The 72089-nt window shown below is 39.0% G+C and overlaps 4 protein-coding genes across 5 annotated transcripts; 2 read left to right on the top strand and 2 right to left on the bottom strand.

The window, feature by feature from the left end:
• Nucleotides 1–21051: 21051 nt before the first annotated feature.
• On the bottom strand, nucleotides 21052–23515 carry htr1aa (5-hydroxytryptamine (serotonin) receptor 1A a). Its single transcript, XM_084729544.1, has one exon. The coding sequence runs from the start codon at nucleotides 22891–22893 to the stop codon at nucleotides 21610–21612; it is 1284 nt and encodes a 427-aa protein (XP_084585670.1). The 5' UTR covers nucleotides 22894–23515; the 3' UTR covers nucleotides 21052–21609.
• A 5733-nt stretch (nucleotides 23516–29248) lies between these two features.
• Nucleotides 29249–42265, top strand: rnf180a (ring finger protein 180a). Its single transcript, XM_084729543.1, has 4 exons — nucleotides 29249–30811; nucleotides 38346–38583; nucleotides 40202–40327; nucleotides 42057–42265. Exons 1-4 carry the CDS (start codon nucleotides 29819–29821, stop codon nucleotides 42260–42262), a joined length of 1563 nt encoding a protein of 520 aa, XP_084585669.1. The 5' UTR covers nucleotides 29249–29818; the 3' UTR covers nucleotides 42263–42265.
• Nucleotides 42266–44348: 2083 nt separating this feature from the next.
• rgs7bpa (regulator of G protein signaling 7 binding protein a) lies at nucleotides 44349–56596 on the top strand. Of its 2 annotated transcripts, none has more exons than XM_084728698.1 (6): nucleotides 44349–44462; nucleotides 47621–47787; nucleotides 52710–52840; nucleotides 53172–53322; nucleotides 54787–54857; nucleotides 55024–56596. In XM_084728698.1, the coding sequence occupies exons 1-6, from the start codon at nucleotides 44388–44390 to the stop codon at nucleotides 55113–55115; spliced, it is 687 nt and encodes a 228-aa protein (XP_084584824.1). In that variant the 5' UTR covers nucleotides 44349–44387; the 3' UTR covers nucleotides 55116–56596. The 2 variants fall into 2 exon arrangements, with proteins under 2 accessions (XP_084584824.1, XP_084584825.1); XM_084728699.1 differs by lacking the exon at nucleotides 44349–44462 and adding an exon at nucleotides 46524–46691 and having other exon boundaries at nucleotides 55024–56594.
• A 4628-nt stretch (nucleotides 56597–61224) lies between these two features.
• Nucleotides 61225–70461, bottom strand: c7a (complement component 7a). The gene is made up of 15 exons (XM_084728697.1): nucleotides 70319–70461; nucleotides 70088–70229; nucleotides 69855–69993; nucleotides 67820–67963; nucleotides 67448–67691; nucleotides 67115–67228; nucleotides 66842–67008; nucleotides 66460–66688; nucleotides 65112–65283; nucleotides 64857–64944; nucleotides 64245–64377; nucleotides 63973–64161; nucleotides 63734–63833; nucleotides 61712–61896; nucleotides 61225–61620 (listed from the first exon to the last, which is right to left on the bottom strand). Exons 1-15 carry the CDS (start codon nucleotides 70443–70445, stop codon nucleotides 61442–61444), a joined length of 2352 nt encoding a protein of 783 aa, XP_084584823.1. The 5' UTR covers nucleotides 70446–70461; the 3' UTR covers nucleotides 61225–61441.
• Between the last annotated feature and the right edge of the window lie 1628 nt (nucleotides 70462–72089).

Here is a 72089-nt window from a genome sequence, read left to right as displayed (position 1 = left end):
GCCTCCATCCATTTTTCCTATAACTCGTCACTGCCACTCATCCCAGCTGACATATTTAAATTTTTCTTAAATGTGACATGAGAGGTGTTAGACTGTGCCCTTTTTGAAACAGGACAAAAGGTAGACAGATGACTGCAGCTTTACATCAAATCAAACCAATCAAAGAGGATGTGTGGTATGCATAATGATATTCATGATACATTATAAGTCTGGAAGCTTGTCTGCATTATTCATATTTTGTCAAACAGCATATTTTATCCACTGTATACATTCTCTTTTTCTGCAGTTTCCCTTCGCGTGTCATAGAGCGAGGAGACCTTTGCATGATGGTCTTGATTACACTCTGTGTCAGGAATGAAAATTTATCCTTCTACTGAGGGAATGTATGACCTTGAAATATAAAAGTGTCACTGTTCAGATTTACTGTCATGTAATATCTAAATGAGATTGACTAGAATACATTCATTCATCTGATTCATGCTTCTGTGGAGAGATGAGATAAATCCATAGTGATATCATCCATTTTTGTCACATGAATAAATAAAGACACCGCATATATAATCCTCAGTGTCCCATAACGTAGTCGTTCTTGACATGTGACAATATGTGAATTGTGTGGCTAAAATGCATTTGCTACACAGTTATGGCCCTGTCCAGCTTAGTGTCACAGGATAAACAGTTTAGCTTTGACATTATCAGTGATGCTCCTCAACCCCCCTGCCCTAACATTACATTACATAACATAACATAACATAACATAATATTACATTCATTTAGATGTCATATGCATCATGTTAATATTTTGTTGTGTTAAATGGAATCACTGCTGATCTCAGTGGCCAGTCATCATGGAGAAAATCATATATATAATATATAATAGTCTCAAGAGCATTAAAAGTTAACAGTTTTCTCTATTGTGATGTGATGTGGGCTTGTCAAACCCCACTGTGACCTGAAAACCACCCAACCACTACCCAATGTAAGGGTTATGGTTAGTTTTAGGGTAAGCATCATCGTGTTTATGTCCGCAGAAAAGCTGGAGAACATTTTGATGGCAGATGCATTGCACCCACAGTGAAATACGGTGGAGATTCCATCATGGTATGGGGTTCCATTTATGGAAACGGTGTGGGCAAATTAGTGAAAATTGAGAACAAGAACGTCTACCACAACATCTTAGTGCACCATGGAATCCCTTCTGGACTGAATCTGATCGGTTGCAGGTTCATATACCAACAAGACAATGACCCCAAGCATACTTCAAAGCTGTGCAGCAACTGCTGTTTTCCTCACTGGTACACTGCTGCTTGCTTTAAGGAATTCAACCTCTCCATTCCCTCAACCTCCTCAGCATCCACCGCTGTGGTTCAAGCTAAAATATCCCAACAACTACAGGATATATTGAGATGGACTTTTGTACAGACGCTCTTGGTTCCTAGAGGATGAAGCCTGCTGACTTTGATGATCCCCTGACTTTTCCTCCAGCACCACCACAAGCTTTACATTCATGGTTTGACTGAAAGGTCTCAATACACATCTTAGTGAACATTTTTTTCAAGAACAACTCAAGAAATGTAATAAAAAAAAAACAGTAGAATGTGTGAGTCCCTCCTCATGTGTGTTCCATCTGTCAACAGTAGCAGAAAAATAATGTTTTTGACTTTTCCACAGTTGAAATTTAGTGGTTTTGCCAGAAGCATTTTGTTGCTTTCTTCTTTAGACGTTAACCAGCTGAGACGCTTTTGCCATTTCTCATTAAATGTGGTCGTGACCCTTTTCTCCACGCTTCTTTCACCCCCTCCTCATGGTAATTGACAGCTTCAGTGGTGTTTGCCTGCTTCTTCTTCTTCTTATCCACTGCCGTTTTTTCCTGAGGCCTTTTGCATCAAGAATGTCGAACCACATTTTACAGCATTCTGTAGCTTTTCCCTCTTTATGTAACAAAATGCCACTACGAGCTGTTTGAAGGGTACAGCATGTTGTATTAATGAGATGCAGGTCCATGGTACCATGATAAGTTTTTTTTTCCCCCTCAACTTGGAACCAGAGGATGTACATATGTCCTTGTGAGTGAGTTATGCACCTCCTGCCTGTTAACTTCAACACCCTGTGGATGAAAGAAGTAACACAAGTATTAACATGCCAGCTGTCAGACAAGCTGACAGCATGAAATGTAAAAGATGAAAGAAATTCTTAATATGATCAGTGAATTTGTGTGTGCCTGTATTGCTTATGTACAAACACACATGCACATGCACAAACGGCTGTCTCAGCAGTATATCTCCTGAAGATTGGAAAATATTTTGGGTCAGTTTAAGAGTAGGCCTCACTTTTAATGGTGTACAGAATTTACACTGACTCTGCAAACTTGGGCTGTATATTTCTCCTGAGGCTACATAATTAATGGAGCTGAGGCAGGCATACATTATAGATATACTGTATGTACAGTTTCCACTCCCATTTTTTTGTATAATGTTTCCTTCCTTTTCCTTTGGGCTATTTTTCTCTGCTTCTCATCCATATTTGCTCATTTTCATAAAGTATTTTACGATTCATTGGTGGCTCAATTTTCACAACAGGGCTCTTTTGGAAAAGGCCAAACAGACTTTTCTCTCTTTTAGTAATAAAAAAGCTGTGAAGTGCAGCACACTAAATCACATGCGTAGTCCTCAGAAAAAGCCACCTCACACTGGCACAAGTTTAAATGCTTTTAACTAGATCATTAATCAGGTGAGCGGCACATAATTGCTTCTGACCTTACCCATGCTGCAATTAATTTTTCTTTTTGTAGAATGATGCATGTATTGAGGTTCTGATTCTGTAATGCAGTGTAATAATGTTTTGTGCTCTCTAATGTTTGAGATCTTGCATCAAAACACGAAAAATCTGAGATACAGAACAGAAAAAGGGCAAATGATGTGGTGAAATACTATAGCATGCTGTTTTGATGAGAAATCTCTACTATTTGACAACATTATTTAGGCAGGACAAGTTTAATATATTGCAAATTTCAACATGAAGACAATTTCAAGTACTTTATATAGGCATCAAATATAAAATATAAAATAAAAACAACATAAGACAGTAAAGTTAAAGTTCAGTTATATGATTTAAAGCTAATTTAATGTGTTTTTAACTGGTTATGAAAAAGTCTCAACAGAGAAGATTTTGATTGTTGTTGTATTTTGTGGTTATTGAAGTGAAAACAGTACTGCTTTAGACAACAATTTTTTATTTTTTTTTGCAAGATTCAGTTATGAACATATACAATACTATGATGCTCTGATAAACATGATGCACTGCCTGTTTTGACACAGGTGTTTTTGTTTTGCATGCATAAGATTTTGAGGCCAAAATTAGGAATAACATTTTGCGAACAAATTGCTAAACAGAACTGAAGCAATCCTAAAACAAAAAATACCCAATTCAAAAAAGGTTGGGACATTGTATATAACATTAAATAAAAACAGAATGTAAAGATTTCCGAATCATTTTTGACTTGTATTCAAGGCCCCATCAATGCTCACACTTCTTTTTTGTGCTTCTTTCAGCAAGACAATGCAGGTGTTACAACAATGTGGCTTCATAGTAAAAGAGTTCAGGTACTAGACTTTCACAAAATGTGTGGTGCATTATGAAGCATAAAATACAACATCAGAGACCTGGACTGTTGAGTACTTGAAGCCATATATTTAACAAGAATGATAAATATTTTCACTTTCAAAACTTCAATTATTAGTCTACCTAGTTCCCAAATACTTACTGAGTGTTGTTACCAGAAAAGCTGATGTATCATAGAGGTAAACAATCCCCTGACCCAACTTTCTTTGGAACGTGTTGCAGGCATCAATTTCAGAATGAGTGTATATTTACAAAAAAGTTTATCAGTTTAAATATTAAATAGTTTGTCCTTGTACTGTATTAAATTGAATATAGGTTGAAAAGATTTTTTGCAAATTGGGGTTGTACTTTAATAGTGCCTGATATCGGTGTTGAAATGATAACATTCAATCAAATGCTTTTGAGCCAGTGGATAAGCCTCTACCAAACAGCTATGCCTCTTTTCATGACTTCTCACTATCTCTCTGTCTATCCCAATCTTTATCTCCCTCAACAACATTTAAAGGGTCTCTCAACATTCAAGACGAGAGGTCATCTGACAGGCTCCGATGCTCAGAAAAATGGAACAAGAGCGAAAGGTCAAGGATTTCTGCCAGCTAGACAGCAAGTGGGTGCTGCTCTTCCCTGACCTGTTTTTTTTTCTGTTGATGTTAAGTGGAAAGTCTATGAGACTAGACAGTTGAGAGAGGAGTGGAGAGTTGCTCAGGGGAATGGTGAGAGGGGAGTAAAAAGGTGAAAATTGAAGAGCATGGGGAGGTGCACAAAAAAAAAAAAAGACAGAAGGACAAAGGGGAGGGAGACGTGGCGCAAAGATGAGACAGAGAGGTAAGGGGTTGTGAGGATAATTCATGTATGCTCTTCATGGCTCAGATGTCTCCCAGCCTGTCAGTTTTTACCCAAATTGGCTGAAATCCATTTTGAATCCTTCATTATTCTTTTTTAAAGCAAGAGAAAGTGCCCACTGCGGTTTGGGACTGGGTCAGTTAAGGGCAGGAATTTGTTAATAATATAAGCTGATATTGATCAGCATGCCCCCAAGACTCTTCCCTGTGGTGGTTTTCCAGAATCAGAAGAGACCTCAGGGCAGACCCAGAACACACTGGATGGTTCCTATCTGGGAACCCCTCAGGACCGCATGTCAGGTTTTATCACATCACAATATCTTTATGAATACAGCTGTGTAGTCGTACTTCATCTTATAGCACATTAATAAGATGAAATTAGACTAGACTATTAAAAATACCATGTCTTCATTAGGCCATATTAGACTCTTTATTAGACCCTTGTAAGACTTTATTAGAGGGTAATTAAGGACACTTTTGACTTGAGTTTTCTCTGCAGCTCTGTTTTAATACGTCCCAAATCACCTACTAAGAAACTTGAATACGGGTCAAACAATGGGAATTAATCCATATTAGTTTACAGTAAAGTTCTGATGTAATGTGTCTCTAATTACCCTCTGTTAGAGTGGGAGATAATACACCTCTTTTTACAGTACAGTTCTGTTATAATGTGTCCCTAGTAAGGGTCTAATAAACGTTCTCATGCTGTGTAATAAAAAACAGCATTTCTAGTTTTTGTTTAATTTGATACAGTACTAATAACAGTAATAAAGTGTGCTCTAATGTGTCTGTTTATTCTTCCACATATATGGATCCTGCGTTGTAGCAAACGCACATGTGTTTCTGTTTGACTACCCACAGAGCACTGGGCATGCACTCTCATGTAGTATTTCTCTCTGTTAAATGGCGTGGTCAGAGGATCATAAGATAAGCCTCCTGGCTGCTGTTAGCACTGCATGTATCTAATTGGCCTCCTTTAGAGGCTCAGTTTGCGAATGATGAAGTGTCAGTGAGCTCTTATCCTTTAGATACGCAGAGCTGCAGCTGTGCAGTGACAGGGACTAATGGATAGACTCTGTGCTGTGGGGAGTACTGCTGCTCCTGTCCGCTAACACATGCGCACAAATACACCATACACGCACAGAAAAACAAATGGGAACATGCTACACTAAACCTAACACACCCAGACACACAGTTTGTTTACTGAGGTCTGACAATCCCATATATACACGCGCCCTCAGGGTGCCTGCTCGTGTCCACACATTCAGATGACCAAGACGCAGTTTATACATACACATGAGCAACACTATACATCACACGCTGCTGTAAATAGGAATATATACTGTATGTATTCCATGCTTGAAAGAGTGTTGGCTATACATACACATGTGCAGACAGCAGCAGCTTCCTCATCTGAACCCCAAGGCCTCCGTCCTCCTTTAGACCGGACTCTGATCATCTTTACACATACTGCATACTGAGGCTTTATTTGTAACAAATGCTCTGTCTATCTATATTTTAACATCGAACCTAACTTTCTTTTCCTTAGTTGTCTCTTTTTTTAAATCTCTGTTGGCCTCCCTTTCCCTCTATATTTTTTTTAATCACTTGTGGCCTCACTGAGATGGTGGCGCCCTGTTCACCGTTCTCCTACTTTAATTTATGGGCATATCCATCACAATGCATTAAGTAAGTGAAGCGATTGTATTAGCAAAGACAAACAGTGGTAATGGTAAATGTAGCTCTCACCAAACATTAGTCAGCCAACCATCTCGCCCACACAAATCTTTCATCATCTCCCCACTGATGAAGTAGACCCTAAAACAACCCTAATAATAAATCAGTGAGCAATTACATCATAAATCAAGACAAAGGGGGGTATATATATTTTAGATATGAACAATGTATGGTTGTCACACACATTCAAATACCATTTAAGGCAGGTGCTGGAACAGAAGACGGCAATGAAGACATAAAACAGGTCTGAACACTGTAGCTGCCCACAGCGCAATTTATTTAGCTCATCCACAAGTGCTTTAAGCTAATTCTTTAGTCGTATTTGCAATCTTCTCATTCTTGGATATATTGTATGCCACTTAAAGGTTAAGTATGCAACATTTAGGAGAATCAATTGGCAGAAATAAAATATAGTATTCATAAGTATGCTTTCATTAGTGTGTAATCACCTGAAAATAAGAATTGTTTTGATTTCAGTACCTTAGAATGAGTCCTTTTTATCTACAGAGGGTGTGGATCTTCTTCCACAGTGTCTGCCATGTTGCAGTAACATGTTTCTACTGGAAGCCAGATTGAATAAACCAAATACTGTCTCTAGATTCAGAGTTTTGTGTTCTGCACAAAGTTTCGCCCCCACTGTAGGTTCTCCTACGCTCCAGGCAGGTGAGCTCTTTGCAAAATGTCATTTTTCTTGCTAGATGCCACTAAATCCTACGCATTGGTAATTTAATCTAATCAGGGATTTATAAACAATATTCAAAGTTGTTCAGCATTTTATTGCTTTTCTTGTATTTGATAGCAAAGAAGTAGAAATTATCAAATGTTCCAATATGTAAGACCCTAGCATTCTGGAGTACTGCAGTCCAAATAGTGAATTGGAGCTGTACAAGGTATATTAAATACACTAGGTTGATATCCTATTTAATATAAAATCTATGGTTGAAGAGAGTATTTTGCCCCAGACCCCCCCATCCCCAGAGTGAAGCTCAGACAGTTTGCCTCAGGATATTGAACCTACATGAATGCAAGATGACCACAACGTTATATTTTGATAATGACAAGTGACAGCAAGTCCTACACTGTAAGTTGATCAGCTATTTAGGATTTTCAGTTGTCTGTCCATGTAAAGCTAAGCGCATTAACCTGAAAACAAAAGCCCACTGCTCCATCTGCCCTCTGCCTGCCAGACTATTAACATATTCCTCAACTGAACCGTCATAAAAATCCACTCCTATTAATTTGGAAAAAACAGTTTTGTTTTCTTTTTACCACAACCCAATTAGGTGGGAACAGAACTGTCAATGGGTCTGGGGGGATAACAGTGTTTGTTTCTGTCTGTGCATTAGCATGTGTGTGTGTTTTTTTAAGTGCCCAATTAATGTGCACATCTTCTACCACCATCAGTATCTTGTTGGCAATTAAGACAGCTGAAAGCAACGTCTCAGAGGACACAAAACAGCGAGCATGGAGATGATGTTATTATTAAAGATCTATGAACCACCAATAAAGACATTGTTACTGAGGGCACAGGCACTTTACTGCCAAAAAGCATACAAACTGATCACTTTGCTTTGCAGAGACACAGAGAGGAAATGGAAAATGAAAAAAAAAAAAAATCAAATTAGATATTGTCCCTGAAGCAAAAGGCTGACATGTTAAGTTATTTATACCTAGACTGTGAACATATTTACAGGACACATGCTGAGACACTGTGAAAATGCATTGCAGGACTTGGCAGGAGATGAAACAAAGTCAGTGGGTGCTTTTTTGTTGAAGAGTTCATTTTAAGGCAATAGATCTTACTCTTGGCAACATGTTTTGCTTGTTGACAGGGCCTGGAAATGATGCAATGAGCCAAGTGATGTTTCCCCTCCAAGATCTCTCTCTCTCACTCTGTCCCTCTGTCTCTCGCTCTCTGACTCCCTCTCCCAACGCCATCAACAAGGTACAAATTAAAACCAGTGTTTCTTGATTTCGTCTAGTTTTAAAGCCAGAATCACAGCCTTTTGGCTATTGGACAGGAACACACACACACGTGCACACACACACGTGCACACACACATACACACACACACACACACACACACACACACACACACACACACACACACACACACACACAAGGTCCATTTTGCTACATCTGACTAAGAACTTGAAAATCTGGGAGATAATGAAGTAAATATTGGATGCGTAGACTCAAATTACTGTTTTGGATCTCTGACAAGTTAAATTTACTTCCAAAGATTCTGCCGTAAATAGTCATTATCTATCACTGTGATGTATAGGATCACTGAAATTCATTGTGGAAATATGTATTGAGATATTTCACTCCTGCATTCACAATTTTACTTGAGGTGATAGTTAAGATTTTTTGAAGTGAGGTTGTATGAGGTACTTACCCACAGTCAGTGTATTACCTACAGTAGATGGTGGTCAGTTTCAGATTATCCCTTTAGGTAGAAGTACTCTGAGCAAAATGCAGCAGAATGACCTGTGTTAGAGTGTTTATATTTTATCACTGCATTATTATTACAGATGCATCCATGCATAAGGAGCAACTTGATGTTAATGATGATGTATCTGGTGTACAGGAAGCTAATGTAACTATTCTTTTACACTACTTCACAGTTTTGTAAAAAGTACATATACCTAATACATACAGCTGAAATGTAGTGGAGTAGCAGTATTGAATAGACAAAAATGGCAACATTAAAGTAAAGTACAAGCACGTCAAAACTGTGCCCACTTCTGTACAGTCTCTCCACCACTGCTGGAATTCAGTTTTGTTTCTCTAATTCTGCATTTCAGTCTATTTATACTTTTACTTTTCATGTCTACCAACGTAATAAAGATCAAACGTATTTTACACTGCATTAGCGTATTCTGTCATGTTTAAGCCCACTGTAACATTACTCCTCCAAGGCGGTGCTCAACATAAGTGGTAGTTTCACAGAAGAGATTAAAATGTATTTAATCAGTCTGATTCATGCTAGAACGTCATATCTAAATGTCACCATCATCAAATATTCTCTTGAAATGAAGGCTAAACACAGTCTGTGACAGATGTTACACTGTGATAGATTTTTTTGCAGAGGACAGCGAGACAAGCTGCTGATTTCTTCCTGCTGCGGCTCTATGAAAAGTTTGGTTTCTCAGCTGTTGTTATAGTGTTTTGGACTGTAATGAGTTGTCATTCTGCTTGTTTGTTGGACCCTTTGATAACTCTGTGCTGTTGTTCCATTCTGTTTCATTTTGTGAAGTTATATTATGTGTATAAAGATGTTACAGTGCAAGCAATGATGTTTTTTGATGATTTTTGAAATTATCTTTGCTTTTAAAATTCAGTAAATGATAAAACAATTTGCCACTACAGCAAGAGATGGCTGATGGTGGATGACAAGTGCCTTGAGATGCAGCTCATCTGTCTAATGGTTCCCAAAAATAATCCAGTTTTATGAAAGTGAATAAAGAACCCTTCAACTGTCTCTCAAAATACAAAGACTTTGTCACTTTGTCTAATGTGTGTTGGTGGAGATTTTGAAAATATTTGTTTCATCAAGATACTTTACATTCAGTTCAGTATTTTAATAGTGGTTGGTCGATCCTCCTCCAAAGGAACACAAGATCTGAGATGATTTATGTGGTAGAGAAGAAGTAAAAATAATCTCTGCTACATAAATTAATATTTGTTTGGGGCTGTTTTGAAATCTTTGTTGTAATGTTTGTTGTTTGTAAAATATTGTATCATTTTAGTTTTTGGGGATCTTGAACACTTATCTTTCAAAACAGATTTTTAGAGATGAAATAATGCACCACAGCTGGGCACAGCTGTTACAGTTGCTGTCATTCAAGAACAGAAATAGATTGATTGATTGATTCTTTTCATTTTCGTGTCATGCACAAAAAGTGCCCAAACCTCATGGGTTTATAAGGCACCAAAATACACTTGCAGTGCACAAACATTTTCCTTTTGTTACAAAATTACAGTCCATTTCTTAGCTCAGTCTTAAACAGAATATTCTGCCTTCTCTCTCATGCCTGAAAAATAAAATCTGCCACAAAAAAGCCACACTTGACCTGCCTGTAGACACCTACGTCCTATCAGACTTGAAGGTTGCATCATGGCATTAACTCGTGTTGTTCTCTCCTGACCAGGTCCTTGCTGGTGTTGTATTAGCTCTCAGATGTTTCTTTGGATAGAAGCATCTGCTGAATGAAATCGTAAACCGTAAAAAGTATTTTTCTCTGAAATGTAGTGAAGTAGAGGTATAAATGACCACTTCAGCAGTGCCAACCAACTCACATTTTCTGCAAAGGTGTCCTCTCCTTACTTTGGATGAAGAGTTTGAACATCTCCCCTCTGGACAGAGATTCAGAGCACAGAAGTCCAGATCGAACAAGGTGAGACATCCTTTTATCTCTGCTGTCATGACAGTGTTGAATCCTCAGGGTGAGTCAGCTGATCATAAGTCTCAGATACAAGATTTGTGAGCCAAAATGATGATGTTTAAACCATTAATTGAGATTGTATGATGACGGTTTTATGCTATGCTGTTACTTTTTGTACATTGTTTTATGTGAACACATGGTGTTTTTTTTAGCATTTGTCTTGTTTACTATTATGTTTTATGAATCTTATGTATCTCTTTGAAGGCAAAAAGGTTGGGTAGAATATTGAGGTTAGCTGTCAGCCTACATTTGCCTTAGAAAATAATGAAGAATTTAATTAAGGTGGATGCTTCTTTTAAGATGGACTCCCTCCTTTATTTTGTCTTTATACAGCCCATGTTGTCTCCGCTTCCCTTTGCCTTCCTTAACACATGTACTCTATTTCTCATTCACACGCACAAACAGTCAGCTGCAAAGTACTCACTGCCTCCAGGCAAACTGAGAGGGGCTTGTTGGGTTTGGAGTGGCCTTTGTTTAGACACTGTGTCACACAGTCAGTGTTTGTGTCACACTGTTGATGTTTGGTACTCTACCTCATCCACTCTGTTTAACCACTTTATTCATCCCATCAACGTTCTAGCAAAATTCCATTTTTTTTATTTTTTTTACAAAAAAAAAAGAAGCATAGAGCAGCCCTCAAGGAAAATAAGAGCAGATGAAAAAATGAGAATAAACTAAACAGTGGAAAATGTTTGTCTCTTGTTGAAGGAGATACAGAAGAGTTCTTTCAAATTTCAGTAATAGCGATGGGCACTGGAGCAGGACTTTTCATCTCTCTTATGTTTTTAGATTGTTTGTGAAAGCGGGTAGTCGCAGAAAGCACTAGATATTGTTTACTCTTACCTTTTTGTCTGCTGCTGTTGTCCTTGAACACGTGATGCCTGCCCTCCATCAAAGTGATGAGTTCAATGAGTGTGTGTGTTCATGTGAGAGGAAGATGATGTATACACACACCCCATTTTATCCATCAATATTTGGAGACAGAAGTGACTCATCTGTTTCTAAATCAGGTAAACTAACCTTTGTTGTAAAAAAAAAAAAAAAAAGCATCAAACCCTAATTTCTCCATGTCAGAAGGAGTTTTCTGGTGCGCTTCTCTTACTGCTTCTCTCTCAGGCTTGGACGGAGAGAGCGAGAGCCTGCGGCGTGTGACGGGCTGTGGGCTGTGAGATCCTCGAAAAAACTCTGACAGATCAAAAAGACCCTGAAGTAGGAGGGGGCGAAGGAGAAACGTGTGTTGTGCTGAGTGTTCAGTCATATTTTCCCTCTTACTTTCCTCCTCATCTCTGCCTCTCTACTCCTCCTGTTGTCTTCTAAACCTTTTTTTTTTTTTACATTTCTATCTTTCTCTTGTTCTTTTCATTACATATTTCTTTTGATTTCATCTATGTGATAACTTTTTCAGCTTAACATGCTTTTCACACCCAGCTTTACACACACACACACACACACACACACACACACACAGCTGCTGAGACACATCATCACTATCAACTACCACCCTTAGAAATAAAGGTGCTAACTAGAACCATAAAGGGTTCTTCAGCTTGACCCCATAGGTGAACCCTTTTGGGGGCCTGGTACAGTATTCTATGCAGGTTACACTAGGAACCCTTTCAGAGAGTTCTACCTAGAACCCAACATGAAGGGTTATACCTAGAACCATCTATGAAAGTTTTCATCCAGAGGCCCCTATGAACTGTTCCCTGACAGAACCCTTCTATACCCTTTTATCCTAGGGTCCAAAGAACTTGTGATGAAAGAGTTCTACTAAAAAAGGCTCTTACTGGAACCCTATGAGATACTCTAAAGGAGAACCCTTTTGGAGTAAAGAGGGTCAACCCATATCCCACCCAGAGGGTTCTACTGAGAACCTTTTTAATATTTCAAGGGTTTTTATGTAGAACCCACCCGATGGGTTCTACCAATAACTTTTTTATAGTCCAAGGGTTTTATCAAGAACCCATTCAGGGGGTTCTACTGAGAGCTCTTTTATATTATGGTGCAAAGAACCCTTGATGAAAGAATTCTTCCAAACAGAGTTCTTAATGGAACCCTTAGTCTTACAAAGAACCTTTGATGTACCCATTCATAAAAAACAGGGTTCTTCAGAAGCACATTGTTCTGGATAGAACCCAGCCCTTCAGGAAGAACCTATTTGGAACCCTTATATCTAAGAGTGTAGAATGGCTTATCCCTCTTTCTGTATATGTATTTCATAGGATTATTTGTTGAATGTATTTATAGAGAAATGGATCCTTTTAGATTGATTACTCACACATTACATAGATTGAATGAATGACGATGTAACCAAACTACACATTTGTGTGTATTCTTCACTCATACAACATCTGTTAATGTGTCTGTGTATTTTCATGAAGCAAAAATTATGTTAAAGTCACGGTTAAGTTAAAAACACACATCACGATGTGCGTTACCAGATACAGTCTTAAACATTCAGCTGTCACACTTACAGTTTATTCCATGTTGAAACTTAAAATTCACACTTATTTACATACTCAGTATATTCACTTTCACCCACAAATATTATTAAAAATGTATTGCAGTGCTGATGTTCTGTATTGCATCAAATATTTTTAGAGCATGCTCTTTGTTCATGAAAATATCACCAAAGCGGTTCCTCTGTGAGTGCAGTCTAAATTTGCAGCTTTATTTTAATAATTTCCTTTGAAACCTTCACTACGACAGGCTTTGAGTGAGTCATCTGGCCTCAGATGACAGTCCGTTTTAATTCATGTTAATTTTGAAGTTACCATTTGGAGTGCAAACACATGTACTTTACATATGTTATAATTCCCCTTATTAACTGTGTGTTAACTCCTTGACAGTCTACAGTACATGTCAGCTAAGACTCTTTGTCGTCAGGGTCCCAGAATTCCCAAAGTGATCAATGAAGGGCATCTGTTTTTGGCTTATCTGATCACCTAAAAGTTACAAGATCCTTTTATTAGTTCGAAAGAGTTTTTACTATCCCATTTCAACTGAGTTTAAAGTGGAAACGGACCACCTTATATCGTTTAACTTATCATCATGAAGAAAATGTTGATTGCACGGTTTAATGGCTGTTGAATAATGACACCATCCATGCTTCGACTTGTTCCCCCCTAAGCCTCACTTTCACTATGCAAATCTGTCTGACACCAGGCACACTTTTTTCCCAGGAAAATGATTATTGGCTAAATTAATGAACAAATTCCTGCTTGCCTCCTAATGTTATCTTATAATGATACTCCCTCCACCATCTCAATGCCAAGCCCTGCTGTAGTTGTACTATGCAATGATCATCACATGATCATTACACTAGCTAATGCCTGATTTCTAATTCAATAAAAAAAAAAGTGACAATTTCATCGTACCAGTGTGCTTCTTTCTTCTCTCTTATTTCCAAAACTGTGTTCCTGGCTCATTTTAACATATGGGAATGTGCACTTCATTTTAGATTTTGTCTCTTCAAGTCTTTCAGAGATTTGTGATGGTCTGTACCAATCTTCATTGACTCCAACAATTATGACTATGGCTCATCTTCATAGTCCTGCTTGGTGAGGGGTGGGCTGTGTGTGTGCATGTGTGTTTAATCAATAAAAAGTTAATCAGAATCAGAAAAATAATTTTCTTTTTGGAGCTAGGCTCTGACTCTGAGGAAATGGAGAACGATCTTGCGTTGCATCGTGTGTTCCCCCTGTCAGACAGCATTTCCCATAGTGGTGTCCTCCATGGTTGGAGGTAGATGATGCAGAGCAGAGTGAGGTAAGACGAACACATATTGATGGGGAAACTGATTTTGACAAAACACCTTTGTCTTCGCCACAGCACCACAACAATGGAAATGCTAGGGGAGTGAAAAGTCTGTTTTCACTTAAAAGGACCAGACTGTAGGATTTAGTGGCATATTGTGGTGAGCTTGCAGATTGCAAACACCGCCTCCAAGTTTGCAGGAGAAACTATGGTGGGTGCATAACTAGCACAAAACATGAAAGCCTTTATCTACAGCCGGCGTTTTGTTTGTCTGTTCTGGGCTATTGTAGAAAAATGCCGATGAAACATGATGGACTCCGTGGGAGAGGATCCACACCCTCTGCCGATAAAAATGGCTCATTCGAAGGCAGGGATTCCCAAACTTTTTTCATTTCGAAACTCAAATGAAAAATTTGGTGTCTCCCTGGGGTTCAGACTTTCCACATTAAGGACAAGCCTGCATGTTGGGGACAGAATGTCAGAATGTCAATCATGGCTTGTAAGGTAACGTCAGCAATCACAGGTAACACTCAGAAATAGGGATGCACTATATTTGATTTTTGTCAGTATCCCATATGCCAAGAGTTTCCAACTCTTTTGGCTGTTTGCAGATGCCAAAAACATGAAGATACTTATTTTCACATGATTATACACTTGGTAGAACACATCATATTCCATTTCTGCTAATAAATCCCTGTAAATCTTACACAGTGGACCTTTAACAACAAAAAGAAATTTGCCTCAAGTACATCAATAACATAATTAATATTAATAAGTAGATTTACTTCTTTGATTGTCTGTGCCAGCTTGTTTGCTATTATTTTTTAAAGAAGTATACATACACATGAAAGCCGTAATGCCAGCAGTGAATACATTTTCATGTGGCAGCTGTTGTTTGATATTGATTGTTTCAATCAATTTCAAAGTAGGACAGAGAAAAAAAAACTTACAGTCATGTTGCCAAATTAAATGTCACTTTTTAATTGAAAGGGCTGCCTTTGGAGAAATATTTCCTGTGTTAATTTTCCGTACAAAATCTATAAATTTTTAATGTGTTGTATTTTGTTAGAGGAGGAAGTTGATGGCACTTTTTAGTGATAGAAAATGTGCTTGAATAAGAGTTCTGCATTTGCCCTTGACCGTTCTTTGCCCTGCTGTTTATCCTTACTAGAACGATTATATAGGACCAATATAAAAGTACTGTATATTAGCAAGTCTCATAGATTTTTTCTCAGTTTTAGGCCATAGAGCAGTGGAACACATGTAATAAAGCCTGTAATCCCCACGTTAGTGGTTAGTGGTATTTTATATAATCCTCTCTTCTCTTCTCTTCTCTTCTCTTCTCTTCTCTTCTCTTCTCTTCTCTTCTCTTCTCTTCTCTTCTCTTCTCTTCTCTTCTCTTCTCTCCTCTCCTCTCCTCTCCTGCGTCATCACACTGCACCCACCTACCCATACTACATGTAAGACTCCTGGAGTGGGTGGGATTAACACAGTCCTACAATCCAAACCTTTGTTATTACAGCATAGTTCAAAGCAGGTCAGCAGAGTTGTAATCCCATATATCAGGGCCAAAATGTAATGATTTTAATGGTCTTACACACAGTGTGACTCACTATTGAAAAATATACTCCATCCTGTTCAGCGGCTCACACCACATCCTCTACGGGCCTCCCTGAGCTCATCATAAGCCCAGAACTTGACCTACAGGTCACAGGTATGAGATTAATTTTCCCAAAAGCATTTTGAGTGCATTGATGTTGCCCTGACGCACCACAGAGCAAGAGTGATCAGATGGAGAAAGGAACCCTGTGGCATGGAGAGATGGAGGGGTTTTATGACTCCCTCTTTCGAGACACAATTTCAAACTTTTTATGACTTTTTATGTCTTTTTTGGCTCCATCAAAGCTTTAATGACCTGTTACACATTACACTAAAATTAGTGCTGCTTGTGATTTTGTGTGAAGGCTTGATTTAGTTTATCATTAACATTTGGCAAGGGATATGTACTTTATCATTGAGATTTTAGAAGTTCATATTGGAGCTGCAAACAACGACTATTCATTAGTGATTAATCTGCTGATTATTTTTATTCATCATCATTTCATCATTTTTTCAGGAAAGAGGGAAATATAACAATTTGAACAACAGTTCCAAATATCATCTTACTGTATATGACAGAGAAAAACATCAAATACTCCCATTGGTGAAGCAACATGAGAATGTTTAATCGTTTATCATACAATCATATCATATAGCTGACTTTCAAACAGTGATTAATTGTCTCATGATTTCAGGTCTAGTGCAGATAGAGTTTTAATGTAAATACTGGGACCTCTGCATCACCACAACTGTGCAACAACTGCTTGAAACTGTGCAATAATTATTTACAACATGCAATAATATCTTCATGGTACAACAGCATTTGACACAATGTATAAGATTTCTTACTGTTTGTTACTATTTATCAGTATGGCAGGTGCATATTGGTGCATGTGTGGGTGTAAGGATGTATACGTGTGAGGAAGGTAAAATTGTTTAGGAACTGCAGAGCAAATTTTGCTGTGCAATATGCAATAAAGACGATAAAGATATTCTGTCACATGAAATCAGACTCATGTTAGCAGTGCTGTAATTAAACTAGTAGTTTAACTACATTCAAATTTGCATAGTGATTCAAGTGGTCAATATACTTTTAGTTTTGTTCATTTTGTTTATTTTTATTTTTTTTTTATACTTTTTGCCTTTCCTTGTTGTTAATTGAAAGTACAAGCATTTTTAAGCCATAAAAGGAAAAGAATTAATTCTTTTAATACCATTACTTCTCTACTGACTGATAGATGTTGTATTTAAAACCAAAGCTAACATATCTTACACTTTCTCATGAATAGTGGCATGTTTTATTTATTTATTTATTTGTTCATGTATATACTGTATAATTTATGATCAAGTGGGGACTACATTGTGTTCTAATTACTTTATGACTGTTAAAGTATGTGTGTAAATTATATGATACATTCTATATATAATACATTACACCATGGTGTTATGATTAATATCATGTATATTGTCAATTTGGCATTTATTTTTACAAAGTAATTTTAACTGCTTTTTCTAAGTGGCTTTACTTAACCAAGCTAGATTTTCCTATGGTAGCTTCACTGTAGTTCAACTTCTTCCAGTGTGAAGTAATTGGTCATTTAAACTATGTAACTTCCACGGGGAAAAGTAAAAAGTAAAACATTTTCAAACAACTCAGGGTATATGGAATATACTGTGCCATCCTGTTATTGGAGGGATGTTCTGTGTGCCATTTATATGAAGTACACTTCATAAATGGTTCATAACACTATATTGTTACCTTTAGCAGATATAAAGACATTTTAAGTGTTATTTGTCAACAGCTGTAACTCCTCAAGTTAAGCATCAACTGGCTGCAGCTGCAATCATATAAGGTATGTGTTAATATTTTACATGAATAATAAATGTCTATTTATCTGATTTAGTAACTATTTAATTATGTTAATTAAAGTCATTTATTGTATTCATCAACCAAATTATTATTATAATTCTATATTGATGCAGTAATTATTTATTCATTGATACATACTTCTTCGTCCTTGATCATAACTATGTAAAAGATGTGGCTGAAAGCCCTGGAAAAATATAGTAAGTGGACCCTGAGTTACCTGTTTCAGGTCTAAAATTTTTCTTTTCAATTACATTATAGTGTTTATAAATAATTTTAGTAATGCCACCACTGCATTAATGTTGTGTTTTATGTCACATAAATGCACCCTGTTAAACGTGAGACCACTTCACCAGCCGATGTTTGTATACCATAATGTCACCTTTAAACTGTTGTGGCTGTATCTCACATCCCGGCCAGCCTGCCCGCCACTCTGACTGACTGACCCATCATGCCCTGGGGTTTATTCGTTGCCTTGACAACGAGCCAAATAGCACCTCATTGGGTCTTCTTCCAAGTTGTTTTTCTCCTTCCTCTTTTAACGTCTGACCTTCTTTATCTTTTTATCAGCCATAAGTGGATTTGAGTCTTGGATTTGTTTGATTGATGAGAGCAGTTATACAGTGAGGAGGTTTCCTATTATATGGTCTAGTTCTCTCTGAGCATCCCTCTACATTATGTGTTATTATGAGTGCGTACTAAATTTAGCACTGGTTTGTCTGATGCAACAAACTGTCCTCTCAAACATTCAATCACTGGACGACTATATAGGAAATGGTATTGTATAATACACTGTAAAAAGTCATACAAGCATTTAGTGAAATCAATTAATCTTTTCTTATTAGCTTAAAGTAAATTTCTATTTAGTTTCAGAACATTTCAGAACTCAAAAATATGAGTTCTTCTAACTTGAAGTCTTTTGACTTGAAACGATGAATGTACTGTTCAGAATTCAATCAGCTCATTAAATTAAGTTTTTAAAACATCATGATCAGCACATTAGCAGTTCCTAGCTTGCACTGAGGGTTTAAACTCTCCAGAATACCTTTTTTTTTTAAGTTTGAAGAAAACATATATGAAAACTTGTGGTGTGCCTCTGAGCAATTTAAGATCAGTCATGGTTGTTTATTTTCACAATAATGAAAACAAAAACCATGATGAAGAAATATCAATATGAATATTGACTTCAGTCCCCACACAATTACACTCAAAATGTAATAAATTATAAAAATGTTGTTGGTTCAACTTGATATTTTAAGCTTATTGAACATTCTTTCCCACTTACAGCTGCATTGTTTATTTGACTACAAAATTATCTTAACTTGTCTTTTCAAATTAACCCAAATTCAACTTTTAAAGCCATACACTCACTTTCTAAATTTAAAACAAACAGTAATATATTTACAGTGATAAAGATATTCATGTTCATCCTTGATTTTTCTTTCAAGCATGTTTTCTTCCTCAGTCTGTTGTTGTTTCTGTCTTTCTAACACACACACACACACACACACACACACAGGGGACAATCTGAGAGTCAGAAATAGAGAGAGGGGATGTTGGGAGCTGGGGAGATTGAGAACATATCATATCATGAATGTAATACCAGCCTCCATTTTAGAAGAAAATGCCCATCTCCTTTCATTTTCAGCCTTCAGATGGATTTGACGGATAGGCAGTGCATGGGGTTTGTTTGATTCCCATTTGCTGTAAGACTTTAGACGCACCATGCACCGATAACCTGATCGCCCCCATCACCGTCATCATCAGTGCGGCCTGTCAAAGCAAATTGATAAGTTGCTTACTGCTTTGTTTGCTCAGCAGCTACACAGTAAATGATTCATTCCTTATTATGATCTACACTGTAAAAATGAAAAAAAGTTGAGAAGAAAGAAGAAAACTCAGAATTTCAAGGCAACCTTGTTCAATAGATTTTTGAGGTTTGGGCCGAACTCAAATCTCTGAAGTGCTGAAAAAGTTTTTCCAACTAATAATGACAAATCAGGTCCACAGTTCACTAAGGTTTCTAAAACTCATAGATTCAAGTTTATATAAAGAAGAAAAGCAAATTATCACCACAAAAGATTATTCAAAACTCAAAGATCAAGTGAGGGCATATGCCTTGAAATTAGTTTTCTCAGCATTTTCTAAAACGGTGGCCTTAAACACACCATGCACTGGACTCATCGTCCTCCATGATCATCAGTGTGGCCTGTCAAAGGAAACTGATAAGTTGCTCACTGCTTTCTTTGCTCAACAGTAACACAGTAAAAGATTTATTTATAATTTATAATAACATAATTCTTTATTATGATCTGCACTGTAAAAATTACAAAAGCTGAGAAAACTCAAAGTTTCAAGGCAACTTGTTTGAATAGATTTTTTGAGTCCTGAGCCCGGCTCTTACGTTTTGAAAAAGTTTTACCAACCAATAATGTTTTGCTGCAACAATTTACTGTTCTAAAACTCAAAGATTCAAGTTTATCTAAAGAATTCACTTAATTACCTCATATCTCAACAAAAGAATGTAGGTCAGAAAAACTTATTTAACTTATAAACGTATTTATTTCAAAACTTAAAGCTACTCCAAGAGACTTTCATATTGTTTTGATTTTGGAGTCCCCTGTGGACAAACGTGGTAGTGTTTCCACAGTAATAACCACAAAATAATAACATAAAAAATAAAATTAGCCAAATTAAAATCTATTTAACTGGCTACTACTCAGTGTAGCTTTGACTGGGAAAATGTGAAGCCAGGCTCATTTTAATCTGATTTTAATGACCTGTTGGCAGGAATTAAGAACAGCTATGTAGAAATACCCAGTGTTCTTGGATAGTCTTGTTAACATGTGTTGGTCATGTAAAGGCATCAGTATTAAAATAAGACTGTTCCATAACCATCTGAATACTCCTTATAGTAGCTTTAATATTTTCAGCTGCAACATTTTAATTTTCAAGCACCCAAATAATGACAGATCAGGTTCACAGGTCACTGTGAACAATTTTTGAAATAGATTTTTTGGGGGTTGTTTCTAAAGCTCATAGATTAAAGTTTATCTAGAGAAGAAAAAGTAAATTATCTCAACAAAATATTAAAAGTTGGCAAAACTTTTGTTTAGTTAAAAACTATTATTTATTTCAAACTTAAAAATCAAAAATGACAGATGCTTTGAAATTATGAGTATTCTCAACTTTTTTAAACAGTGTATATGAAGATGTATGGTGAACCAGGTCCCAGTTGAAGATGTGATTTCTTACAACAGGCCCTAATCTCTTCTTGGGTAATTATTTTCTATTTTACAAAACAAAAACTGACTCATATTTCTTAATGACAAACTTTTGATTGCTTTTATTGTTTCGGTGCTACAAAGCTCGTGATGTAGGACAGAAACCCTGCGTGTCTTCATGGTTAAAATGCATGGAATCAGCACATGACACGTCTTTGCATGGCAATACAACGATGGCTGCCGTCGCATATAGGCTATATACTGTAGCTACAACACTGAATAAACATGAGCTTGTACATTAAGAGCGAAAGTTCCCGTCTTGTCTCATTTAATCAGCGCCCAGACCTTAGATTTTCTTTTATACACGGTCCTTGAACACACACCGAGAAGAGACTGTCCCTGAATAAAAGTCTGATATTTTTTTTGCTTTTCCTTACAGTCAGTGAACATTTCCTGCTGTCAGTCCTGTGTAACTGGTCAAACACTTAATGTTCTCACTGTGCGTATGTGTGCGTTACGGTCTGAATTTGCATCTTATAATCTTCTTGAAAGCACTTTGGAAGTCTTTGTTGAAGTAGGCATATATGATGGGGTTGAGGAGGGAGTTGGAGTAGCCCAGCCAGTTTATGACTGCGCCCAGCCAGTCGGGCATGTAGCAGCTTTCTGCGCAGAAAGGCAGCACCAGGGCGACGATGAAAAAGGGCAGCCAGCAGAAGATGAAAGTTCCCATGATGATCCCGAGTGTTTTCACCGTTTTACGCTCCCTGGCCAGCGCCAGCTTCCTCTTCGCGCCCGAGTTCTTCTCATTCATGTTTTCGTAGCCATGCGAGGACGACTGCGGGGTGTTGGGCAGAGGCAGGTGCGTCTTTGAGTTGCTGATAACTTCAATGATCTCAAGTGACTCACCCTCCTCTCCATGCTTCACCGCGCCGTTTACGCACGGAGAGCTGGGTTTGGACTCGTCGCCGCGCTTCCAGCCTTTGCCCCCGGCCTCCCCGTTGGTTTTCTTGTGGAAGACGGCCGGAGACACAGTTAAACACTTGTCTGACACTTTTGCAGTCTCGGTTTTCTTGACTGTCTTTCGAATCCGAAACCGAGCTGCCCTGAATATTCGCCCGTACAGGACCAACATGAGGATGAGAGGGATGTAAAAAGCCCCAAACGTGGAATAGATGGTGTAGCCCGGGTCCTGGCTGATGATACAGGCGTCGGGGTTCGCCCTGTCTTCGGCGCTTCTCCAGCCTAACATAGGCGGAATAGAGATGGAAAAACCAATTAGCCAAGTGACGCTAATCAAGATCGCAGCTCGCCTCGGTGTCCGTTTATTTACATAGTCAATGGGGTCTGTTATGGCCCAGTACCTGTCCAAGGCGATTGCGCACAGATGCAGGATGGATGAAGTGCAGCACAGTACATCCAGAGAGATGAATAAATCACAGATCTCCTGCCCCAGTGTCCACTTGTTCAAAACCTGGTAGAGGGCCGCCATCGGCAGAACCAGCACCGATACCATGAGGTCTGTGACGGCCAGAGATCCAATCAGGTAGTTAGCCACATTCTGGAGAGATCTCTCCAGGGCGATGGCTGCCACGACGCACGCATTGCCAAATATGGAGCAGAGGATGAGGGCCCCCAGGAGCAAAGAGGTGATAATCTGGTAACTCAGCTTCAGGTCTGGCAGGGACCCGGACCCCGTGCCATTCTCACCTGCGTCCCAGTCGGCTACCACGTCCACCGCGTCAGGGTACCCGCTGGTGGCGTTGCTGTCGTTGCTGCTGCTTGTTGTGATAAAATCCATAATGCGGCCACACTGAGAGTGCAACTTTCCCGGAGCAGCGGGGGACAGAGAAGCAGGACACAGTCAGCCCCTCAGACTGCTGCTGCTGCTGTGCGTTTTACCGGGCTCCATCGGAGTTACCGCGTTCGTGCCGTCGCTCTCAGGACGCATGACGCAGATGTGTTTGTGAGTGAGTGAGTGTGTGTTAGGGGGGGATGTGTGTGTTGTTGTAGCCCGTAAGTGTTGACAGCCGGGTGCGCTCACTGGTACTGAGAATCATCTGAGCCTGGTGACGCCGTGAATTCATTTATACCAGCAGCCTCGGGTACGTCAGACCTTGTGGAGGTCGCCCTGGAGTTTTGTGCCTCTGCTCTCCTCGCTGCTCCGTTTTTCACTGCAGACAGCCGATGAGGGCGCACAGCTTCCCTCTCATCTTCTCTCTCCTTTATTTTACTCTCCGGACTCACTGAACATCACATTTTGTGGATTTTTAAGTTTACACCTGAAAGGGTAGGTGTCAGTCAGGGTGATTTATTAGAAAAATGTCACAGCAAAGGAGAAAAGGAGCAGGGGAAAAAAAAGAAAACGAATCAAATCTGTCAGCGGGCTACTGGAGGGGGAAATAGTAACCGAGAAAATATCTTAATCTTTCATCACTTCTATTTAACTTTTCGTTGAAGTCAACTTTATTCTTTATTTGAAAAAAAAAAAAAGCTTTACTGATAAGTAAAACACCTTCAAAAGAGGCATAGACACAGGCTCAGATCGAGTATTTACGAGCGCAAACAAGCATTTCGAGTCTGTATAGAGAGAGAGGGAATAGCGGTGACAGTTGCGAGCGAGAGGTAGTTTCAGGACCAGGGACAGCGCCGCGTCGGTCCAGAGAGGACAGCTGCTGCCATCTGCTGTCCACAGTGGGTACTGCATCACATGATGGACACTGCTCTATCGGTACTTCGAGTTTAAGGCAAAGTAAGAGGCTGTAGGAAGGATGAGGAAAGAAGGAGGGGTTGAGCTGCCGAGGGAGATGGGAAACAGTGTGTGTGTGTGTGTGTGTGTGTGTGTGTGTGTGTGTGTGTTTGTGTGTGTGTGTGTGTGTGTGTGTGTGTGTGTGTGTGTGTGTGTGTGTGTGTGTGTGAAAGGGAGAGTGTCTGTTCGTGTGTGTGGGATTCCCTGGAAAACAGTTGTTGCTTTTGCCAACAAATAATGCCAGCAGTGAATCAGAAAACAGCCTGGAATAAAAGCAGCTGGTGAGGGAAAACAAACACTCCCTTGCAGGGTGGAAGGATGAGCTGTGTGCTGCAGGGTTTCAGTTTGGAGAATTATTTAACCCATAATTATAATTAAATTGGAAAGAGAAAAAAAGAAAGATACCAGAAAATTGGAAGGGAAAATGAACCACTAAGATACAAATTAGTTATCTCTTAATTTTAGTTCTGATGTGCATGGTACTGACAGGCGTTGTTCATAGAATTGGTGAGAGTCTTTAACCATATACATTAATAGTAACGAGGGATGTGACAATATATCACAACAAAAAAGTCTCAACTGCACTGTGACAATATCCACCGTGATATTACATAGTCACTTAATTTTATTTCATAAAAAAGACTGCTACCAACTGCTGCATTGTTTTTATTCTGCAATTTTACATATATAATTGAAGCATTCATTGCCAAAGACAATTCATGCCAATCTTTAGCACATGCTTAGGTCATAGCTGGCTACTTTTATTAAAGAAGCAAAACAGAAGTTCTACCTTGAGCCAATGAATTTTAGTGACCTAGCTGCTGCCATGAGCTCAAACATAGATCGTATAAAACATGGATGTAGACCCCACAGTGTCAGCCACAGGTCTGTGAAGCTCGCAGACCGATGGCTCTGGCTGTCGCCATCTTGGCAGTACCTGGCTAATCCAAAAACGCTCAAAGATGTGGAGTGTCGGGGCAACTGAGATAGATCAAATGTGTCAATATAACTCCCTCATACAGTTTCATGAAGGGGAAAATTAGCTATAAAGACCAAAACCGTTTCTTGTACTAGGCTGTGTGTTGGATTCTGCTGTAAAGTTGGGCATTTTAATACGGGTTTCTGTGGGGATTTACTTACTTTTTGGGGCCTCAAGTGGCCATTTGAGAAACAGCTATTTTTTTTTTTTTTGCATTATTTTTTCAGCCCTGGAGATTGTACATCAAAGTCAGATTTTCACTAGAAGTCACAAATAGTAAACATTAGTAAAAGTTAAGACTCACACTTGCTGCTTTATTGAGTAAGTCTCATCTATTACAATTATATTCAAGTCACGGAGCCAAGCATCTTATTTTCTGAAAAATATGTACCCTGGTGATCTTTGAGAAACCCAGAAAGTCATTGAAGAATGCAGCTGTTAAGAAGGCATTTCCAGAATCCCCAAGACCCTCTGTTTCTTCTACCAGCTTCTTCTTCCAAACCACAGCTGCTTGCAGTTAAAAAAAATCTTTCTGAATTCTGCAACCTGTTTTTTATCTGAGAGGAGAGGTTTTAAAACTTCGCTGAGCCCTGAGCTGTGCATTTAATGGCATTTTAGGGACAAGTTAAGATTTCTTAAGTAGCTGCTTGGAGTTGTACTGTTCTGACAGTGGTGGTATTGGGTATTTTATCAGAGGGAAAGAAGTTTAAAGTTTTTGCCTAGGTGTGAAATGTTGGCTAACTCATGCCTGCTCCGAGCTGTACTTTATATTCAACATGGATTCAGTCACAAAAGAGATTCCCCATTAACTACTTCTTCCGTCTGTATGATGCTCCCCTGTGTATGGCTGTCAAGATAATGTGTGTTTCTCGGCAGACAAGAAAGTCATGTTCCTTTTAAACCCTTTTAACCCTTATCATGTAAGTGTCTAACAAACAGCTAGAACCACTGACATTCATATATTCATTTAGAGAGAAAGAAGACAGATAAAACCCTGTAAACACAGCACAATGTATAGCATATTAAATGCTCCACCTGTGTTTTATCTCTCTCCCTCTCAATCACTGAGTCACAGAGGTCAGCTTTGAATGGCGCATTTACAAACAGCAACAAACAAATATTCTACATTTAAAGTACATTCATGAAGAATCAATTTAGAGCAAGGGAGTTAGGAAAAAGAGAGATAGTAGAAGTTATTCTCTGGCCAGTGCTGGAGTGTGTCCTGATCTCTGTCCTTACTCATGAGGACAACAGCTGAAGGACTGCGGTGGAACAGCTGCATCCAGAAAGGAGGATGTCTGGTCTTATTGTCTGTCTTGAACAAAACAACAGTACAGAAATACACATTAGCATATACAGCTCATCAAAAAGATAATAACCAGGAGACGTCTTCATGTCAAAAATGACTGGACTTATTTGTTTTAGCTTCATCGCTTCACAGCTGCCTCTGCACAAAGAAGTACACAACTGGAAGTACAAGAACTATAATTCAGATTAGTTAGATAATGAAGGTAAGGAAAGGATAAATAATAAGACATCTTCAAGAACAAATATCCAGCTGCCTTTGAGTTGGGACTGAGACAGCTCCTTAGGAATCCTGCACAGTGTCTGGGCACCATTTATTTTCATTGTTTGGGAGATTCTTCAATGATATGTTCCTGTGAAACTCAAGCAGTGTTTTGTGGATGAAAAAATGTAACCTGACCTTCAGTCAGCATGAGGGTGAGTAGATAATAACTGAATTTTCATGGGTGAACTATCCCTTAAAAGAGAACTCGTCTCTTCCTGGAAGTCGTTCACATAGTCCTTGTAATCCTCCAACACTAGCAGAATGAACCTCAGGTCTGAGGTGGTGGAGGTCTCTCTGGAGAGCAAGAGGAGCTCTGTTTGCCCTCTCCAGATGGCCTCATTCAACTGTATAGGTGGAGCTGAATGAACTTTATTTGTCCGCCATCTACCGAAACACTTCTTCCACCTCCACTTCTTCCTCTTGCCTTTACTTCCTTCTCCATCATCTTCTGAGGCACCTGGTGGAAAACCTAGCATTTTTATTGCCTCAGTGTCCTCCAGTGTTCCCACAACCTTAGATTCCTCTGGAGTCTTTATTGCCTCAGTGTTCTCCAGTGTTCTCACAGCCTCAGATTCCTCTGAGTGTTTGTAGTCTCATGTCCTCCAGTATCTTTACAGCCTGGGTGTCCTCCAGTGTTTTTGCAGTCTCAGTGGACGTGGAGAAGGAGAAGGTTAGTGTCAAGTTCTCTTCTGACCTGATGGCGGGTCTGGAGGTTGATCCCGTCTCTGTGGTGTGGACTTCCCCTAAAAAGTCATCTGCCTCTGTCTCCAGGTTCTCTGGATGCAAGTGACTTTGGCATACAGCTGTAATTACTTCATCAATGTTCAGATCAAATGATGTGATCAACTCTGAGATTTCTGAGTCAGAGTAGGAACACCAAGAGGAGGAATACATCTACACAACATCCTCACTGATGTTGGCGTCAATGCAAAGGCAGATGTCCTCTTTGTCATCTAAAAGGTCATCACACTGCACCAGCTCATCAGGAAAAGAATGAGAGCTGGAGATTTCATCCTTGTTCTCTGCTTCACTTGAATCAGAAGCTTAGTGGAGAAACACAAGCACTGGAAAACTGTTAGCAGTGCTCAAAGAACTGTTGAAACCCTTTGCTTGACATAAACAGATGCAGAAGTGGCATAGTTTTTAATTCTTCAGAATTTTCAATGCTATAAAAAGAAATGATATCATGGAACCATTTAGTCTAAGCAAACAGTTTAAATTTTTTACAGTATGCTTTGTCATATATGGCATATATCATTTGCAAAGATATCTTTGTACAGTGTGATACAACTTCTCAGTGTTTATATGCTCGCTTTTCTCTATTGCTGCTTTTTCTTAATGTATATATTCCTGGCTGTAAAATACTGCTTATAGATACTTTATCAAAATAAATTCTTCAATTCCTCTTTTTTGTTGTGCTAGTGTATGTGTTATGTGTTGACAATGTAACACATAAATTCTCATATACACTATATCACACAGCACAGGTCACAAGTGATAAGTTTATATGGACACACATGAGGTTTATCGCATTGTCACATTAAACATAATTTTGACACGTGATCAGTTTATGTGATTTTTGGAAATAGTGAAATAGCTGAAATAGTCAGCTTATGATGGAAATATTATGTTAATAGTTATTATTCTGATAATATCTGACTTGACGGATTATGTCAAAGCATTTTATTTGCATTCTTGGGCAAAATGCCCTATAAAATCCAAATCATATTTCTGAAGCTTGTGATGTAGTTAACAAGAAAAAAAACAACTGAACATTTGAAGAATGAGAAAGGCTATTTATTTTTACTTAATTTTTAATTAGATTTGGTTCAGTCAGAGCTATGCAAAACTAGATCATTGATCATTGCTACTATCTTTCTGAACCTCAGGTGTGTATAAACTTCCAGTTATATGAATCTCTTTTTAAAATGACAAAAAAAGTTTGTTTTTTGTCTTATCAGTGAGAAGCAGGTAATTATTTGTCATTTGCATTGGGTGAAAAAAAATCCCAATAATGCATCCCTAGTATTTATAAAAGTGCATTTTTTTAATTACTATGAAATTTGCTATGTAAGCAGAATTTTGAAAGCTGTTTATATATATTTAAAAAACTTAACTCAAATAAATAAATAAATAAATAAATAAATAACATTAAACAACAACAACAAAGTTTTTTTAAGGGAAATAGGGAGGATCTGTGCAGATGAATTGAAAATATTATGGCAACTGTGTGATAAAACATGTAGCTTTACCTGTTCTTTTATAGTAAACATGCCTTACATCAGTACAAGTTATCTGGTACGTTGTTTGTTTACATATCATGGATTTTAAGTTTTTATGTTGTCTCTGTGTGAAACCAGACGGATGAACAGACACTATCTGTCCTCCAGCTCACAATGAAACTCACTCACTGCTGTTGCTTCACAGAAGGTCCTTCACAAAAAAACTTATCCATAACTTTTGTAATGTGTTTTAAAACAAAATCTGCAAATTAATTAAATTAATTAATTTCCAATTAAATTTAGTTCTTAAGCTTCTTGTATAGTAAGATTGTCTTTATCTTTTAATGATATTATGGTTTGGTTTGGATTGGATGGTAAAATCCCTTAATTCCTTGCAGTTTTGTGTTGAGAAACTGTTGGACTATTCCAACAAAGGGATAAACCTCGTCCCATCCTTGCTTGTGAATGGCTGAGCCTTTTCAAAACTCCCTCTTCAATACCAAAACATGATACTGTCACCTGGTACCAATTAATCTGTTTACTCGTGGAAGTTTCCAATCAGGTGTTTCTCTGTCCCAACTTTCCAACATATGTCCCAACATATTTTCTTTGGGTTTAGAAATTTCTTAGGGGTGAGTACACTCAAGGTCTTAGACAACAATGCACCGGCTGGAACTAAAAATTAGACATCAAATAAGTCTGAGGAATTATATTTTTCATCAAAACTACACACTCAACCACTTGCTCTGTGCTCTGTTTATAAACCCCAGAGTGAAAAAAAGCTGACGTTATGTTAATGGACATGAGAAAAAAAGGTGTCTCTGGCTTTTTCACCTTATTTTTGTGCATTCAGGGGTTGCATAGCAGTGTGTTTTCTATAGGTCACACGGGACAATAGTGAGGCCATGAACAGTGCACCTATTGTAATGGGGCTCACCAGGGGGACTTTGTCTTTGTCAACAGTGTGGAATGTCCCAGGGGGCTAACAGGGGCAGGACAGGACAGGCCAGGGGCTGCACAGCTCACCTCCTCTACACTGGAACAGTCCCTCTAGCTCTTAGAAAAAGAGCTTGAACCTCTACATCCAGAAGGAGTGGGAGGCAGGGAGAAGACTTGGGGGAAAATGACAGGGGAAAGACCAGGCTAGCTGGCTGAAGTTGCATCAGATGCTCTCTGCTGGTGACTGAGGGGCTCGAAAGCACCGTCATGAGCTCCCGTGTGGGAACCTCTGGCTCAAGCACAGTTGGAGGTTGTGGAACTGAGGATACCGGTGAAGAGAACAGTAACAATGAGACTTATAACCCATGTTTAAAGCCAGTGAGGCCGAGGCTGAGGAGTGCAGATCCAGCCGGCGAGGGACGGTCGAACAGTGTGGATCATCTGGTGAGACCTGCCCTGCCAGGGAGGAAAGCTCACAGAAAGACATGCAGCAAGGACAACAGAGGAAGATGGAGAGAGGGAAACCAAGACAGGGAGGAGGAGAGACAAAATGTTGAGTATGTAGGAGGCAGGGAAAGAGGAAAACAAAGGCAGAGAAAGTCTGAAAGAACGGAGACACAAGCAGATGGCGGCCAGGACAGACAGGGAAGAGGAAACACTGAAAGTTCGTCTAGTGGTACTTCTGACGTCCAGTTAAACAGTACTTTGGACGTTGGAGAAGGATCAAACTTGCAGAGGGGACAAACGAGCCTTAGACCTCACAGTACTGGCTGCACCAGGACCATCATTGCCAATTTAAACCCCCAGTGTCCTTGGCCAGCAATGAGGTCCATGTCTTCTGCGCTCCCTCAGCATTCAAGATCCACACCTCAGTCACCTCAGAGACTCTCATCCAGGACAGCTGCAGGAGACCCACACCGCTACTCAGATCCATTCTGGGTGGATGTGAGAGCAGGGGCAGGAACTGGACGATCATCGCAAAGCCATCACACTCAGACATCTCTCACCAGCTCAGAGATTGGAGAAGAGGAGGAGGAGGAGGAGGAAGAAGAGGAGGAGAATGTGGAAAATGGCGAGGAAGGAGGCAGTGGTGTGATGGAGGTGATGAGTCAAACCGTAACTTCAGCAGCAGCGCCACCTTGCATTCCTTTCGGGGAGAGGAGGATGAGTAAAAGAGAGAAGAACAGGATGAAGTGTTTGAGACGGAGGCAGAGGAGAAGAGAGAGGTGGAGACAAAGCCAACTGCAGGAGAGCAGACAGGTGAATGACACAATTAACTGAGCCTCCAATATAACAATGAATACTGAAGTCACTGTTCTTTTACCAAATGTTTTTCCAATGATTTTAGGATTAAGATTAGGCATGTATCTCATATGTTTATGTACCACAAGAACCACAGGGATGATAATAAATTCCCTTTGTTACTATATAATTTATCAACTAAAAGCTCTCTCAGAGAGCATAGACCTCCGCCAAGGCCAACAGCCCCACTCCTCATATGCAAACTTCACAGTCAATATTATTGCCAGTTTTTGTGAAGTTTGAACATTTTTCCTTTATATCTGTGGTGGAGTTTATTGCAGACTATTCACATTTGGTGTGAATAATAGCATAATTATTTACAAGGTATGCAGCGGGTTGTCCACTCATTGGAAGACTGGCGGTTTGATCCCTGGCTCCCTCCAGTTTGCATGTCAAAGTATCCTGCGGCAAGATACTGAAGCCCACATTGCTCCTGAAGGCATGTGGTGTGTGAATTACTGTGTGAATGGCTGAATGTGATATTTAGTGTAAAAACACTTTGAGCGGTCAGAAGACTAGAAAGTCACTATACAAATGCAGGTCCATTTACATCCATTTGTTTCAATACCATTTTTTCTTTCCGATACTGATTCCAGTACCTGACTTGAACTGGCTCAGGGTAAACCTTTTGTAAACCATGAATAAATACATACAGAGAATGAATGCCGTAGAACATGACCTCACTATCCTGCGGGGCATGGCATAGGGGACTATGCTGGGATGTAGCAGGGTTTAAGGGTAAATAAATTAGGTGGGATTGGGTCGATGCATAAACTCATGTACTGTATTTGCCAATGCTGATACCAGCTTTTTAGTGTTAACTGCCATTGCCTCACCTTGGTTTAAGAAAAACACAATTTTAAACTGTACTCGTTCTCCCATGAAACCACTGTCCCTGAGTGCTCAGTACCACGATTTTTCTACATGTGTGGGCTACTCAGGGATTTTTGGGGTATTCCACCAAGGCTCTATCTTGTGATGTTAACAGAAGTAAAAAATAATTTGTGTATGCGCCTTGTGATTCGGATCCGCACCCTAATTTAATGGGTTCTTCCTTAGCCCATGCTACCCTTCAAACACAGCTTCAACATAGCTTCATGAAAACCACTTCATTTTTCTGTAATACTGCTGAGAAACAAACAACCAAAACCTCAAGCAGGGGCAATTATTTATCACTGAACGACATGCTTTTTATTATTCACCAAATCAAACTTTCAGTGTGCAGTCTTCAGGAGATTGCTAGAGCAGAATACTTCACACTGAATAAGAAAAAAATGTGCAGTCTCTTTTATTTTGGTAGTACCATGACTTTTAGGGAATAAGTGGGTGCAGCAAACTCTAAAGTTTCTCAAGTGATGCTCTCAAATTTATGGTGAGGCACTTCAGCCTTAAATTACCTAACTGATCCACTTAAAGGTCTATTTACATTTTAAGATGGGAGGCTATTGCAAAAAAGCAAGTACAAGTTTTGTGTGTGCACGTGTGATTGGTACAAAATAGGCCCAAAAATCAGACTAATGTTGATGTGTTGTGTCCACTTTTCATTGTATGTGCCTGTGATTTCATTTGATTGTGTGTGGCAACGTGTGTATTTATGTGCATGTGTTTGTGTGTGTTCGTTTCTATCTAGAGTCTGACTCTCAATAGCCCTATCAGCACCCAGCTCATCTCAATAGCCATTGTCTGTGTGGTTTAAAGTGGGGTTACATCTGAATTAGTTGCATGATGAGGCTTGGGCAGAGAGCCCTTCAAAACCAACCAGACAAAAGAGCAGATTCTGTTTTGATTGGCTACTGCAGATCTGCAGTCACGTTGGTGGATTGAAATTATTCTGACTGCTGAATTAGAGACAGCTGAATAGAATTAGTTGCTCTGAAACAGAGAATATCCATTTCCTAGTACCATGCCCCCCTGCTGGTTACATTGTTTTTAGCTCTCCCTTGCACTGGAGTTGGCGTGTTAATGCTCAAGCATGATACAGATATATAATACACATACTGTCTGGCTCTAGAAGATAGAATTGTGTCCATTACAATGTGGCGGATTATTTTGGTGGGAGAGAACAAATGTCATACGTCACCATGGGGAAAATACATGAAGGATTTCAAAATCTTTCCCAGCTTGCCCAACAAGTGCCATATGTGTAAGTATGACAAATGTAAGAAAATCAAGTTTCTTATTTTAGTCTCTCTTACAATGCGACTGCATCATACTCCATATATGATTTCAAAATTAACCAGCTTGTGTGTTTGGTAATGCTTTATTGCTTTATTGTTAAAGGAATAGTTGGAGATTTTGGGAAATATCCTTATTCGCTTCCTTGCTGAGAGTTAGACAAAGAAGACTGATCGTATGCTCGTGTGTCTGCATTAAAGGTCCAGTGTATAAGGTTCAAGGGGATTTATTGGCAGAAACAGACTAAAATATTCATATGTATGTTTTCTTTAGTGTTTTATTACTCATCTGAAAATACTAATTTGTGTTTTTTCATTACTTTAGGAGTTTGCTGTTTATATGTACAGAGGGTACTGTTCTATGTAGTCCACCATGTTGCACCGTCATGATTTTACAGTAGCCCAGACTGGACAAATCAAACACTGGCACTAAATATAGCCTTTTGCATGTTTTGTGATTTTCACAGCGACAGTAGGTCCTCCTTTGTTTACCTTAGTATAAAGACTGGAAGATAACAGCTAGCTTGGCTTTCTCCAAAGTTAAAAAATATGCCGATCATCAAATCTAAAGCTCATTCATTTGAACGAAGCAGAAATTAAAAATGTGTAAGCTAAGTTGTGGTTTTACAGGGAGTTATGTGCTCTAACTTTTTTTCTCAAAATACATGAGTTTACAAGAGGAAATCTACTCCAGTGTCTGGATCCTCTCTACACTGAGCCAAAGTTCCTCCCCTGCCGGTGGACCAGCATGAAACCTCACTTTAGGAAAAATCTATATTATAGTCAATGGTGAGAGTCAAATCATTTTTTGATCCTGTTTGAATTGCATCATCATCAGTTTAAAAGATCGTTTTGAAAATCTAGAAAGTCACCCTTTTTTTGTAAACTGTTGAAGTATAGGATTTTGAAGATGCATAATTAGAAAGACTACACACCCAGAAATTGCATAAGAGACGTCACAACTTTCTCTGTCCAAAAGTTTAAGTTGGCCGCTGAGGCTACGATGCTAGTGTGTTTTTGTACCTGGATGTAGTCACACAAAAAACAGATTTTGCTCCTTTTTTGCTTCACAGCTGATAAAAAAGAGCAGGATTTGCTGGATTAAACACTTAAGAAGTAAGATAATGTTATGAGAGATGTATTTCACTGGGGGTTTTCACACAAAACTAAACTACAACAAACCTAACACAAACTGACTACTAAAGTTGTCTTTTAAATTGGCAGACATCATAATTCATGGCACAATTCAAGTGGGATTAAAATGGTTCATATTTTTTCCAAAGTTAGGTCCCATGGAGCACATGCAGATGTGTGACTTGACTCTATTCATGACCCAGTTCAACAGACTTCATATAAAGTTTCTGAATTTAGGACTAGATTTATATGCATGATGGGATCATATCACAGTTAGAGTCCAGGTTGACATGTTTTAAAATCTTGCATGTGAATAGTTATGGAATCACGTCACAGATATGTAAATTAGCGTGTTACACAATCGAGCAGCATCTAGCAACCTTTCCACCTAAATTCCATTGAAAATCATTGATAGCTCTGGTCCATTTTGAAATAAAACTCCAGGAAGGGAGTCATCGACTTGTTAACTAGTAATACTAATATAACTAACTAATTTCTGCTAATGAATTAAACAAATGAGATATGGTGCATTATATTGTGAGCTTTAATGGTACGAGTTTCCCCTGCTTCCAGTATTTATGCTAAGCTAAGCTTTCCACTTAAAGCACATTCATGAGAGTGGTATTGATCTCCTCACTGTTCCTTTAAACTTGTATTTATTTCGAGGAAACTGAATGAGCTCACTTGGTCATTTATCATTTTCAAGGCTTATTGAGGATGCATGCTCTTTTCTCAGCTCTGTCCAACTTTGCACTTGCACAGTTAAACTCACTCTCGCATGGGAGCTTCTCACTGCAACCACAGCAGTTCTGCTATTAGCCAGAGCATGTGGGACTTAAGGACACTTCTCAAGGGCAGCGCAACAATAGTTTTTTCTTGAACCCTTTGAGTCACAAAGACTGGTTTATACTTTGGGTACATGTTTCACCATTTGTGTTTTATTTTTGTTTTTTTCTCTTCACTGCCTGTCTTGGTTTGTGGAAAACAAATGTTTTTACCCTTCTGATGGAGTTTTGTGTAACCATTTTCTGCTGTATATTTTGCATACAGTATAGAGTGGGCCAAAGGTCAGAGTGTGTGTTATTGTCATCCAATTTCCCACAGGATGTGGTTGCATCCTGTGTGATGGAGAGGCAATTAGTGCTGGATTGTTCAGTCACTTTATCCAGCTACTCTAATTGCTGCTGATCAGAAGCTGAAAAGTGGTTTTAGTTGCTGCTTGTAGTTCTGCAGAAGCTTTTATTGCTAATGTAAAAGAACTACAATTCTTTCAAGTTCACACAAACCACATGTTTTTCAAGCTATTGGCGCAGAGGCCTTAGTCAAATCAAGCTAATGGAAGTTAAAAGAGAAGTTCACTAAAAGATATTTTTTTAGTTTAAACTTTAATTCCCTATGACACGAACTGATTGTATTTATTTATTATACATTTACCAATGTAACCAAGACATGGCTACCATGTTACACGTTGCTCGTTGCCAGGGGAGAACTCTGCACTCTCTGTGTTCTCTCCTCTGTGTTAATGACACACCTTGGGAGGCAGGGCTGGTGCAACAGGGAAGTCCCTGGAGCTCCCCCTGGGTGAGAAGGTGGTAATTACTCTGGAAGCACCCCCAGGCCCTTTTCAAGAATACAGATTCAGACACTGATCCTGAGGGGTTTGCAGACACAGGTCTGAGGTGGCGGAGGTGGGGGACTTGAGGGGCCCCGGATACTGTTCTCAAATCGCGTTTTAGTATATCCTCTCATATGACTCGGAGAAGGGAAGCTGAGTGTGGATTTAGGTGCAGAGGCAAGTTGACTGCTGAGGAGATAAGAGGGATTTGAGCGGTGGGGGTGGCAGATGCATTGTGCTGTATGAAAGGAAAGGATACAAACTAGATTAAAAATAGAGGACGGGCCATATGCAGCGTAAACAAAATGTTTTATCTTACAGTATTTATTGTGTATGCATGAGTCACGCTGTGCCTTACGGAAAACCTACAGTATATTCCTCAAGAATAGCAACACTCTATCTGAGGAGATACAACAACTCTCTGTTTTCTGTAAAGGTAATAGAGTTTGAATTAAAGTCAGCGTCAGGGTCAAACTGCTCTCTCTTACAAATGTTTACACTTTACACTAAGATGTGAGAAAAGAGAAGTTGGTAGATGTTTCATTCTTCTGAACTCACACCTGACAACCTCATGTCCTCACACATATTATTATACTGTGCAGGTGGGTGTCAAAGACCTTTACACTCATCAAATAGAGAAGAATATTTTGAACTGAATCCCAAGAGGACCGCAAAAGAACACATTTTCACTTATATTCATGGCCAGCTGGTGCAATGACATCTTATGGTGATAATACATGCTCATAACCTCATTTGTAGCAGGGTCAGATTTCTGGATTGTTCTCCTTTATCTTTTTACTTGATGCAGGGAAAGATAGGCAGTTTTTAATCTGTCTGTCTGAGAGGCTCATTCCATGTAGACATGACCCAGCAGAAATGGGTTTGCCACCATGGTTTTAGATTATAGAGATAGAATATGAGATGGCCCATTCAAATGATTTAAAAGGAAAGTCACAGAAGTTGTCTTTTTCATATTTTAGATAGAATCAGAATTGTCTATTTTAGCACTAATCCAATTCAAATATCATCCAAAACACACACACAAAAAAAAAAACACTTACCAGCACTGGATACTGTATACAGGTTGGACCAAGTCAAAATTTTCAAGTCTTTGGACTCAAATTTTGACATAAATAAAAGATGGAGGCCACAGCTTAATTTCCTCTCACTGTACAAAACTGAAGCCACACAGCCACCATTTCTACATACAGTCTCTGGTCTCAAGCCAATTCCCAGACATGACAGGTAAGTCCAGACACAAGTCCCAAGCAAATCATAATGCACAGTGAGTTTCAAGCCTCTTTGTTTTACAAAGGTACTTAGCTGTTAAGCTAACATTAGCTCAGTATTAGCTCACTAACTACAGTATGTCAAAGCTATAATGTGCAACACTTAACATTAAAAAAAATGCAAGACATATGTTTTTTATATTTTGTTAAGTTGTGTACATTATTCCAAATATTGGGATAACATGCATTGGATATGTCAAAGAGTGAGGAAGTTGGCGCACATAGCCCTATATCACCTTGTCCATGATCAAGATTTCTGTCTGAGTCATGTCAGATGGATTTCTAACAGCTATGGCGGTTGTTTAAAGGTACAGACAACAATTTGCATGATCTCACCCCACTTCACGATATTTTACTATGACAGAGACTTATGCTGTGTCTCTGTTTGCAATTTTCAAGGTGCATGTTTTGCATACTTCACATAGTTTTTTGTTGACCACTGCAAAGGTTTTGGAAGAAGTTATCTTTGGCAGAATTTTTTCTCACTGCTGCTTAGTCATGTCACATTAGTTCTTCTTGGATCTCTCTGACAACATAATTGGATGCTTTTGGATTGGTTCAAACAAAGTTGATGTGGGGAATTAAGCTGATTCAGGAAAATAATTGATTCATGGCATATTTTTAAAAGAGTTTCCAGCCTCTATGATTTACAAAGATGCTTAGCTGTTAAGCTAACATTAGCTAAGTATTAGTTTGAAAAACACTATGTTAATATTAGCCTTGACATACTGTTTTTTGTGCAGTTTCAAATGTTGAAGTTGGACATTCTTGCAGCATATTATTGCAATATGTTTGGGGGGCACGGAGACAAAGCAAGAATGGAAGGAAATGGTTTAAGAGCATGCATTATGTTTAAGAGGTACTGGATTATTTACATGATATTATCAAATCATCATTTTGAACATGATATCAAAACAATAAGAGATGCTTTCATGGGGGAAGGTTTCAGGAATTTTCAAGTCAAAATGCTCAGTCCAAACGAAGCCACGAGACATTAATGTTAAAGTCCAAGTCAAGTTAAGAGTCTATTCTGATTTTGTTCAGTTGAGTCTTGGGTCATCAACTTTGTGACTCGAATCTGACTGGAGTCTAAGTCATGTGACTTGAGTCCACACCTCTGCTGCATAAAAAGGCTTGCAGAGGTACATAGGCATGTTTGCATGTAAACACAAATTAATCTGCATGAGGATGAGGTCTACAAGAAAAGATACGCTTTGGTGCTGATTCACAATCCATTAAATTCTTCATTGTTTAAAAGAGTTTGTCTCCTCCTTTCCCAGAGTTCAACAGGGAACCCATCGAGCAGCAGCAGTGAGGATGACGAGGACGTGAGTGCTGGCGACAGAGAAGGTTACATCTGCGCAGTGTGTCTGGATGTGTACTTCAGCCCTTACATGTGTCACCCCTGCAATCACATCTTCTGTGAACCCTGTCTGAGGACGCTGGCTAAGAACAGCCCCACCAACACCCCCTGCCCCCTCTGCAGAACAATCATCACACATGTCTTCTTCCAGAAGGGTGAGCTAATGAGCAGAATGCACTTACTGTACAATTCACATGATTTGAAATACTTATCCCCTCTACTTAAATCTCTACTTAGAATGCTAGATTGAGAAATGGATAAAAATACAGTATAAAATATCCTTGACAGTATAACAGTAAATGTGTACAAACACAGGATTACATGTATGTGTGTATTCATGTGTGTTTTGGCTGTTGCACAGATGACATCTAAGCCACAGATTGTTCAGAGAGCCCAGCTGCAGATGTCCCATGGGAAGCAGAATAGACCTTTAGTTCAGCTCCGACCAGATGAGTCACCCAGAGCGAGAAGACAAAATCAAACACAATCCCAACACTTGCTTACTGCTTTCTGATGGGAATAAGAAGTAGTGTTCCTTATGGGTGGAAAATGCATTGCGATATGACAAGAACAGATGCTGGTTGTGCTTTATTTTAGAGAACACTAATAAAACATAAGAAGCTATAATTTGTATTTAAGACATTTTAGACTAAAACTAGAAAGAATATGTTTTTTATGAATCAGTAAACACAGCTATACCCTTAACACACATCATACGCCTTACAGAACACTAATAAGATGTAACAATCCATGCTTTTTTGTCAAATTAGGCAAAGAAATAATATGTTCTTTATTAAACAGCACTGGACCCTTTATTAGAGTTTGTCAGAGGGTAACAATAGAGGTAACAATTGGCCAAGTAGCCAAGACTGCTGCCTACATCTTTGATCAAATCCTATCTCTGCCTACAGTATTACAATAATCTGTGCAGTCACCCATAGAAAACATACTCATCTACCTCTATAACTTTGGCATCTACTTGTAGATCTGGCTCACATAATGTTTTCATATGGGAAAGTAGCAGATATGTGATTTTACTTCAGTTTGCAGGACAGTTCTGTTGTTATGTGTCCCTGCTTATCCTCTAATAAAGCCTAATAAGGGTCTAATCGTGTCTAAAAAAGGAACATGCAATTTCTAGATTTTGTCTAATTTTATACAAAGTATGGTTTGTTACATCTTAGTAGTGCCTGTAAAATAAAGTGCAACCCAGATGTTTTGTGGAAAACAAAACTCTGATCTTAAATATAATGTCTTCACACAACAATGTTACACAATAAACTATAATAAGAGTATTTTTGCTCACACATTGTATTGTTACATGCATACTTTATGTAACCTCATGGTCAGTGCACCTGATTGCATAGGATGTAGTCTGATTTGGAAAGGGCTATGAATAAGTAATGAAGTCCTGTGATTCACTTTGGCCTACTTCTAGATGTATGTAGGAGAAAGTGAGCGGCAGGGACAGTGCTGTGGCCATAAAAAGGCAGAGTGGCCGTGGTTATGAGGACTGCAGACGCACTGAGGGCTCTTGTGAGTGATTAGGTGACAAGGATTGTAGATTAGATTCTTGTGTTGATTACCAAAGCCAAGGTCACACGGAAACAGAACAAGGAGAAAATGAGGCTGTTGATGCTGCATCTGCTGCTTTTTCTGAATATTGAATAAATCAAACAGAATCTATCTATCCAGGCAATCAAGAAGTGGAGGTGTGAATAAAGATGTTCACTTTTGATAATATTGAGTTTGTCTCCTTGTCTCTACTTACAGAGCTAAACCAAACAGCAAGGACGTTCTTCCCAAAGGAATACCTCTCCCGGAAACAGAACTTCCAGAAAGCAAGTTGTGCAAAGTGGCCTCTGCCAAGCTGCAGAAAACTCTTCCGTATCTTTGGAGGCAAGTTTTTATTTCCCCACACAGGGAATTTTTCTGCGTGTTCAGGATCAGTTATTCGTATCTGAAAAAAATAGTAGGGGACACATTTGCATTTACATTTGCTTTTCTCTTTGTAATTAAGACTAATTAATTAAGTAACACAAATACACCAGCTTACCTTTTTTTCCCTAAAAGTACCTCAAGGCTTCAGTGGCATATTAAATTCAATGCTTCAACTCTATAGCACACAGAATACAAATTTAAGTGTCTGCCTTTCACAGTCATACATACTAATTCATATTATACATAGAATTCTTAGAGAATATCCTGAGGGGAAGCAGTGATGTAGCATCCCCCAGAATTAGTTTCTACCATATGTACAACTACTGATATTGAAGCATTAATTAAAGTAATATGAAATCCCAAATCTCTCTTGTTAGTATTACTTACTCTGCCCTCATGGCAACAATTACTTGGCCGAATATAACTCAATAAAGTAAACTTCACCTGAGCTCACGGCTCAAATGAAATGAAGCCACACTTTGGTAAAACAATGGTTATTTGGAAAACAACTGAGCATTAAGATGGACAGTGAAAAAGCTGATAATTCTGCAGGAGTGGACTGAAACATACTGTGAAGTATTTTCTAAAATACTCCGTTTATGAGTCCTCATTCCAGCTGAATCTTACTTCTATAAGACATGCTTGGCACCAACCAAAATCTGTGAAAAAACATATTTTTCAAAAGTCACAAAACAGTTGTCCTGTTGTATTTCCCGTAATTGCTATCCCCTATTTTATAATCTTTATGCAGCTGCCTCTATACTGCAAACAGTCAGATTTTTAGATAAATTCCCTGCATTCATGAGGTGTCGGAATGATCCGAAAAATTTGTTCCTAACTGGGAAAATTCATGTGAACTTCCCCTCAAATCAGAGCAAGAACCTAGAAAGTTGTTGCCAGGCTGTCATCTGTTGACATCATACATGCAGAAACATGGTGGACAAAAGTAAATGTTTGGTTGATTTTTTTTTTGTTATTAATTCACATATTGCACATCATCACATTTTTTTGTTCAGATATAATTTGTAATGTGGTATTATCTTGTAATTGTTAGTTGCTGTTCACACAGAATGATCTAGATTAGTTAGAAAGGCTATTATATAGCATTAACCCTGATAACAAGTCAACTAAAGCAAATATTTTACTGGTTTTAAGTTGCAACAACAAGTGTGGGACAAAGCCATTTTGCAATATAAAGCTTTCAGCATACTTGGATGACAACATGAATATTTACTAGGATGCTAGTCTCAGCCAAGCCATCACCCAGACACAACAACAACCCTACCCTAACCTTTGTAGTATCCATGTTGTTTCCACATCACAATTTAAAAGACGAAGTTAGAAGACTGACTTCCAAACTATATTAGATATGAGACCATCTGAGAAACACGTGAATGCAACATTAGTCTAAAAACTTCGGAATCACTCTTAAAAAACAACGTGTGTGTAATCATAGAACGTAAACTTCTCTTCATGTTATTGAACCTGAGATTTCCAAAAATATCACTGAGGACATAAACTTGGCATCCTCAATAGGGGCTACATTCCTTACATTGTGATTGTTTTTACCACTTTTAGAATTACTATACTATAGAACTATACTTTAGAAATATTTTACAGACACTTTCACAGATGTTACTTTAATGAAACCCACCAGATGAGATGCCTCAATTGTCACCCAAACCAGGTTTCCAGAGGCAGTCCAGTCCCATTGCCAGACGCCAGTTCCCCCATGGAGGAGGCTACCGTCTGGATGCTATGGACTTTGAGGACGACTCTCGAGGCTGGCGCTTTGACATGGACATGGTCATCATCTACATCTACTCAGTCAACTGGGTTATCGGCTTTTTCATATTCTGCTTCCTTTGCTACCTTTTCTTTCCATCTTTTTGATGAATGGGGAGCAACGGGAAATGTAGGGGGATGTTTGGGAATCCAGTGTTCTCTGTTTTCTGTCTCCACAAGATGCATGTGTAATGTGGGTTTCACATGTCCTGTTCCTACATGGAGACTTAACATAACACATAACTTGACAGAACATAACTTTTCAGTACTACCACAGGTTTTGCCTATGCCCATGATAATAAAAACAAAGGAATAACATGAGTGAGCTCTTTTTGGGTGGGTTTTCATGTTTCTGTATCTTCAGAAAACTTAGTTAAATGAGAGATTTGCTCCTTGGGTTGAAACCGCTTATGGGTTTATAAACCTATGTGATTCAATTTTATTTTAATTTACCATGCAGTATGTCTTGCTAGATGTTTAAAAAGGCCAGTGCAGACAACAAACACCTCACGTCACCTTCCCCTTCCAAGAATCTACAGTGTCAGCCAAACTCACAAAAGACATGAAATACCAGATTTAGAGTTTTCCGTTTGTCCACTTTAGGCTACTGTTGAAACACGGTGATACAACATGGCAGCCTCCATGGAAGAGAACCTGCACCCTATATACCGGTTCATTCTGAGTTAACAAAAATGCAACAATTCTTATTCTCAGGTGATTATACACTAATGAAAACATACTTCTGGATGTTACATCCCATTTCTGCCATATCCTGCAAATAAAACACCATAAATCTGATAAATCTCACAAACTGGTCCTATAAGTTGTTGGGGTTTTTTCCAATCAGTTTGTTTGTTCTTAAATGCCCCCTAGAGGGAATAAACGTTTGGTTGTACGACAGTCTCTGTATTTTATAACAAATAAAGCTTACACAGAAACACATACACATATGAAGATGTAGCTTTAAAATTCATTTGTAAATTTCACCATTTCACCAGCGCCAATGGATTCAGGCACACTTAACAGTGTTAGACCAAAAAAAAGGAATGTTGAAAGGTTATTGTTTTCTGTTTTTTTTTTTCCTTTCTTGTAGTGAAACCATAGACTACAAACTGGCACAGTAATTTATAACGTATACATTAATATACTCACATACTGTGGGTGTTTTCTGTCTTTTGTGCCTCCATGCTCTATTTGTGTGTGTGCATGAAAGCAGCTTACTTCCTATTTGCATAATACTTGTTATAATTATTTATTTGTCTATGGAGGATATGCCATAAGTTTTTCCGTTTTTTTTTTTCAAATAAGAGTACCCTTAGGAAAAAGAGTTAATACCACTACTAACCAACATGAGATTGTGAATTATCTGCAGACTTATTTTAAAAATCTACAATAACCTCCTACTTTAAAGTGATAGTTCAACCAAAAATGAAATTTCACTCAATATCTACTCACCCCTGTGCAGACGTGAGGATGGCTGAAGATCGCCAGTTCACAAAAAACTCCCAGAGCTTCAGTGGAAAACAGCGTTGCAGCCCAATCCAGTACAATTGAAGTGAACGGTGACCAGTTTTAAAATGGAAAAAAAGAACACACAAAAAAACACAAAATGTCTCCATACTGCTCCTGTGGTGTAATCCAAGTGTCCGTAAGCCGCGACATTAAAATTTGACCCAAAAAGACGCTGTTTACACCATGTTTTTAGCCTATATGTCAACTGTAGCGTCTGAAACCGGAAACGCGTGCACAGGCCTGAAGCAGGTACACAGACTCTCGCTCAAGCGCCGGCGGCTGCAGCAAAGAAATGATGTTCCTCGTCTCTGTCGAAGGCCTCGGACATTTTCCTCTTTGTTGAAAGTTTGTGAAGTCAACTGTGCAAATACCAAGTCACTATTTCTGAGCAGATCTCTCTCTGTTGTCTGAGTCGCTTCCAGGTAGCATGTAAACACAGGAGTGAAGGTATCGCGAGATCTCGTATATCTCGCGTTGCGCCGCTAGGGCAAGAGCGTGCTTCAGGTGTTACACGTGGCTCAGGTCTGAGAGGCTTCAGTTGACATTTAGGCTAAAAACATGGTGTAAATGGCATCTTTTTGGGTCAAATTTTAATGTCGTGGCTTACGGATACTTGGATTTACACCACACAAGCAGTATGGAGACATTTTGTGTTTTTTGTGTCTTTTTTTCATTTTAAAACTGGTCACCGTTCACTTCACTTGTACTGGATTTGGCTGCAATGCTGTTTTCCACTGAAGCTCCAGGAGTGTTTTGTGAACTGGAGATCTTCACCCATCCTCACATCAGCACAGGGGTGAGTGAATTTTCATTTTTGGGTGAACTATCGCTTTAAACAACCTTAAAAAAATTTTGGTCACTGTGAAGTCTAAAAACGTAATACCACACGACACTGTGTGTCTTTAAAAATACTGTATTATGACATCTGCATAGGGATGGAGATTGTATACCATATAACAAATTTTAAATCACAATACAAATTATAATAAAATATCATAAAATATAATATAAAAAATGATATAAATATGCCATAGTAGATAGGGTGCATGTAAAATGTACTATACAATAAGGGACACCAGGGACGATTGTAACCCATTCACTTCCTCCAATCAGAAACGAGCTAGAGTGATGACACTTGCTCTGCACATGCATTACCTCTCTGCCAGTGAATCCAGTGAAGGAGCAGGATTGTTTCACTTTGGCAGAGGTTTTCAAAAGGAAAAAGAATTTGACGTTACTCTTTGGATGTGCAGTATTTTTCTCCTACTGTCTAAAACTTAGATTGCATCAATTGTACCTCTAGTTTATTCATTAGAAATGAACACGAACAACCTAAACTAATAAAGGTGTTTCTAGCCAGCATAGAGATTCCGTCATGGCTGCAAGTCTGTAACACAATTTTACAATTTCCCTGAGCCACATGTGCCAATGTGAGAACCTTGTTTGTCTGTGCTGACATACTTTTCTTTTAGAAAATGAACATATTTCACTGCTTTTAATGTAAAATTACTTTTAACCAAACTCAAACAATTGAAATAAAGTTAACATATGTCCAGTCCTCTGCAAAAAGGGAAACGGAGCTTTGCCTGGAGTGCATACCGTCTGACATCTAAAAGAATTTTAACCATATAAACAAAACTCAACATTATTAGATACTCCATGGGATTATACCTTCAGGTGTGCTTTTATTTTGTAATGGGTTATATTACTTTTTTTCAATATTAAAATTGTCCTTAACCAAGAATTTGGATTACTTGCATTGACTTTGTTTCGTAATAGTTAAAATACTATATTATTAATTAGTGCACATGTATGTTTCTTATATCAAAGGATGACTAGCGTATGTCAAGTAGTCTGTGCATTATGACGGAAAATGTAAAAAGAAAGAAAAATAATCACTCGCGCCTCGCCTCCCTCTTCTAAACTTTAGAAGTCTTTTAAAGCAATATTGAACTTAATTGTGTTCAACTTTGGAGGCAAAGCCTGAATCTCACGTTCAGGAGCTCATATATAGCTCAGGGCGGGGGTCTGACTTGATGGGCCCTATTAATATTCCCGTCCTTTGGGTGCGCAGTGTTGCCAGCCACAGAGCCACGTCAGGCCTGTAGCAACTGCTCGTCTTCTGCTGCCTCTCCAAGGTTAGAGATAGGCCCGCCCGACGAGCTGCAAACACTCAAAGAAACAGACGCTGGGAGCCGAACTGACACCGCCATACCAGGAATTAAGTTTTCTTGGTTTTCTTCGGCGCAGAGGCTTAAAGTGTCGGCTGTGCGCTGCGGAATCGTCAGCGGGGACATCGGCAGCGTTGTTTGGTCTCTATAAGGAGGTTGTGCAGCTGAGAAAAGATCGTTATCGCCCGTCTTATTGGTGCTTAATGGAAACGCGCAATCATAAAAAATGGTTGCATTTGGAGAATATCCGTGAATGCGATCGTCTCCTTCCGACATCGGTGCGTCAGAGAAGACACCTCAGCTAGCTGGACTCCGGCTTTGGGTGTGAAGTCTTCACTGTGCACCGTGTGCGGCTGGAGTGAAGGTGACTTGCGCCCCGTCGCAGTCAAGGCAATGCGGAGAGGAGTCGCAGGCGCTCATCCGGCACCTTTCCTGCGCTCTGAGAATCGTCTGGGAACATATTTGCTCCGTCTCCCACACTAGAGGGGAGGAACGTGAGAGAGATAGACAGAGCAATAACAATAATCGTGGTGCAACCCAGCCAGTAGTTGGCGAAGGTGAATTGAGCGTAAACGGAGGAGAGAATAAGGTGAACAGTGAGGTGCAGGGTGGTGAGGCAGGAAGAGAGAAAGTGGTGGAGTTTTGGGGGGGAAAAAGACAAACCCGTTCTGTATTAGAGCTGTTTTATTAGTGGATGTGTATGCATGAGTTCTGCATCGAATGGGCGCAAAAACCGCCCCAGATCCGCCGGGAACATCTTCCAGATCGGCAAGCCTCCTTACCGAGACCCACAGAGGAGGGAGAGCACCGAAAGTACCCGCAAAGCCCAGCGCGCCGTGGCCGACTGCAGAATGGTAGGTTTGCGACACGTCAAAGCCTGCATGGTGCTTCTAATAAGGAGTGTTGTGCTATTATCCCAACCTTTCTTTGTTCTAGGACCATCGACTATCCCGTGCATGCAGGATGCACAGGCGACAGCTGTTAATAGCTGCAGAAAAAAAAGACTGTAACCCGGTCTGGGAGCCTAAAAATAGCTGTATGCATTTGCATTGCTTTGTCGGCAGTGAAGCCAAACAGATCATCTCGGCGTGCAGATTGACTGTGTGATTTGCATTTGGAGTATGGAAAGCTGCTGGTGATTTAGGGCAGATGTGAAAATTGCCTGAAATACACGATTATCCACGGATGTGTTCGTTATCGTGGCACACTGGTCCTGTGTTTTGACAGATGCTGGCAGGAACGATCATATGTACAGCTTGCTTCAGCCTTTCATACATCAGTGAGCGTCATGGAGCCTCGCTGCTCGTATACAGGATGCTGTGCGGGAGTTGCACAAAATGAACGAAATATTTTTGCTCTGCAGGTTGTGCAAGCAACCAAACTTAGTATAAAGGGGAAAAAATCAGTTCATTCATCATGCGCTCTCACTTTGCGGACTATTTTCATGACAATGCTTCACTTTTTTTTCCTTAATCACATGTTTCTCTCAGAGATCAATGAGCTTTTGTGACAGCATTTGTGCAAGGTTGCAATTTTTAAAGTGCTTCTTCTATTCAACCCTACCAGAGTGCACCTGCGGGCAGATTATTTGTCCCCAGTGTGGAGGGGGAAAAAATACAGAATAGTAAGGCTGGATATAGTGCAGCTCAGCATTTCCTTCTTGTCTGTTTTCATGTTGACAATATGCAGGCCGAGAATAAAAGCTTTTCTTCTGCAGTGACCAGAACAGGACGTTTGCTAGATTTGGGAATAACCTGTTATGTGTCATTTCATTGCAACACAGATCGTCCAAGAATTCAATACACTTGTGGCTCTGTACCGTGAGCTGGTCATCTCCATTGGCGAAATCACTGTCGACTGTCCTTCTTTACGGGCCGAAATGCTGAAGACCCGAACTAAAGGCTGCGAAATGGCGAGAGCGGCACACCACAGTCTCTCCTTGATATCGGGGTGAGTTGCACACACACGCTGTCCATGGTGCTGAAAATTAAGCGCTCTGAAAAGTGTAAAAAAAAAAAACAAAAAAAAAAAAAAAACGAGCCGAATGGGGCGCTCTGCAACACTACTGCGCCTAAAGTTGTAAAGTATCTAAATTTATCTCTAATTTGCATAAGCATCCCCATTTTTAGGCACATGTATACTTAAGCCTGCTCCTCTCACACTTCAAAGAAATCATCCAAGTGTCTGCTCCATTAGACTGAAGCCAACGAGCTTGAAGTCGGGGGATGGGGGTTGTTAAAAACCATGATGTCTCTAATTGCTAGCGGCGGGACAGCTTTACCAGGAAGCAATCACAACAACATGCTGGAACTGACCGCTTCCCATTAGTCTGGGCCTGAAACGTTAATGCATGAAGTGGAATGCTTCCCAGGGCGAATATCTGAGATAATAGTATCAATAATGTGGAGCCAATGACTTTTGTATTGTTGGTTTTTAATGTATTGTGAGAGTGGCCCTGTGTATTTGTGTGTGTGTTTTGTGGGTTGTGTCTGTTATGGTCATTTGAACATTAGGATGCTATCATGCTTTGCAACAGTGGATGTTTCTAGAGTGGTTTTCTACAGTACAGAATAAGAATCAAAATTTCAAATCAAAATCAAATTGTACACAGTTGTTGCAAAATTATCAGATTCAAAGTTGTTCCACTCTTTGCTGAATCTGAGAATCTTATCATGCTAAAATATTACCCAGTCACAGGGTAGAATTGAGATTTGAGCCTGAATCCGACAGGACCCGATGGGACCTAACGGGTTTGGGTCAGGTCAGGTCATTTTTCTCACATATTTCATGGGCTTACACTGGGCTTGGGCTGTATTATTATTATTATTATTATTATTATTATTATTATTATTATTATTATTATTATCAGTAGTAGTAGTAGCAGTTTTTCATCTTTCACCCCAATTTTGTCGTTGCCAATTCAAAGTCCCCCCAATATTGTCCTTGTCAATGCCAACTCCTACTGTTGATACATAGAGGGAAGCTTGTTAAGAAAAATGTTTGGCTGTAATTGGAATCAGACTGAAGTATTCTAATGATGGAAGGGGTTCGGGTCAGGTTCGGACAGAATTTTGTTGGTCTTGGGCCTTTTCGGGCTCAACTTTTCGGGAACAATTAAAGTTCTAATCCCGGGACATACAATATATACCCCAATTCTCAAATTGTGATAATCTTATAGAATATAGATTGCTATCAATTATCACAGTGTGTTATTATGTATATTTTTACAATATTTTTATATTATATACCTTGCAAATCTTCCAATTTTGTCCAATCACTGCAACTGACAAATAAGTATTCCACCACGTTCCACCAAGCACAAAATGTTATTTTGTAATCCTGAGGCTTTTTGGTAAGGTTACTGAGAATGAAAATTGTAGAAAACAACACTAAAATCGTGGGTTGGTATAAGATTTGAAGACTGTGGGGTGAACAGCAATGACTGAAGCTTGACATGTCTGTTGACTTGGCCTGCACCCTCCATTGAGCCCAACATCTACTCCACAGTGGTGCCAGTGGGAGAAGGGCAAAGTGAGGCTTGGGATTTGAAGGTCCTCAGTGATGCTAAGATGCCAGCTGACTTGGCACACTCAGACTTACTTAAATAACAATTGGACAAGCCGAAGCCAGTGGCGGGACAGATTTGGAGGATGTCTGCAGTTCCTGCTGCGTGCCAAAGCCAGGGTTACTGTTGGGACAATATCAGTATCAGGTTTACTATAGCTTATATTCCTCCTTATAACTGGCATACACATTTGCTGGAGACTCTGGCATACACATTTGTATGACTTTAAATACCTGTAAATAATGATTATTTTCTTTATCAATTAATCTGCTGGTTATTTTCATGATTAACTGATCAATTCTCTCGCATATAAAATGTAAAAAAAAAAAATAGAAAAACACTCATTACAACATGTCACAAGTGATGTCTTAGAATTGCTCCTTTTGTCCAACCAACAGTCCAAATGAAAACTCTTCCTTTACAGTCATAACTGACAAAGAAAAGCAGACAATCCTTACATTTAAGAAGGTGGGACCAAGAAGTATTTTAATTGACTAAGTTAACTGAGTAATTGACATTTTAAGTGACTAATCCTTGCAGCACCACTGGAGACCTGAAATGATCTGTTCAATATCAGGACAAGTTTGAAGGTTATTTGAAGTGGGGTTGTATGAGGTACTTATCTGTAGTCAGTGTATTACGTAGATAGCAGTTGGCACGTCCCCGGTTTGGAGAAGCAGAGCACTGGCACAGATTCTAAACACTGTCCTGCTGTGGACAGGACAGCAACAAAGGTAATCCTAGCCACTTAAAAAACATACACAAAAATCAATATCAGTTTAAGTGTGTTTAGAATATTTTCATCGCTTTACTTTACAACCAAACAGCTTTTTCTGAAGTGAAACCATTGTTATATAAGCCAAATATGGGTCTATCCAAACTCCACTGGTCTACTGGTCAGCAATTGCCAAGGCAATGATAGACTAACGTCTCTCATGTCCTGCAAGCTAAAATCACCTATGCTACCTATGCCTATGGAGTTGGCTGGTTTGGAGGGAGCAATATTTGGCTTGCATAACAGTGGTTTTCCATTAGAAAAAACTGTACAAATGCAAAATAAAGTAGTGAAAATATTCTAAATATAGTGTACACTTAAACTCGAAACTTGATTTTTTATGTAGACTTTTCTAAGTGGCTAAGTTTTTGCTTCTTTTGCTGCTGACCTCATACAACCCCACTTCAAATAATCAGAACTATCTCTTTAAATTGTGTCAGCTACACTGGCTCAATAATTTATCCTCTTGCTGTATCTTACAGTTATTTAAGAATGCATATCCTTCACTGTTGTATGCATGACAAAATCTATCCATTTAATGTATGGAGGCTTTGAATCACATGTGCATGACACACTCACACGGTAAGCACGTGAACACGTCTACTACATGTTTCCTGCCATGTGGAGGCATGAATCTTACAACATCCATGGAACAGTTGCTTTATATTACAACAACATCTTATTGAAATCCTTGTGCAGTTTCCAATGCACAGCCTATATGCTCTGCACTTTTCTTTTTCCAACATGTAGCTTATAATTATACAGCTACATACACTTATACCTGTCTCTCCAAGACAACAAGTACTTTCCATTATAGTCCTGTGCTTGTATTCCCTGCTGCTGCTATAGAAATAGAGATGGTGCAGCAGCTTTAGAGAGAACTCTAAGTTCACACTGATAACAGCATCAACATCATTGTCATAATCATCACCAGCACCTACTCTAAACCTCCTTCTCTAAAAGCTCTCTGGGCCATTTCAATGTTCATCTCCGCACTACTAGAGACACAGAGCTTGAATTAGACAGCACAGGTCATTCCCCTTTAATCAAATAAAGCCAGTGTGTCTGAATGGTCTGAGTGATGCGGGGCCTCTCCGATGTACTAGAGGAAAGCTGATAAGCAGGATAGCATTGATGACAGCTGTGCAGCTTTAGCAACAGCGCTGTAGAAGGCAGCACTGTGACAAAACAAGTGATGGGAAGGAGAAGCGTGCTGTTGGAAGAAGGGGAACGCGGCAGCAGCACGATTTGTGTGAGAAATATTCGTACCAGGTGCAAGTTTCACGCCTTTCATCGCTGTCACTTTCCCATGTGATATCACACCCACTGAATATCACCTGCTGTAGTTTCCCCTTCAATGCCAGATTTGTATGGTTGTGAAGCTACCGTGGTGTCTCATAAAAGCTAGTAATCAGCTCTGGGTAAATAAAAAAAAATACTCAGAAGGGGTTTTTTATGTTTAACGCTCTTCACTGCGTTTAATTTCTATATTCTCAGATGGTTAAACAAGCTACAAATATGGACACACTGCAAGCACAATAACATAATCAAGTCAGCAGAGATTTTGACCTTGACACAAAGCAACAGAAACAAGTATGAAGAAGCAGATTGCTCCTATTTAGTAATTTTAACACAAACTCCACAGCTTATCTCTCATCTGACGGTTTTAATTTGTTAAAGATCGGTAAACTCTTCATACATATTTGAGTTTCTGACATTAGTAATTGTTGTTTAAATGTAAACCTGTCAGGATTACTAGGGCTGTTCTACATATTTGTTAAAAATTGCAACATTTCAAAATAAAAGCATGTGAATGACATTTGTAGTTGGCTGTTTATGATGTCACAAACTACAATAACTTTTCTAGACAAGACAAAATCAACTAATCAATTAATTTAGTAATTACCATAAAATAGGGATCAGTCTGTGGCATAATATTTGAGGAATAATTTACGGATAAGTATTAGGGTCAGATATAAGATAAATAACATGAAAGAGGAAGATTTTTTGTAAAATGAAAATTCCAAGGATAATGTCAAAATATCAAGAATAAAGTCAAACTTTTAGTATTAGTGCCAGGCATAAACAAAAAAATAAGGTAGTCAAAACTTGAAATGCTAAGAATAAAGTAGAACTGGTGTGTATAAAGTTGAAATACCATTCCAACAACTCAACTTTCTTGACGTTTCAAATTCCTTCTTGAAATGCAAAATAAAAGTCTTTCTGCCCTAATTTTTTCCATTATGCCTGGCCCTAATACTCTCCAATAAATAATTAAGAATAATTAAGTCTGGTGTATGTGTAATTTTACCTTTTTTTACTTACCAATCTAGATGCTACCAATTTTAGAGCCAGCACATGCACATGTGTACACAGTATACAGAGACATGAATTTATCATTTAAATTTTTCTCTTCCTGGGTAAAAAAAACCCAAACTTTTTGTTTGTTTGTTTTTGCCATGGTCATTGTATCTGTATCTTATGAAGTTCCAGCCACTGACCTCACTGTGTTCCCACTATGTGTCCTTTCAGGCCAGAGGACGGGGAGATCCATCCTGAGATCTGTAGGCTCTTCATCCAGCTGCAGTGCTGTCTGGAGATGTACATCACTGAGATGCTCAAATCTGTCTGCTTGCTGGGCTCCCTGCAGCTCCACAGGAAAGGTTAATACATGACTATAGAGTTCACTAGAGTTTGTGTGTAGGTGTGAGTATAGTGTGTGTCCTAGTTTATATGCAGCATGCTTTGTGTCTGCTCAAATTCTAATTTAAAAGAAACCAAGACAATTACAACTCCAGCAGAATTCACAATATATATTCATTGACAGCTTTCAATCATATTTCTTTATCTAGATTAACATCTAAAACCATCTCTGTAATAGCACCAGCAGTCTGATGTACAAAGTTAAATATATGTGAACAATCACAAACCCACGTTTTTAATGCATTTATTGGTGACACATTTTTAAAGCTAGCTGCTCCCTGTGTGTTTCAGGGAAGGATTCCTGTGGCCCTCCCGGTCCTGGGGTTGACAGCAAGACCGAAGAGAGCTCAGACATCCCTATCCTGGAGGACACCTCGTCCTCCCCCACTGACTGTCCTCAGCTCTGCTGGCTGGTGGCCACTGACATAGAAAACATAGAAAAGTAGGTAGACATGCAGTGCATGTTACATCCTCCTGTTTGTGAGTAAGTGTTGTGTGTGTTAATTATAATGTGAAATTGTGCATGTTACAGTGGCACTCTACAGGGTCTGACCTTTTGCTTTATAACATTTATTCTGAAATTTACATAAAGACTAGACAGCTAAGGCTTTCTTTAAAATACACACACATTTACAGGGAAACACTTCACTTAATCACACACAATGTAATAGTTAATCATTTACTGCATGCATTGAGAACATTCAAATTGAACTTTTTTCATGTATGACATCCTATGGAAACTAAACTACATGCCTCTGAAAATGACCAAATGTATGTGTTCCAACATTATTTCTGATTACTGGAAACACTTATAAAACTATAGAATCAGGTATTGTATGGGTAATCAATCAAGTATGATTGGTTATCTGTCCAGTGAGAGGTGCGACCTTAGTTTGAACCAACTGTTTGATTAATATTTTTAAAAGTGGATTGTTTTCTTTTACATGTAGCCACTTTTATTCTTTTAAGAGGTTAATTTACTAAAATAATACATGAACTTAGGTGTCTACCATCCCAAAGATAAACGCTTTAGTGGAGGTATCTTTTCTTTTTGATGCCTTAAAGAATGAAGTATGGAAGCTTTATTAACACAGGAATGTACAGTACTGTAATGTTAGCAATCAAAGTAGATAATGAGAAATGGTACATTAATGTGTATGTGTGTGCATGCACATACATGTACTTAATGCTACCCCTGCATAATTCAGTGCACTTGGAGTACCCCAGTCAAAACACTCAAGAAATGCTCCTGTCAAATTTGTTAACACAACAAGCGTGAGGAGGCACTGGTGCATATGTTTATGAAGACTGGGATGTTTACATGACTGTGAGTTAACTGCCATCACAAAGCACTGTATTTGTATTGTAATACTTATTCTGGATTTCTTAAATTTTGCCCTTGACAAAGACCATCCAGATGATATGAAAACTCAGGTGAAACTTAACATTTTAAACAATAAAAACTAAACTAAAATCAGAAAATACACTCTAGAAAGTAACTAAAACTAAACTAAATTGAAACAAAACAAAATAAATAAATAAAAAATTAAAAACTAATGAGAAATACCAAAATGTTATAATTCAGGTTGTGCCATATTAGACTGTTTGCGAACAACTTGAACAACATATCACATACTGGGTGGCATCTAGTAGTCACAGAGTGTACTGTGTGTTTTCAGAGTTTTTATTATATTAGGTGCTGAAAGTATTTTACTATGCAAATTACATAAATATATTTTGGATCACATTGCAAAAATGGGGCAAATGAGTACCTGCTTAGTATTTGGGCCTGTGTATATGTGTCCATCTGTATGTGTGTGTGTGTGTAAAAAAAATATATAAATATATATATGATAGACTGATGCTACAGGTACACTACATAAAAGCTCTTTTTGTGTCATTGCAGGGATATGAGGGAGATGAAGAACCTTCTCAGTAAACTCAGGGAGACAATGCCTTTACCACTGAAGAACCAAGGTAAGATAGAAGCCAAACACTTTCTTAATGTCACATACCTCAACTTCAAAGAGCAGTGAGACTTTCCAAATCTTTAATATTCATTTGGGATAGAGAGTGACTGTCGTGGCTCAATCTAGCAGAAATGTCTGACTTGGCAGTGGTCTGCCTGTGTTCTTGTGCCCAGATGACAGCAGTTTGCTGAACCTGACTCCCTACCCACTGGTCCGACAGAGGAAGAGGCGGTTCTTTGGGCTCTGTTGCCTGGTAACCAGCTAAGGGCCCCGCCTTCGTGGGTAGGAGGCGGCAACAAAGACACCATTACCCACTGTCCTTCACCACTTGTGTCTCCCACCAATCTATTACTGCCATTTCCAAATAAATTGTCTCTTTCTCTTTTTTTTAAAGGCTGCCCATTTTATAATTTTATTTTGTAATACAAATAAGAATTGTAACTGCAATGTAATGAAAACAAAAGTCATGAACATATATTTTAAGATATTTTGCAACAAATTTTCCCTTTTTTGGTAAATGAAGACAGATATCTGCTTGTCCAATGTAAAAGAGAATGAGAGATGATTTGAAATAATGTCAATGTTCAATTACTTCCATGAAACTGAGTGAATGAAATGAGGATTCATGTTTTAAAAAAGGGAATATAATTGTCCGTTTTTGTCAGAAATAATGTGATAACTTATGAATAGACGCCATCCAAATATTTGAAGATGGTGCTTGCAAAGGCAAAAGTTATACATTTGTCTGTCTAAGCTGAGATGACAGGTTTGTGCAGAGTAAGTTTGTTGTGTATTACAGTCTCTGTTTTCTGTTTCTTGCTGTTTTTTCTTCTTAATGTACTTAATTTAGTCTTCCATAAACCAAGAACCTGTACCCGACTATAACTTTCCAGCTTCAAAATGGAATATATGATACAATACTCAAAAAGAAAACTTCTTTGCACACAATATCTATCTATAAATTGAGACATTAGACTTGTATATACACATACTCTTTACGCAATGCTCTCTAATTATTTTCAAAGTTGGAGGTGGTTAGAAAAGAGTCTGTTGGTTGGTATAGGCAGGGAGGGCTTCCCTCTGTCTGAGGCAGTCAGTGCAGGCAGAGGGCGGGCAGCATGGATCTTGCTTATTATTGATAGTGAACAATGTTTAGGGCACGGTGAAGGTACAATAGTAAAAGCTGATATAGGTCATTTTACATTGTTAATAAAAACTTTTGTTATTGAAACTAATCAACTTGTCTCTGTAATGTTCATGCATGCGTTTTATCAAAATGTCCACTGGGTGGAGACAAACTATCAAAAAAGACTTGTCTGACATGTTTGGGACCTGGTAAAAATTGAACTTTGTGTCAAAGGGAATGAATTAAATGGACTGATTCCACATTAGGCGGTCGTCAAAGGCTAATATGCAATAATTCATATATTGGGAAGAAACATCACAACACTTACTGTATGCTATTATTTTTTCTGGTTTTCTGTGGTCTGACCCTCTGTTAAGCCTGTTTGTAGAGTAAACATTTCTATCTGGGAGACAGGGACAAAGATAGATTGAGACAGGGGAAGAGGGAGAAAAGCCAGATAATCTTTCCCTAACAGCAGCTTTTGCTTATATTTACTGAGGGTTGGAGAAATAGAGTGAAAAGGAAAGAGACAGTCAGATTATCCTGCCAGACCTCAGACAGGATCCAGCTGGTCACCTACTTTTGCTGCTGGATGGAAGTATATTTTTAAGTTTCCTCAGCGTGCAGTGATCAGTGGCTGACATCTTCTTCCATAGATCTTCGTTAACTCAGTATCATTAAAATGTTCAAAATATAGATGCTGTGTAGTTTATGTCTCAAAATTCTGTAATTATGAAGGTAATTCTCCCATTTCTATAACTTCTCCTGCTTCTTATAGCTGCTACAAGGACCTTTCATAGTGTGTTAATTTTGGAGGCCCCTGAAGACAAAAGCAGTAGTATTTCCACTGCCATAATCACAAAATATATCAATAATAATAATTATGATAGTCATCTAAAGGAAAATCTTCTCCTGCTTCTTTTTAACTGTCTAACATACTACTCGCTGTAACTTTGCCTGGACTATGTAAACATAAGCTCTTCTGCTCTGAATACCGTAGCTTATGTAGGTCATGGACATATCAGGTATTAGACCGAGACTGTTTCATAACTCGTGAAAAACTACTTGTTTTATGTTTTAAGCAAAATAAACCACTTAAGAACCTGTTTGACTATGTAACACTACAGCGCCACAAAGCTGAAAACAGGGCTCTTGAAAAGTTGCCTTTTTTGAAATACATGATATTCACAGGACAGCAACACACAAGAGTTGAGAAGTCTTCCTCCCCTCGTCCTACCAGAGCCTTGCATGCTGAGATGAGTGCAATCTGCCCGATACTGCATACTTGCCAACCTTGAGACCTTAAAAACAGTGGAGTTTCAGATAATTGGTTTTAATTTTACTTTTAATACTCAGGAAAGAATACAGAATAGGTCACCCCTCTAGCCTGAACTTATTTACTAGTTTTCATTCATATATTTTTTTGCCCTGTCACTGAAAGACAGTTGATGTGGCAGATTTTACAAAATGTATGCCCCTTTCATTTAAAATTTGCCTTAAATGATGGGAATTATTCTTAGTCTGGTTTGGTATAGCTGTGTTGTCCAGGTGGAAACAGTAGACTTGCAGAGGAGTTATACATGCTTTATATTGCCCAGAAACCAGGTGTGCTGGTGAAAAGGAAAAAAAGTGTGAAAATGTATCAGAAATCGAGAGAAATAAAGGAGAACTGTGAGAAGTTGTGGAAAATCAGGAGGGTTGGCAAGTCTGGGATGCAGTAGAGCATGTCTTTCTGTGTGGACACTGCAGTCTCTGTTTTCCTGTTGTTAAGCCAGCTTGAGTCACATTTCATTTGTTTCATTTTCCTGACTGAACATTATCCAGCAGTCTGAAGTCTGAGCCATCGCATGGTTCTTATCCGCTCACCTCCACTCCTGGGGCGGTCTCCCATGGCGGTGCATTCAACTGATGTGACTGCATGTTGGAAAGATTCCATCTGCATTTGTTGATTATCCCAGGGTCTGCTTCTCCTTAATTCAAACTCCACATCTTCATTTTCCAATGACTGCTACTTTTCTGTCATAGGTGATGAGTGTTTCAGCAGTAACGCTGAAAAATAACAGATTAAAGGAGAAAAGTTTGAAAGATCTACTGGCGGCTGCATCCTACATGTGCAGTTCTTCCCATAGCAATTTAAGGAACTGAATGGTTCAATGAAAATAAAAATCAAAAATGAAATGAGTCATATGCTGTACGCTGTATACCTTTTCTGTCATCATATTGCAACTCAATTGAACAGCTTTGCGCAAATGTGTCAGACAGTGCTCTTCATCAAAATGCCAAATGAGGGGAATATATTTTTACATAATGATGCACAACCCTCTGGTAGAGATCCAGCCTTAAATAATTCATGTTAAGCTGCACTGAAGCTGTATTCTTCCGATTTTGGTGGCCCAACAGCTTAGCAATGTTGTCCCCATCCATTATGTCACCATCTGTATATCTATTTAGAGTTATTTGGATTAAAAGAAAAAAAAAAGTTCTGTATTTCAGTTTGTGTGCATCACCTCTTTAAGAGTGTGAGCATGTGTGCTAGCTTTTGAGCATCTCTACAGTAGCACCTTCCTTTCACCTACCAGCCTCTGTGTACAACATAGTGTAACTGAGAGAAGCACATCTGCCAACAATAAGCATTTTGGTGTGATGAGGAGACAGTAGCTGGTGTCTTCACACGGTTTCACAGGCAGGTTGAGACACACGGGCACTCACACAGTGAGAGGGCAGCCAGCCAGAGGCAGGAATAGATTGTCAGCAGGGGTTTTCTTGGCAGGCTGAGCGCTGTCTGGTTTAGAAAGCACAGGGCATCTTTAGAAATAGACCGTATCAGTCCAGAACACAGATTTTCAAATGTTATCTCCAGGGACATTTAGGAAGCTATGTTTTTCAAAACCCAGACCTACTTTATACAGTGTTGTATTGTAGATGCAACATATTAAGAAATCAAGAACACACTTGATGGAAAGACAACACTGCACGTGCTGTGTCTGTGAACGGTAATCTCTCTGTGATAGGTATTTCTGCTTGTTATTGACCCTTCCTACAGCCCACATTTTTTCATTCAGAATGTAACGGTTGAGCAAGTCAACTTGCTCCTTTCCTTTTTCCTGTACATAGATAGGCCTATTCTTATGCTAGGCTTGTCTATGTTGTTGAACTGCCCAGTTTTAAAGATGGTTAAAAGATGTTCCTGAAGGACCTGTAAAAGACCGAGCTGTGACTGTTGTGACGAGGTCAGGCACCCATCACAGGCCAGCCGGACACAGGAGGCGCCGGCTGAGCCCGTGACCACTGTGGCGAGGTCGGGCGCCAGTCAGATGCCAGCCGTCTTGTTTTGTCTCCCCGACTCCTTCAGGGAAAGTTATTCCTGCCTTCCACATCATTATTTCATCTTTGTCTTCTATAATTACATGAAAAATATCAGCTGATATTCTTTGAACAACAAATACACATTAACAGTTTTTGATCCCTCAAAAGTGGTTATGACATCTTTAACTAGTATTTTTTAATAATTATAAATAACTATGATTTAAAAATGCAAATAGAACAAAACACATGTATATAATAAACCTGAATTAAGGAATAAGTATTGACTGTACACAAAATTTATTTGAAGGTTTGAAAATAATGCAAACCACAATAACAGTAATTATTTTCAGAAATGTTTAATAACCCTGTGTTTCATAGTATTAAAAATAACCTACCTGTGACAGCTGCTGACAAAGAGAAGAGGCCAGAGTCAGGCTGTTTAAGTCAGTGACGATAGTCTACAGCACAGATCAACTGAGAGAATAGTTAATGTAGGTCAGTAGACTGAAAGAATATCAGAAAACATGTCTAACAAAAGATCGATGTGGATAACTACATTTCTAATTGTAGGAAAAACTCTCTTCAATGAGGCCTCGTCTATGAAAAGATGTTTAGATCGAGGTAGTTTGAGTGGTTGTCATTCATTACTTCCCCTTGCTCAACATTTTGCAAACATCACTATGATGCACTGATTGTCAGCAAAATATTTCATCATTGTTTATATGGTGCAGCCAGAGTTCATCTCACAATTTCCTGTTTGAAATTTTAAAAGGTCATTCCCCCATATGGATGCATGAATACACTCGGTCATAAACCCACTTTTTTATAAAAATGAACCACCAGAACAACAGCACACAAATAATTAGGGTGACCATGCAGCACAAGTCAGTTCAGTATAAATCAGTGTATTGATAAGACAATTTGTTTTAGAGGCATTTTTCATTCTCACTTATGTAAAGTGCCTCTAAATTTTAATTACTTAAGTACAAGAGTAATGTACTTAGTTACATTTCACCGCTGAAAAAAGTAGTAGTATTTGGTTTGTTTAAGTGAACCCAACTCAAGCACACTGAGTTTGGCAGCTTTTTCAACGTCATAGTGCAAATAATGTATTTAAGATGAGTGTTAATAACAAGTTGATAAAAACTGAGTCAGGTGAACTCAGTGTTTGTAATTAAACTTGATGTTAGAATTTGCAGTGTAGCAGTGAGCAGTGAGCAGTGACTCATTCTCCCATTTTAAGGAGACCCTACGGTGGCTGCAAAACTCTGCAAAAGATCTGTGCCCTCTGTAGATATTAACAGCTCATTCTAAAGTAATGAAAAGACAACAGTTCTTATTTTCACGTGATTATACACTAATGAAAACATGCTGATTAATATTATATTTCATTTCTGCTCATAAATGCTGATAAATCTTACACACTTGATCTTTAAGATGTGACTATATGATTAACAGTGTTGAGCAGTAATATATTATTCAGTAATATATTTCTATAATATTATTACTTTATCTAGTAATATGTGGTGTAAGGAATTACACCACATATTACCTTATTGTGATTATTTTGAGTTTCTTCGGCCCCCTGAGAGAGAATATGTGCTGATAGAATCTAATTTGAAGGCCTCACTCAGAGAGGTAGACTTTGTTTCTACCACAGCCAGCATACAGCTAACAACAACGCAAAAAGAAAGTACAGTAATATAATGAGAACTTATTACATTTGATATCAAACAATAAGTAAAGTAGTATTTTTACTTTTAAAAGAGTAATGCATGAACAGTAACTTATTACTCTTCCTGACTAACTGACTGATGTTCTGCCAGATACCAAGCTCCACTGTTTTTGGACCAAAGAGCAAACCTAGGAAGGGTCAATTGTCTTTTGGAGGCATATTTCAATATATAAGACCACTCACAAAAAGTAAAATAATGCAAAGAAATTCCGCATGGCTTGTGTGCTGTTTATTTCTTGTCTTACAGCAAAGCAGTTTCACAATACTTTTTTTCATGCATAACATACTTTTACTATGAGTTGAAGCAGTGACACTTGATACAGTACAATTCAATGGAAAAACATGAAGAAGGTATTATAGAAGATTAAAGCCCAAAGGAAGGTGAAGGTAGAAGGTCATAAGGTCAAACCCTCCTCCTGCATCCTCAGGCAGCGCAAGGCAGAATACTAACAACTGACACCGTCTCTCCTTTGCATCGCTTTAGTCCTGCTTCGCATTCACTCATGGTCTGATTTACTGCATTGTCCCCAATACGGACACACACATCCAATCCTGGGCTTGAGCAATCTGCAGAGTCCTTACAGCGACACTCATTGGTTTGATCTGGAAAAACAGTGTGGAGACAAATGAGATGACTAAAAATTGCAGGTCATGTACATTATTATAGATTGTTGGTAACCTAAGATGTCCCTACCATCGCAGGTCTCCCACATGTGACAGCTGGTGCAGCCTGTTGTTCTGCGCTCTGGCCACTTGCAGGTGCTGTCATCCGCTATCATTTGGTTTTTCCCCTGACACTGCAGTGCATGCATTTTGCACACATTCAAAAGGATTGATTTCCTACGCGAAGCAGCAGTGGCACACACCTCCAAAGATGACCTAGTGACAAAAATCATCATCAAACAGAGAACCCAACACAAGAACCAGAAAATCAATCAAGACAGAGACAGTTTGGGTTTTAATGGGAGGGAACTGATCAAGAAAGGAAGACAGTATGTCATTATAATAGTTGGCAAGATCAGAGGGATTGTCAGACAGCGGAGGAGGGGAGGCAGACATTTTACTGGCAAGAGAGGCTGGAAGAGCTGAGGGGAAAATATATCTGAGATTTCTCAAGGATCTTTTGTGTTTATCTTGTGGGGTGAGGATAGAGACCACTGGAGCAGATCACACATTGGCCACATTGGCCTTTAGGTTGTACACCTGACACCTGACAACACCACCATACAGGACAGGGCATGGCTAGCCTGTAGAAAAAAAAAAACAGGCAAAGGGGGAGGATCTGTGTTTATTCTAGATGAAAAGCACTTTAACATTTCTCAACTATTTTCAATGAGTTGTTTTTATACTGAAGAATTCACAATTTATGTAGAGAATGAAACATCAGAGGTGCTAGCAGGTAGCAAGCACTTGCGTGAGATTCGCCGTGTTGTTGAGAGTGGCAGACGGTTGACAAGTGGGGTTTCTCAAGAAGACACCCTTATCTTCAGTGTCTCATCGATTAGCCCACAACATCTCTGGCAGGGACGTACACACTGTGTTTTCCTGATTCACTGATGTTATGCTAATGTTCAAGGATCTTTCCACATGAGCCATATCCACTGGCTGCCTCTTTCAGCTGCCTCTGAGACCGATTTGATGGTCTGCCAGATAACCTGTCCATGTATCCCTAAGTCCTTCAGCAGTCTGATGGTAGAAGAAGCCACAAATCCTCTGCTTCCCACTTCAATAAGACAGACTTTGGTACTCCTGCCATGCTATTTCGACTCTGCTACCAGCTCTGCATAGCTTAATTTCATACACTCATAGGCCTCTTCAACTGGGTCCTCCCACAGGACTATGAGCTCTATGATGTATGTGTCTTCAGTGAGGGCGAGGGACCACAGCACCAAATCCAGAGGTTGGTATAGGTAATCCCAGGTGGAAAGATAAAATGCTGGTCGATATCCACCAGCATGTCTTCAGTCCCGGGCCATGAATAGGTGTTCTGTCTATGGCTTGGTAGGATGATGTTTGGGTCTTTTCGGTCCTTCTCTGATGAATGGTGTTGCCTTCAGGGGATTGGTTGTTTTCAGGAGCAAGGAGTTGGTCAATTCCACTTGTTCTCAAGAATGATACAGTGCACTTGAGGACCTGATTGTGCCACCAGGTGTAGCGCCGTTGCGTGAGGCTGGTCTTACAGTCTGTTAGGATGTGTTTTAGAGTTGCTGGACTTGGGCGGATGCCACAGGTTGGATCTTTGCCAAACCACTAATGAAGATCTTTTGATGATGGAAGCACATCAAATGTAGCTCCAATGACGAAGTTAACCTTGCTCTTTTCCATTTGCCATTGAACCCTCTAGCTGATTTTTTCCTCTCCACACTCCATTTGCCCTTGATTAGCAAAGGAGACAACTTTAGCATTATTGCCATTTCTTCGTGTTGGTGAACCTCCTCGACCACCAATTACCTCCGCTTCAATGTTGTGGATTTATAGCAAGTTTGTTCACTTGCTGCAAGGCCAAAACTTCTCTTAGATCATTTCCATTTACATGTATTTGTTCGCAATAGCCACAGCTATGGGTGTGAAAGTTGATGTGCTCTGTATAGCTTAAGCACTGTTGAAATTCCAGGCATTCTGACAGTTCTACAGTCAGTGTCATCAGTGTGGAAATCATCCAGGAGGAGAACTGAAAGCACATAGGTGGGTCAGAAAATTATTAGAGTAAACATACCCACACTCGAAAGGCATTTTGCAAACACATGTTCCTCTTGAAGACTTCTCCCACGGTTTACATTGGACCAAGGGAGAGACGTCTGGTTGTGGTATATTGACTGTGGGATACATAGAAATCATTCTTCCACATTAATTATTGACTATTCATGCAATGATAGAAAATGTAGTATGTGGAAGAGTAAAGCAGTTCCATGTCATCCATTAGACTATTTCTATAAAACATTCAGTAATATTTACCTGGGTTGCATTTGATACTCGCTGGGTCGGGTGAAAAATGCAGACTGGGGTCACATATAATCGTTGCTTCTCCTTGTAGCCGTCTACCCGCTGGACAGGACAAGGTGACTGTGTCCCCTATGCTATAGGCCTGATTTAAAGGAGTGGCTATAACATCATCAGCGAGGGACCCAATCGTGCATCCTGAAACTGGACGAAAAGTCGAACTTTAACAAAGCAACACTGTAATTCATTTTGGCCATAAATGTTAAACCTTGGTTACAGGTACTCACCTGTGCACAATCCAGGGCTGCCAGACCAGGTTTGATCAGCAGTGCATTCTAGGGTGGCTTGACCTATAAGATGGTAACCCTCAGTGCAGCGGTACTCAACCTGACTGCCCACAATGTAAATATCCCTAGGGTCCTGTGGATCATGACAAGTTATTAAGTTCCAAGAATCCCCTTAAAAAGGAAAGAAATTGACTGAAAAAAGAAAAACTACTGAAATATAAATAACAATTATGACCCAGGTGCATTTCACTTTACAGGAGACACATTAGGCCTTATTAAGCTCTGAATGTAAATATTGATCATCACTGACACACATCTCCCACACTGATGCCCATTTTTCCACACTGAGTCTCAAATGTGCTTTAGAGGCTACATTATTAGGTTTACAAAATTGCATACTTTCTCCATATTAAAATCTGGGTGTGTATTCTCTGGTAAATTAAACTGACTGATGAAAAGACAAATTATATGAGGAGGAGTACTGTGACCTTCTGGATAATACTGACCCAATACAGGAAAAAGTTGCAATTAGCATGATTATAAAAATATTAAAGTGATTGCAATAATTAGTTCTACAATGCACAGTAAATTCAAGTTTGTCTTCCTCCTCACCAGGACATAACCATTGATTAGAACAGGTGGGACTCCACACTTTTGACTTGCTGGGAGATTTTGGTCAAAGCACTGAGGCTCCATGCTTCTGTAAAAAAAAAAAAAAAAACAGAAAAAGAAAAAAGTTTTTAAAAAAAGGATGTTTTTCTTCAGCATAAGACTCCCTTTTATTGATAATTCAAAGCAATTACTGGTGATGTCTGTTAAAAAGTCACAAATTTCATAGTGACAAGTAAAACTTCAACTCTCTCTGACCTCTGGTATTCCAGATCTTGGTCTTCACACTCAGATGTCTCAGTGGTTTCTCCATTGCAGTGTTGTCCCCCATTCTGAGGAGTGGGATTGGAGCAGGAACGACTTCTTGACCTTCGGCCTGCAGAGCACGATGACCATGCAGACCAGCACGTCCAACTACCATGGATCACTCCTTAGTAGGTAGAAACACAAAGGAAAAACCAAAGTCAGGAATATACTACAGTGCATGTGATATTGTTTAATAAAGAATGATGTAGGTACTGTTTTCAATCAGAGCACACACCCACCACTCAGACAAGTGACTTAAGAAAACTTTATTCAGGTAATTTATTTGATAACATATGCTTAAGGAATTGACATTTTGAGAAATAGCTTCTCATGCTGAGACATGGAAGGATAGATACCGTTCACATATATGTCCATTCAGTATAGCCAGCACTTGTTTAGCTTAGCTTATCTTAGCTTAGCATACAGGCTGGAAATACAGTGCTACAAGAATGACTCATAAAACCCAGAAAAAGAGTTAAGCATATTAGCACCTGTGGTTCCCTCATCTTGTACCTCGCTGGTGAATGTCAGTGAAGTCTCAATGATGGAATGGTGATTGCTAACAAGTGGCTAATTGAGACTGCAGAGGTTGTCTGGGACATTAAACATCATGACATAATTTAAAGATGGCTTAAAGACCAGAGAGGCTGCTTTCTGGTTCATTTCCATGTGCGCAATATTGACTCTAGTAAATATCATTAATATTTAAAGCAACAAAAACACAAAACTGTAGATGGAAACTTGACAAAACAGAGGAAATTCTCTACAGGAAACAGAGGAAACACTTTTTTTGGACAAGGAAGCTGAAAGTTGGGATTTTTACATTAAGGCTGACTGTGTGTGAGAGCTTTTGAACACATTAATTAACTGATCCTGATGGATTTAAACAGTCAATGAAGTTATAGCTGCTGTGCATAAATGGCACAGTGTTTCTCACTTGTGCACACACAGCTTCATCCTATGTCACCCACCTGCAGTCATCCACTGTTAATTAAAATGTTAATTTTTATGACCCGTGGATTAACTGCAGTGTTCTTGAAGTACAGTGTACATGTGTTGTGAACCTATGTTGGCACATCTTCCTGTCTGAATAATGTGTCCTCTAAATAGCATCAAGTGACTTCAGACCAGGTTTTTGTTGGTCAGTGGTCAATTGCTTTAGGCTATCAAGATAGCAATGTACCAGTAATGCACCTGACACCTCACCAAATAAGTGCATGTCCTAAATTACTCCAAACCACCCTCGACAAGACCAAACAGAGTGCAGCAGTAAAGAAACTGTCTGAAATGTTCCACCCACCTTGCTGACCCTCTACATCAGTTCCTTGCTCACAGGCCGGTCCTGATGTGCCAGGCTTACAGATGCATATGCAATTATCTCCATTCATGACAACTATGCCATTGTTTCTGCAGGGCTGGCAGTGGCAGGTGTCCCTCTCAGAAAGGTACTGCTCTATGGCCCTGCGAAGGTAGAGCTTCTTCACACCGGCACATTGAACCTCCTTCACCAGCTCTGACAGTGGCCGCAGCTGTCAAAACAAGAGTTGGGGTAAGAAAGTTAAACTTAAGACAGATGGAGGATTGCATTGTTTGATGCAATGACATGCTCATATGCATATAGAGTAAATCCAGCACTATGTTTATGTTTTTAAAGTTCAAAGAGTTTAGTTAATCTTCCTCACCTTTTGTTTTGAGATACTTGGAAAGCTTCGAACAGACTCAGCCCAGTTTGAGTACATTTCCCAGTTCTTAGCCGGATTGGTGAACTGAATTTTCATCAGTGCTGCACTATGGCCAGGGCCTCCTCCCACCACTTCCACTTTTTCCACATTATTTCTCGTAGAAGTCCCTATTTTGAAAAGGTATGCAGAGATGATGGATGAAAGAAAGATTCAGAAATTTCAAGTGTTTGAATAAGCTCTAGTATGTTTGTAGAATCTGGATCAAAGTTTTACCACTTGATGATGAGACAATAGATTCATAAATCCTACAGGACTCGTGGGTGATGGGGAAGAAAAGAAACCAGCGTACAGTTTTGTCACATTCATTTTGCCGAGAGCTTTGGCTGTCTTGAAACATGAAAAGGAAAAAGACAAACAAAAGTCAGTGCCAGAAAATTGTTGCGGCACTTTACGGATGGAGTGGCAATTTTATCAACCATGAACATGAGGTAAAAATGCACTTTGTTTTGTACAATGTACATGGACGTTTTTCAAAAACACGACAAGCTGGATCTGTCAAATGCCTGAAGAGTCGCTATTCTTTGTTGATGATTAATGAATCCTCACATGTACGTCTTTCAGTTTCTTCATCAATGCTGGCGATGACCTTGAAGGAGCCTCCGAGGTTCCCCTCAGACACGTAGTGTGTTCCAAACCTTTCCAAAACCTTCCTATAGGCAGCATAGTCATAGACTGATGGGAGTTTGACCAGTGCCTTCCAAAACTCCTCAGATATTGGGAGGTACTGAGGAGAGTTGCTCTGGAACTGACCCACTTCTATGTCACTCTTCAAAACCACAAGCCTTTGGGTCTGGAAGGAGTAAAAAAAATCATGAATTAATTTTAATTTTACAGTTTTATTGTTCTGTTCAAAATGAGGTGTATTGTTACATCATTTACTGTTAAAGATTATCAAGAAAATTATAGGATCCTACTCACCTGACTCCTGTCATGTGTCTCGTGGAGGTCATAGTTTCGATATCCTGTCGTGGTCCCAGACACTGTCTGTCTCTTGACAATGTCCTTTGCATAGTGCCATTTACTGGTGAACATCTCATCACTTAAGTCTTTTTTGGCTTCAACCTGAGAACAACACAATTATAACCATGTCAATGTAGGATTAAATCAACAAATGTCAAGACAATGAAATAAATGTGCAAAATTAAGTACAAAATTGAGCTGATGAGTCTTTAAAGGTACCCTGTGGAAATTGTGACAGGTGGTGTTGTAATGTTTTGATGCTTTTCCAGCATTTCCAAAAATAACTACACACACACCACAAGACTGTCCTCACCACTTGCGCTGTTTAAAACACTATGATGATGTGTGACAAGCAACCTCTTGTGGTTGTAAGTGTAATTATTATCCTCTTTAAGTAGGATGGGCAGAAGTAACATTTATAACTGGAGTAAACATTCAGTCTGGATCTGTTTATCCTATCTGAATAAGCAATAATGCAAGGAGCTATTGCAAAACACACGATGATCAGAATGCAATCAGATTCACCAGACAGCATCTGGATGTAGTATACTGCATTTTGAAATGTGGGTGTAAATGCAAAGACCTGTGTATCAGGACCTGTGTACAATGTTTCCAGATTGAGATTACATGTTAATATGAGCCGTAAATGGGGCCGTTGTGGATGTTTGTGTCAGCAAGTTGAGTCCCGTCTGTGTTTCTACTGTCCTTAGCAGCGCCATTTCAACCATGGCCACAATCTTTCCTAAACCTGAACCATATGGCTTTAGTTGCCAAACATTTACCAGACATTAACCATCGACATGGCAGAGCAGAAAATGCTCAGTTGCTCAGCTGTTTTTGGAACAATCACACGAGTTTGAAAGATACATAATTCTGCAGACCGCAGTGGTCAGTACATTTACTTGGGTGACGGAGGTGTGTTGTAAATGGCATTACTCTGTACACTGATCATAGACACTGAAAGACAAAGCAAGAGATGTCAGCTATACAGTAGTAATCTAGAAGACAATAACTAACATGATTGGCTCTTTGTCTAAAGTTAACATTTTTTCACTCAATTATTACTGTACTGTAAGTTACATGTTCTTGTCCATACAAGGACATCATCATTTGGACGTGTGATCATCAGTCTTATGTGTCCCAAACTGCTGAGACAATCCTGTTTAAAACAAGCAGACCTCCTCTCTGGGTGCCTTCAGCCATAAAAATTCAATAAGAATCAAAATGTGCAATTCTTGAGGCACAGGATCATAAAAAAAAAAAGCTGTGAATAAATGTGAATTAATGATAAAACTTCACAAATTACAGTATGCTGAAATGTTATTATTAGAGATGTATAAATTCCAAAAACTTATTGTACACTAATAGTATGATAAAACGTCTATGATAGGATATTTATTGTGATATTAAAAAAACAATGTGCAATCAATGTGCAAATAACAGATTAGCATGTTTGGTCCCTCACATAAAAACTGAGCATTTTGTAGCTCTTTATAATATGTGCCAGTGCATATACCTTCGGAATAGTTGAAACTCTAACCAGTACTACTTGCACACGCATGTTAGGCAGCGAGAAGGACAATTTCTCATTTTATATACAGAGCTTATTATGATGTACTGGAAGCTTTTTCTTGGCAGTACACTGCATTTATAGTTCCATATTTATGATATTTTATATGAAACATTAAATGCACTGAAATAAAGTCTTTGTGTAAACCAAATTTCACCTAATGGGATGTAATATCCAAGTAGATATCATCAATATCAAGATGTTTTGTGTTTTTTTTTAAATTGCAATATCATGATATTCGATATAATGTTACATTCCTATTTATTATGGATTTTTCCTAATGATGCAAAAAATAAACAGCCTAACCCAGTTTTAATAATAGTGTGTTTATGAAGAATCTACTCCAGAGGGTACCTCAACAGTGAGTGACCAGGAGAAGTTTCAGTATTGATTGCAATTGTAGCTGTTTCCAAAATGACCCACCATAAAGCTGTACTTCAGAGTACTGAGGGGTAGTCTGTAGAGAGCATTGTGGACGCCGCTGAAGATTGTGCGACACTGGCCCCCAAAGCTCTTTGTGTTGATGACACTGGCCCTCCTCATCCCTGTCACCACATCAAACCTACAGAAGCATTAAAGTATCCCACTGGTGAGCAAATTCTGGCTTCTATAGGTGCACAAACACCAATAGGTCTATGTCAAGATTTGTCACTTACCCAAGTCCAAGGAGTTCAATGTTAGGAGGAAGCTGCTGTTTTGTACATACAATGTGTTTTGAAATGTCACAACGTTCGTCGAGTCCATCCTCTTCACAGTCCTGATCTCCATTACATACCAGAGACTGGCTAATACACTTCCCTGAGGGTCAAAAGACAGGCAGCTCAGTGATTGCTCTTTAATTCTGTATCATGATGTGTATAGTGAGTGTACAGAGATTTATTTCTAACCAGATCGACAGCGAAACCTGTTTCCACATCCATCCTCTAGAGGGCAGCCTTGTGTGGTTTCACATGGCCTGGTCTCAGTCCGCCCTCCATCGCAAGGGGACCCTCCAAACTGAGAGTAAACAGCCATGACTCGGCTTCTGGTCTGTAATGAACCACATTGTGAAAAAGAAATATGAAAAAGAATGCTAAAATGATTACTAGATACTAGATCTAAAATCTAATCATTTTAGAATATATAACCGTCAGCAGTTTTGCTGGTAAAATATGTATTTTATCATTTGTACGCTAACCTGCGATTTGGTACAGCCATCACACACTGACCAGTCCCCATAAGGCCCCCACTGGCAATTAACTGCCTGGTAACAAAACCTGGAAAATAAAATTTAAACCAAATAACTAAATAAATGAAACCAAATTAATTCAGTGAAGCTAAATAATCATTTCATAGTTGTGTCATTATACGCTAAGCCTTTAATGGTGAAAGAGTAAAACAAAAACAGATTTACCCATTGGGGGTGAACAGCAACAGCAGCCATGGCACGACTGCCAAAAACAGTTGTGTAATGTTCTGAAGAAGAGAAGAAGAACAGGGGAGACAAGAGAACAGCAGAGAAAACAATAGAAGAGAAGAGAACGGTAAAGGGAGGTCAGTTAACATGAAGAAGACCAAAATCATCACCTTCCAAAAAAGGATCAGGATTACAGCAAAATTACACAACAGTTTATGTAGCTGGAGCACAAATTGAACAAACAAGTATCTATACTTACACATTATTTCCACAGGAAACTCATGCTCTGCTATGAAGGAACTCAAAGAAAAGGTAAAAAGGCCTTTCTGTGCCACCAAGCATTCAGTTGAAATCCAAATTCCAACATGGTTCATAACACTGGCAGACTTGGGGAGGGGTGCCCCCATGTTTGAAAAAAGCACTGAACAAGTGCTGTCTTGGATGCCCCTGTGGTAGATTAACCACAATATGTACAAGACACGTCTCTAGAGTGCCCCTTCTGTGCTGTTATTGTGATTGAAGAGCTGTATTTTGCAATAGTATGTCAAAACTACTGAAACATTAGGGAGGACGTCTTTCTGAAATTTGAAAAAGAAATTCCAAGGGTTGGGGGTCAGTGTTGGCTAATAAATATGCTACTTCCTGCCAAGAGAAGTTGGACACAGACTTACTATAGACACAGTAGGGGCGGTGTTATGGGCCCACCCACGTATACAACTGGCCCACTTTAAATGACTGGGAGAACATATATTTTCTTAACTTTTATTTTTAATTGTTAAATTTTTAATATACCCTTAAGACAAAAGAAAAAAGTTTCCATTTGGAAAAAAAGACAACAATTATTTGGCTGTTATCACATGTGAGGTCTGGACCGGGCTGAACAGGCTATTATGCGTCGCCCCCCACTTAAGTTTAGGAATCTGTTTAAAGAGTAATCCAGACAGAAAATGCATCAAATGAAATTAAAAGGTCAGTTTTCTTAATGAATTGATGTATTGATCTACTTGATCCATAATGAAAATATTAGATAATGAGATGTCATGTGGCACTTGAAATAAATACAAAACGCCGCAGTGAAATAATAAGCTATCTCAACAATGAAACTGTTTTGTTTTGTTTTGTTTTAAACTTTTGAAAAGTGTCATAATCAACTGTAAGTGCTAGTCGCTCTCCACAGCATGATATCAGTCATTTTTGTTTAAGTGAGACTACGAGTTGGAATCAGCGTTAACTTTTGCAATTAAAAGGTCCACCCAAAGTTA

The sequence above is a fragment of the Lutjanus erythropterus genome, chromosome 10 (assembly GCF_056507025.1).
Source record: "Lutjanus erythropterus isolate fLutEry1 chromosome 10, fLutEry1.hap2, whole genome shotgun sequence".
NCBI lineage: Eukaryota > Metazoa > Chordata > Actinopteri > Lutjaniformes > Lutjanidae > Lutjanus > Lutjanus erythropterus.
Note: the sequence above shows the minus strand (reverse complement) of the source record. Positions and strands in the feature narration are given on the sequence as shown.

Excerpts from the sequence above, each read along its gene's own strand:
- htr1aa (XM_084729544.1), bottom strand. The coding sequence starts at position 22,893 with ATGGATTTTATCACAACAAGCAGCAGCAACGACAGCAACGCCACCAGC.
- rnf180a (XM_084729543.1), top strand. The coding sequence starts at position 29,819 with ATGAGCTCCCGTGTGGGAACCTCTGGCTCAAGCACAGTTGGAGGTTGT. Across the intron at positions 30,812-38,345 it reads AACTGCAGGAGAGCAGACAG|AGTTCAACAGGGAACCCATC; the intron begins GTGAATGACACA and ends CTCCTTTCCCAG. Across the intron at positions 38,584-40,201 it reads ACATGTCTTCTTCCAGAAGG|AGCTAAACCAAACAGCAAGG; the intron begins GTGAGCTAATGA and ends CTCTACTTACAG.
- rgs7bpa (XM_084728699.1), top strand. The coding sequence starts at position 46,542 with ATGAGTTCTGCATCGAATGGGCGCAAAAACCGCCCCAGATCCGCCGGG. Across the intron at positions 47,788-52,709 it reads AGTCTCTCCTTGATATCGGG|GCCAGAGGACGGGGAGATCC; the intron begins GTGAGTTGCACA and ends GTGTCCTTTCAG. Across the intron at positions 54,858-55,023 it reads TTTACCACTGAAGAACCAAG|ATGACAGCAGTTTGCTGAAC; the intron begins GTAAGATAGAAG and ends TCTTGTGCCCAG.
- c7a (XM_084728697.1), bottom strand. The coding sequence starts at position 70,445 with ATGGCTGTTTACTCTCAGTTTGGAGGGTCCCCTTGCGATGGAGGGCGG. Across the intron at positions 66,689-66,841 it reads CAAGTATCTCAAAACAAAAG|CTGCGGCCACTGTCAGAGCT; the intron begins GTGAGGAAGATT and ends TTGTTTTGACAG. Across the intron at positions 63,834-63,972 it reads GAGTATCAAATGCAACCCAG|TCAATATACCACAACCAGAC; the intron begins GTAAATATTACT and ends TGTATCCCACAG.